The following is a 65,155-nucleotide window of genomic DNA, read 5'->3' as shown; positions in this document are numbered from 1 at the left end:
AAATTCAAATAAGTGGCATATCAAATTTCCAGCTATAATGGGGACAAGGAAGACAGTTGCAAAGACAAATGGAGAGGGAAATGCTAAGAGGAGAGAATAGGATTTCACAGAAACCTCTTTCTGGGGAAAGAGTAGAAATAAAAGGAGGTAAAGGACTCCCTGTGTTGCATTGTCCTGTCTGGTAAGATTTTGAGGGCTGGGATTTATTTTTTGGCTTATTTCATTTATTCATTCATAGTAATAAACATTGCAAATTAGACAGATAATAAGTACAATAAGAAATTTAAAAAGGTGAACAGTAGCTAAGTAGTTTTGGGATTGCTATCTGCCTGACTGGATAGCAGGTACAATACTCAAACCTTTTATTTAACAAAGAGAGTTCTCATCATCAGCCAAACAAGTTCAAATTACACCAACCATATGTTTTTGTTTGTGCTAAATGGGACCCAAACCCTGTTATAGCAGGGATCACAACAGCAATTTGTAGTGTCAAAATGTTTATCCTTTGATAGTGGGAAAGCAGTTGTGCATTGATACAAGCAAAAAGTGCTTTTTATGGGCGTTTCATTTAAAAACTTAATGGCAGTACTGAAACACGGAAATAGTTGGAAGTATATGGCAGTCCAGAACTTTGTCTTCGTCATGTGTGCATGTCTGTGGCTTATCTGCAGTCTGCTGCTCTTACACAATTGTGTGTGTTAGTATTTTAAAGCACTAGGCCAAAATCTCTGCTGATGTAACCACACTGGAGAACATTTTAGCCAATTGTTTTTAGGTGAGTTCAGCTGCTAGTTATTGTATTGTTCAGGGTACATTTTTTGCAGTTGACTATCCCCTGATGGTATATTACATTGTGTTCCTGTAGTTGCATTCAATAGGAGTTTGCATCTTAGAGTAATATATACTGCCAGTTATATTCAGTAGCTGTCTTCCTTAAGTATAATAACAGGTTGCCATCTAGTGGTGATAAGTAATAATGCAAGTAGCTCAGGTAGTTTCCTTTAATGGCTGACAATGACTCATGTTTACAATTTGATTTACATTGTGGATCAGATTTGCACAGGACTAGTCGCACAGGACTAGTTGGGGCCATCTCTGAAACCATTAAAAATGCCTTTTGGCTATAATACCCAAGAGGTAGTATGAAGCCATCTGCCATTCACCTCCTCCAGACTGCTCTATGTTGCCCAAATGGAAACACATTCCAGTGGGGAACAGAGTGCAATATGGTTTGTAAAAGGCTGAAAGAGAAGATAAAGACCAATTTTCTAGGTTATTCCCAATTTATTGAAACCATAGAGCTCTCATTCAGCACCAGGAATTCAGACCTGCCATTGGAGCATGAGTAGGAAAACACATGAATATTGTAAGCTGTTGGTTTGAGGAAGGAAGGTAGGCCTTCATGACCTGGGGTTGCTTTACCAGGGAATGAATTTTCACCCAGTTGAGCAGGATACCTTATATATTCTGCTCATTAGATGTACTTAGGACAATTGGGTTAGATGGAAGCTGACTGTCATCCAACTCCATAATTTGTGCCCATAGGTGGGTGCACTGTCAGATAATTAATTGTATGTTGGACTGGTAAAGAGCTTGACTCTAGCCAGTTGTGCTGGGCTTTGATTTTGACTTATCCATTGGTAACATAGGCAGAGGGAATTGTATATTATTGATTAATGAATTCTCAGGGTGATATCCTTTATTGGACAAACTATGTAGTTGGGATAAAGTTACATAGGCTTTCAAATGCAAGACATTTATTTTAAGTGATATTGGGTGTGTCTACATAAGATGCATTAGTATGCATTAACCTAATTTAATGCACATTACAGGCATATGTTGATCATACCCTTACTGCACATTAAAAAATGTGAAAAGGTGAAATTAGGCAAAATGTGCCTAAATTTGATACCTGCAAATGCAGGTATCAATTCTAGGTGCAATTAGTTAAAGCACATTAATTCACATGTAGACATGACCCAGGACTAACTTTAGTGGCAGGTCTGCCCAGCCACTAGGGGCATATGGCAGGGTTGCAGGTACTTGGCACTAACTTTACTGCCAAGTGCACTAACTTTAGTGCCAAGTCTTTGCACGTGTAGACATTTGCCAAAAAGCGCTTAATGCTCATTTCGCTTAATGCATATTAAATTTAGTCACACTTAAATGCATGTGTAAATATGCCCACTGTATCTTTGCGGGAGGGAGGGTAGTGAAAGGATAAAAATCAGGAGGTAAAATTAATAAAGCAATATTGTTGGAGACTGGAAAGTAGAGCCTGAATGAAAAATGAAGATATGGCATGAGTTTTCTTTTTGTATATTTGTATGTAAATGGTAATCTGCACAAGAGGAGTGCTGAACTACCCCAGAGAGATGCTGAAGTGTGCAAGCAAATGTGCACAGTAGAATTGGTGCTGCAGTGTGGATGGAGGAGAGGGTACCCAGTTACATACATCATTATATATATCAAAGTGATGGAAACCATTTTTTTTGGTGAATATTGAGTTTATCTAGACATATTGCTGTTTGAATTGTCCTAAAGGTTGAGGGGGTGAAATTTATTACCATTTGGACATTGGTAACATTGTATTTCCATTTGGTTGTCTAAACAGGGAAATGGGAATTGAACCTAGATCACCACGGGGTAATAGAATATCATTGATGGTGAATTTAACCAGATTTGCCAAACAATTTTAGCTCATGGGGAAAAAAATATAATAACCTTTGAGGACTAAATTCTCAAATGTTTGTGGTGATACCAGGGGTTATAATACTCAGCCCTGAGGTGTGACAGCCAGATAAAGTTCTTTTCTCTGGGTGGGAAAACTTGAAGACACATCTTCTACCACTCAGGAGGGTGTTCTGCTTGCCGGGCTATGGGGTCTTCTCTATTTAATTAGTTACTGAGATAGAGAGGAAAAATTAGAATGATTCTTTGGTGGTGATTAGATCACACAGCTGTGACATCCACTTGCTCCAGGGAATGTGGGTTTATACAAAGTGCTACAGGAACAGCGAGCACTGAAAGAATGGGGATTAGGGCAGTCTCCTCTGAGCTGGAAGATGTTCAAATCTCTCCATCCTCTCAGGAAGGTTTGTGAATCTAATCTTTGCTTTGCTCGTAAGTGCTCCAATGGCATACTTCATTTTTGGCTTGTACAGAGCACTGTGTATTGAACAAAAAGTGTTTTTTGGTGGCAAAACACTGAAAAAAATTACATGCGGTTCAGTCTGAACCAAATATTTTTCCTGATTCAGCAGCTTATCTGAAGGATTAGTTATTTGCACAGCCTTAGGTTTTAACTCACTCTTATCTTTCTTATAGGAACTCAGGAAAAGGCAGTAAAAGGCAGCGGGATCTTGTTTCACGTTCCTGCTGTCTTTGTAGGATCTGTCTTGGCTCAGAGAAGTGGTTGAGATACTGACCTTCTGTGTCAATAATTCTGCACTTCCTGAAGCAAAAAGTTAAGCTTCTGGGCCACAGGGCAAAATGTTAAGTGTATTACTGAAGATAAATGGCAACAATATAATAAAATGAGCCAAGCAGAACCCTTGCAAGTGCCAATGCACACAGAGCAGATCCCTCCTGCATACCAATACTGTTTGACTTCACATTTCTTAAGGGTAGACTACTTCGTTTTCAAGTTGCACGAGTCATAAAGCATTATCAGGAAGACAAGATAAAAGATAAAGCCCTGACTATGTGATTCCTTATACTTTGGAGATCCGTCTGTTTTTGTTAAAACACTTGAAGAAATGGTTAAGAGTCTGGTTGATCTTTTGCAGATATGCACCAGTGCAAACTATAGAGATTAATCTACAATAGCCATATTTAAAATTCCTGGGGAGTGTCAGTACTGCCAGAAAGAGGAAGCATCTTCTTGTAGTTAAAACACTGGACTGAAATTCAAGACTTTCAGTTCCTACATCCACCGCAGGTTTCCTGAAAGACTTTGAGCACATCATTTAGTCTCCATACTTCAGTTTCCCTTCTATTAGTGGGGTTAATAGGACTTCGTTACGTCACAGGAGCCTTTTAAGGATAAATTCGTAAATGGGGGTGAGATGGTCAAATGTTACATAGTGAGGGCCCTATAAACACATAATAGACATTATCCTCTATCAGTGTACTATCACCCAGGAGTTGAAACATGGTCAGAAGACTTTTAATAATTAACCAAGGAATCAATTTCCTTAATTGCTCAACCATCCAGAAATTTCCTATCTCCAGACTGGGGTTTGTTTACAAAAGATAACACATTTGAAAGAAAAAAACCCCCATACTTCTGATGAGGCTCCTAGCTACAGCGTGAGCATTATTCACTCTCAGAAAAGGACGCTACACACAGAAATGTCTATGCCTTAGTGAATTATTCCGAATGACTCCCAGCATATTCTGGTGCCCTCTCACAATTTATAAGAAGCAGGTTTCTCGTGAAAGTATCCAGAAATTTACACTATTTTAGATGGGAGAATTCGTTTTAAAGAAGTTAAGTTGCTCTAGAGCTTGGTTTCAATGGTTAAAAGAAAAATGATGACACAACCAGGGGGATCTTTTCTACAAAGCACAGTTCCACCTCACAGAGCATCACTAACAGTATTGTGGAACAAAGGAAGCAGGCTCAGTATGAGGCAATTTAAAAATCCTGCATCAAATTGAACACATGCATGCGTGCTTATATTGTCCCCCAGTTTTTTCCATTGACTTTCCTAGACCAGGACTTCATCCCAGGAGCTTAGGTTTGATGGTAATGAGCAGCCAGAAAATGTACCTGAAGAGATACAGGATATATTGGCCTTCCTTTCATAGGTGTGGATATGTGACATGCTGACTACCACACAGTAAAATTGGAGTAGATGCACAATGCAAACTCAATTATGTAATAAATACCTGAAATCCAGAGTAAAGGCCGTGTTACATGTTACACTTTGAGCTGCTCAAATGTTGATTGACTTTGAAACAGTAACATCTTAAGGCTAAAAACCTTTTCGGACTGTTGCATACCTGCACAGCTGTGACTTGCCACTAGAGGGCTGGTGAGCAGAGTCAAAGCAGGAGCTGTGGCTGTAAGTTGCTGCTACAGGGCTGATGAGCTAGGACAGGCTTCTATCCCTGCTCTAGGTTGGGGGTGTGAGAAAAATGGGTTTGGGGGGAAGAAGCACAGGAACATAAAGCTGGGATATGGAGAGTTAATGGGATGGGGATGATTAATGAAATGGGAGGTGGAAAGGAAATGGGGGTGGGGAAAGGGTGGGGTAAAATGAAGGAAGTCAGCCACTGAAGGATAAAATAAAAAGATGTAAAAAGCAAGAACTTAAAAAGAAATAAGGAAGTAAATGAAAAAAAGGTTTCATGTTTTAATAAACTGTGCTTGAGATTGGGGTGCAGGGAGGTGCTGGTCATGCTTTCTGGGGTGGCTGAAAGATAGGGTGACTACCCATCCCTCATTGGGTGGGACTGTCCTGGAATGGGGATCTCAAGTCCTGATCCCAGGCTGCATGACTCCGGGTCAGCATTTGTCCCAGATTCATAGTGTTGTGCAGGGATTTGCAGGAAACAGCGGGTTTCCCCTTGCAGTCTGGCAGCATTCCAGCCTGCAAGGGGCTGTGAGAGTGAGACATAGAGGATGTCATGTGCACGTGTGCATCCACACAAATGCATGTGGCCAGGAATACAGCCAGGCAGTGTGGAGAGCAGCTTCCTGCAGGTAAGCGTATGGGCATGGGGAGGACAGATCGAGGGCCCCATGGTGAGGGAGCTGGGCAGGGGCTGGGGGTGCTGCCTGGCCAGGACAGTGTGTGGGGCTGGGGTATGAAGCAGGATTGAGCCACAGGTGGCTTGTCTGGGGGACATTGAGGGGAAGTGCAGTTCATAGGCTCATCTGTGAAAAATGGTTTGTAAATTCAAAAAAGCACTGAACCTCACTAACCTCATCACCAGAAGCCAACTTCCTACAGCCCAAAACACACCAAATGGATCCAGACCATGCCATAACAAGACATGAAAAACCTGCTAACAATGGAGATATCTTCCCAATACATATCTCCATCAGTGTACCAAGTGCCCTAGTGGAAAATATGTAGGAGACACCAAGCAACGACTGCACACCAGAATGAGCACACACCAAAAATCTATCAAAGACAAGAACACCCAACTACCTGTCTCCAAGCTCTCAGGCTTGATCCTCAAATGGAATTTACAAACAACTTTTCACAGACAAGCATATGAGCTTTACTTCATCAACCTCCTTGATACAGGAACTCATGGACTCAATGTAGATATTGGAATTCTGACACACTACAACCTTCTGGACGTCTGACTCCCCAGGTACCTCTCCACTTTTACTGCTACATCCCCCTTTCACTGCCCCCCGCATCCCTCATCCCCTGACACCTCCATTTCCATTTTCACTGACTGGCTTTCTTGCCTACATTGCATGCCAGCCTCTGGCTTCTTTGCTATTCCTTCAATCCAGGAACAGCACACACATACCAACTGCAGGTGCTTCCTCAGCCTGATGAAGGTTTTTTTCAACCCAAAAGCTGGCATCTCAGGCAGCTAAGCTGAGTCATCTGCAGCCTCACAACTCCACTGCAACCAGCAAGCCTCAGGTCTGCCAAAGATGTGATGGGTCTGGGCTTTTCCCAGTCAGGACTGTGCATGAGCATGGTGGCTGGAAGTAAGGCACATCCTACCCACCTTTCACCTGGGACATCCTCAATCCTGGCTTTTTCTGGGCTTGCTATGCTGCCAGCAGTCCCACCAGGCCTCCTGACACTGGCAGGATGCAGTTTTAGTGGTCATGCCCAGGATCTGGGGCCTCCCCAGTTGCCCCTGTTCATACCTCCAAGTTTGTCCTGGCATGGGAGCTTGGCAGGGACATGTTCTTCCCCTGTTGGCTGGTGATGCAGTGAGTGCTGCCTCCAGCTCTGAGAGCATGGCATTACATGGTTCAGAAACCAGAAACCAAAAGGAAATAGGTACAGATGGAGTGAGGAGGGGGGCACTCACTCCATCTGCACATGGAGCTTGGGAAACCCCAGCAGCGGGAGGTTCACATTGAGGAACACAGCCACTCCACTGAACCAGGATTCAAGGAGGTGTGGTAGGGTGTCTCTACATCATCAGTATTGCTGAACGCCCTCTCACTTGGAACGCTGGTCAGTGGACAGGACAGGTGTTCCCGGGCAACCATGGCTAGATCTGGCCACATCCGGCTGTGGCTTCCCCAGTAGGCCAAGGGGTCGCACAGCAGTGGCTCCATGTCCTTGGTGAGATAGGCAGCCATCAAGGCCTGAGTGCTACCTGCCTGATGGTGGACCCCACCATGGAAGCCATGCCCTTAGCCCACATTGGTAGCACCTGTGGTGGAGGAGGAGACCGGCTGGTCAATGGCATGCTGGCAGGGGTCAGTGGATCCCCCTCTTCCACGTCCCCCCACCGTTCTGCCTCCCTGACTCTCTTTAACAGATCCTCTGTCCATTGTTCCATGGTTTTGCTGCCACAAATGCTAATAATTCCCTTCACCCTCGGGTCACACATGGCAGCCAGCACGTGGACTGTACTGGACCGCAAAGGATCAAGCCATTTCCTCAAGACCTCCTTCAGCCACCTCACCAGTGCCTGCACATCTGGTGACAGTGGCCTGCCCCAGCCAGGAGCATTGATCCCCTGGAACTGCTCCATTTGGTTCTCCAGTTGCCTCACTACAGGGATCACCTGGCTAAGGAAGGCATCGTCAGTGCCAAGGGTCTTGGTGGCCTCAAGGAAGGGCTTGAGGACCACTGTCTGGGAGATGGTACCCCACTCAGCTCTGTTCAGGGGAGCGCTGATTCCAATCTCTCCAAGCAAGGCCATCTCATGGATTGCCTTCTGTTGCTCCACCAGCCTCTCGAGCATCAAGTATGTGAAGTTCCACTGAGTCTCCACACCCTGCATGATTTTGTGCTGTGGGATGTTCAGCTCTGGTTGTTTGCCCTGCAGCATCTTGCCCCACTTGATGGAAGTAGCCTGTGACCTTCCTGAATTTGGAAATGAACTTGCTGGTAGTGCTGGAGCCATCACCAGCAGCTCTGCCCCCCTCCAAGGCGTCCCTGACATGGAGATGCAACTTATGTGCCACACAGCAGATGCCAGCAAAGTTGGCATCATGGACTGCCTTGACCATATTGTCCCCATCATCAGTGACCATGAACCTGTGGGTGAGCTCGTCCTGCCCAATCAGCCACCCCTGCACCAAGCACTTCATAGGCCCTGTGGTCTCATTTGCCATGTAAGACTCATCTATCACCTCAGCTTGGAGGAATGATCTCCACTCTGGCTGCTCCAGATGTTTGAGGTGAAGTATAAAGCCACCTGTGGACCGCCTTGTGCAGCTCCTCCCCCAAGTACTCCCTGAATGCCTCATACAGGGAAGGTACCACTGTCCTCCTGAAGGTGCTACATGTGGGCACTTGGTATTATGGAACCATGAGCACCATGAGCCACCCATACCCTGGCTGCTGAACTAAGGAGAAGGGCTGGCCATCCACAGCAAGCATCTCCCCAATGCTCTGGGTGACCTTGCTCACCTTGGGAGCACGTTCCCCCCCTGTGTGCATGCCTTTCCCCCACTATTCCATGGTGGCCTGCGTCTGAAGAGGGGGATTTCTTTCTGGTATGCTCCCACTGGTGCCAGGCTGAGAAAGAGCAATGGCAAGGGGTGGTGCCTGTGGAGGTGCATCAGCTTCCCCGTGGTGATCATGTGTTTTGTTCCCTTGCCCTGGCTGGTTTTAGCTCAGCAGTCCAGGCAGATAGCATATGTGGGATCATCTGCCAGCTCAAAATGATCCCAGACCACACTGTCCACTCACTTCTGGGATGCAGGTGCATCTGTGGATGCTGCTGCACTTTCCCCCTCCTCAGTAGGCAGAGGCACAGCAACAGGAGGAGCAGACTCAGTTGAGCCACTTGCCTCCATAACCTCTACCTCAGTCTCCTCTGAAGTGCCTTCTGGGGAAGGAGACCTGGCTCTAGGGGAAACTTGAGGGGTGTGGACCACAAACTCAGATGATTCCCTCTCCTTCCCCAGAATTTCCCTTGCTATGGCACTCAGATCCAGCTCCAGCTCTTCCTCTGTTACTGGAAGGCTCAGCATGGGAACTGTACTTGGAGTGGAGGAGACTGTCGTGCTGATGCTGCTTGTTGTCATGGTGGTGGTGGTGGGGGGCGTTATGGCTCATGCTCTTGGAAGGGATGTGGATTCAGGCACTGGCATTGCTCCTCTCTCCTTGGTGCCAGTAGAACCGAAGCCTCGTGCCTGCTAGTTGTAGGAAAGAGGCTGCATCTCATTTTGGGGGGTGGAACTTACAGCTCTTCCTTTACCCCCTCTTGTACCCCTCCCTGAAGGCTTGCCAGCTGCCTTTCCAGCACACTTCATGGTGTGTTTCATAGTGTGTTTGGTGTGCTGGAAAATCTGTGTGTTCTTCTGTAATATAATATGTATTTATGTAATATATGTAGATAACTATATATGTATGTGAATTTATGTAATGCATGCATTTATGTAATAAATAAAATATAGAAATGTATCTATGTGTGCCTGAATAAATTCTATATTATAATATGCAATATATGCTGTGCTTCCCTGCACAGTGAATGGAATGCACATTGTGAGAGTAAGCACAGATTTCTGGGGGAAAGAATCAAAATAGACTAACAAAAATAAAAAGAGGATTTTGGGGGAGAAATAAATTGAAAGGAATGAATATAATAATACAAGGGTATTAGGAAAGCAAAAGGTATTGGATCCCACTTGCTAGTAACAGGCTACCAAGTTGGGCCAAGGAGGTGATCCTCCCCCTCTATGCAGCACTGGTCAGATCGCAGCTGGACTACTGTGTCCGGTCCTGGGCGCCGCACTTCAGGAGGGATGTGGACAACATGCAGAAGGTCCAGAGGAGGGCCACTCACATGATCAGGGGGCAGCAGGGCAGGCCCTATGAGGAGAGGCTACGGGACCTAAACCTGTTCAGCCTCCACAAGAGAAGGCTGAGGGGGGACCTGGTGGACATCTATAAACTCACTAGGGGGGACCAGCAGGGTTTGGGAGAGACCCTGTTCCCCCTAGTACCCCCCTGGGGTAACAAGGAATAATGGCCACAAATTGTTAGAGGGTAGGTTTAGACTAGACATCTGAAGGCACTATTTCACTGTCAGGGTGGCTAGGATCTGGAACCAACTTCCAAGGGAAATGGTGATGGCTCCTACCCTGGGGGTCTTTAAGAGGAGGCTGGATGTCTACCTGGCTGGGGTCATTTGAGCCCAGTTTTCTCTCCTGCCCAGGGCAGGGGGTCAGACTTGATGATCTACAAGGTCCCTTCCGACCCTACTTCTATGAATCTATTAATTTGTTGAGGGCCCTTCCAACCCTAGCATCTGTGAATCTATGAACCTATGAATCTGTGCACTTGGCCAACTTGCTCCATGACAACTTGCACACATTAAGATGACAAAACCTACCATCACTACTGGCCATAGAGGCAAAAGATGACAAAAATCATCTGCTCCATCAACTGTTTACTGAAAGACTCAAACAAATGGAGATTTAAGAAGTTCAAAAGTTATAAACTGTTTGAATGTGAAACCCAGAAGCTCCTGGAAGAGATTGGGGATGTTGAACCAAATCTATGGGTAGCAATGGAGTAGGCTGACAGCTGGTAAAGGTCAGAGCTATTCCTACAGCATTTTATATCAACACCAAACAAGTCCCCTATCAGGTACAACCTTGACAGAACAGTGTGGGTCAAGCTGAACAGATTGATGTCTGGATACGGACACTTCAAAACATCACTGTACATGATGAACATCTCAGACAGCTCCCCCGTGTGAATGTGGCATCCAGCAAACAGCACAGTGCTTAATTGGAAGATGCAATCTTTAGAAATGCCCAGATGGGGGAGATGGAATCCACAGATTGAACCAGCCAGTAGCTCACAGATTTGAAAGTTGATATCTGATGTCATATGAAAGAGAACTTGCACACATGCTCTGGAGTGCTGGTGGCTTTGTTAGAAATGCACAGTAAATGGAGTATTGTTAGAATATGATTAGAAATGGAGTGTTGTTAGAACTGCACAGTTTGCATCTCGTACCTGATAAGAAAAAGAACACTGCCAAGGACCTTTCTTTCTTAGCTAGCCTTGTTACAGTTTTTTTCTTATGCTAAATCACTCCTTCCTCTGGGTTTTCACTTGCAGATTACAGAAGCTGGAATTCAACTGACTGTGTCCTTGAAAGCGGGGGGGATTTCAACTCTTGGTGACCTAGAGAACTTTCTGAGCGTGCGCAATTAGCTGATGCATATTTGCCTATCCGCCCCGCATACTTAAGTAGTTAATTATAATATACATGCGACAGATGAAGTGACGTGATCACATATATGTTTGTATGAACCGGAAATGAGTTGTAAGAGTTCCTGTTTCTGCACACGTGCCCAGGAGGGAAGAGATAAAAAGCCAGCTAAGAATTTCCTCAGGGGGCTGAGTAATCTGAGTCCTTTGACTCTGCTCCGACCCTATTTGCAAATACACCTTTTGTGCTGCTAATAAGTGTGTGTCTGAGATTTGTTTGCGAGCCTCCAAAGAAACGAACCGCTTTTTGCATCAGCTTGAAGTTGGGGAGGGAAGGGGATATGCCCATGGTTACCCTCTGTTTCCAGCAGTTCTCATTTCTGTCTCGGCTGCTCTGTGACTGGTCACATGGTGCTGCTCTGAAACCCCTGCAGCTGGTTCCATTTATTGTCTGTGGCAGCATGGTTCATGCCCAGTGCTGTGATCTGTGCAGCAACCCTACATGCTCTGTGGAAGAGTCATGAAGTCTTCCTAGATGCGGTAGGGAAGTGCCCATGTGTCCTTATGCTGCATGACAGTCAATCCGGTGGGTGTCCTCATGCAATCTGTAATAGCAGCTTCCTGCATCTTCTGGGAACTGCTTATTAGAAAGCTCACTGTTTGCATCAGCTGGTAGTGTGCGAGCATCTCCTCTGAGCGTATCTTTCTCAGGGATGTGGTGTTCTCAAGAAGCTGCGACTGTCCCTGGTTACAAATTGATGCACTCTGAATTACACACTTGCAGCACACAAAATATTTATCCATTTGCATCCATGGGACACACCTTGCATGAAATAGGATTCAACACAGACACTGAACAAATCCTCCCTTTTCACAGCAAGACAGTGATATAGGTACATATATATGGCAGTTTTCTGGCTGTGTAAATATTGCTTTTGCTGTTTACACGCAGGTAGTGTGATTCTACTACCCCTGAAGTGTGGATACATAAGCGGGCATCCATAGTTTGCATGTATGCAGTAGGCTACTCATTAGCTATCCAACTACATGGTTACAGACTAAGTCTTGGAAAAAGCCTGGGGTGGAGCCCCTCACATGTTTTATTGTCAAGAGCCGAGTGACTTGGACATTTGCACAGGAAACAACACATCAGAGGTTTAGGCCTCTCTCACCAGGGCGGAGCAACAGTCAGTGCAGCCTGTGTGACTGCATCAGGACCCATGGCCTAAAGTAGGGGCCTGATGCTAAAGTAGGTGCTCAGGGGAAAGCACCACCTCCCTTGGAAGTCCATTCCATATTTTGGCAACCTTCACCGTAAAGAATTTCTTCCTGATGTCCAATCTAAATCTACTCTCCTTTAGTTTGTGGCTGTTATTTCTAGTAACCCCGAGGGGGCACCCTGGTAAACAGAGTATCCCCTATTCCCTGCTGACCCCTCCCCCTCCCGATGAGTTTGTAGACAGCCACAAGATCACCTCTCAGCCTTCTCTTGCAGAGGCTGAAGAGATTCAGGTCCCTCAGTCTGTCTTCATAGGATCTTAGCTGCAGGCCCTCAACCATATGAGTAGCTCTTCTCCGAACCCTCTCAAGTTATTGACATCCCTCTTGAAGTGCGGTGCCTAAAACTGGACACAGTGCTCCAGCTGCGGCATCACCAATGCTGCATAGAGGAGAAGTATCACTTCCCTATGTGCTCATGATGCATCTACCAATGCAAGAAATTTCTTACTCTCCTACTCAGAGAACTTCTTCAGAGTAAGCTCAGAAGGACAAATGAAGTTGTTCAGGAGCTTAGATCTATATAAATGGCCCTCATGCCATTTCCCTGGTTAACTTATTTGAAGGCAAATTGGATTTAGGCTTTAGTGCTTGTAAAGGGCTTTGAAGATGTGAAAGTATTATTCACAGATTCATAGATGTAGGGTTGGAAGGGACCTAAGTAGATCATCAGGTCCCGGGGCAGGAGAGAATATCAGGCTCAAATGACCCCAGCTAGGTAATAATCAAGCCTCCTCTTAAAGACCACCAAGGTAGGACCCATCACCACTTCCCTTGGAAGTTGGTTCCAGATCCTAGCCGCCCTGACTGTGAAGTAGTGCCTTCTAATATCCAGTCTCAAACAACTTATGGCCGTTATTTCTTGTTACTCTGGGAGGTGCTCGGGGGAACAGGGTCTCTCCCATTCCCCACTGGTCCCCCCTGTTAAGTTTGTAGATAGCCACCAGGTTCCCTCTCAGCCTTCTCTTCTGGAGGCTAAACAGGTTCAGGTCCTGTAGCCTCTCCTCAGCAGCCTGCCCTGCTGTCCCAGGATCATGCGAATTGCCCTCCTCTGGACCCTCTCCATGCTGGCCACATCTCTCCTAAAGCCCACAACTGGACACAGTACTCCAAATGCAGCCTGACCAACATCGCATAGAGGGGGAGGCTCACCTCCTTGGACCTGCTTGTGATGCATCTGTGGATGCATGACAAGGTCCGGTTAGCCTTACTGATCGTGTCCCCACATTGGTGGCCTGTGTTCATTTTGGAATCAATAATGACTCCAAGATCCTTTTCTGCCTCTGCACTGATAAGAAGGGAGTATCCCAGCTTATAGGCATGCTGCTGGTTCTTACTGCCCAAGAGCAGCACCCTGCACTTGTCAGTATTGAATCCCACCCTATTCTCATTTGCCCACCCCTGTAACCTGTCCAGGTCCAGCTGTAATCTGTCCCTCCTTTCCAGCGTGCCCACCTCGCCCCGGATCTTGGTGTCGTCAGCAAATTTGAACAAGGTGCTTTTCATCCCCTTGTCCAAGTTGCTAATAAAGAGATTAAACAGTGCAGGCCCAAGGACTGAGCCCTGGGGGACCCCACTGCCCACATCCCTCCAGGTCGAATATGACCTGTCCACCACCACTCTCTGAGTACGACCCCTTAGCCAATTTGCAATCCATCTGACTGTGTAGGCATCAATGCCACAGTCGCCTAGCTTTTTAATGAGAATGGGGTGGGAGACGGTGTCAAAGGCCTTCCTGAAGTCCAGAAAGACTATGTCCACCATGACATCTGTGGATATGATTTTGTGAGTTGATAGTAGAAGGCAATCAGGTTGGTCTGACAGGATCTTCCCCTAACGAACTCATGGTGGTGGCCCCTGAGCATCGTTCATCCCCTCCCTCCCTCCCTCCCCCACCCCCCCCCGGGCCTTCTCAGATGTGCTCCTAGATAATCTTCTCAAAGAGCTTCCCCAGGATTGAAGTAAGACTAATGAGCTTATAGTTGCCCGGGTCCTCCCTCCTCTGAAAATGGGGTCCTCTTCAGTTGTCTGGCACCTGGCCAGAGCACCGTGAGTACTCATAAAGCTGTGCCAAGGGCCCCTTGATAACCCCTGCCAATTCCCTTAGCACCCTGGGGTGGAGAACATCTGGACCTGCTGATTTGAGCACATCCAGCCCCTCCAAAAGTTCCCTAACTCAATCCCTCCTGACCCTAGGCCTGCCAGTCTCTCCTGAGTCCATCCTGAATCTCAGTGGGGGAGTCCTGGTCCCTGCACAAAAAAATGGAGGCAAAGAAATTGTTAAAAAGGTCTGCCTTTTCCTCTGGTGCAACCATCAGATTGTCAAGTGTATCCCACAGGGGCCCCACGTTACCCAGTACTTTCTTCATACTCCCTATGTATTTAAAAAAGGACTTTTTTGTTGTCCTTGATCCTAGCCCTAGTTCCGTATCTGCCTTAGATTTCCTAGCAGCCCCCCTACAAGCCCGGGCGATGGAGGTATACTCCTTTTTGGTGATAACCCCTCCCTTCCACTGGGTGTATGCCTCTTTTTTGGCTTTCACACATTCCCGAATGCCTTTGGTGAACCGGGGGGCTTTTGAGCACTCTTGGCCCCTTTGATTCTCATTGGGACTGTCACCCCTTGGGCTTGGAGGATCATCTCCTTAAAGAATGACCCCTCATCTTGGACACCCAGTTCCCCAACTCTCCAGGACCCCAGTGCCTCTCCTACCAGTCTCAACTCTTTGAAGTTGGCCCTCTTGAAGTCAAGGGCTACTGCCTTGCTGCAGGCCCTTGACACCCTGCGCTGGATGGTTTCATAGATTTCATAGACATTAGGGCTGGAAGGGACCTCGGGAGATCATCGAGTCCAGTAGGTGATGATCATGGTCACTCAGGTGGTCAAGAACCTGAAGTGTCCTCACCAGGTCATCACCTGCGGCCAGAACCAGGTCCAGGAGGGCATTCCCCCTGGTGGGACTGTGCACCTCCTGGGTTAAGTGGAGGTCCTGTATCTCAGCAAGGAACTTTTGTGAGCGGTCCAACCTGGCTGACTGCTCCTCCCAGCAGATGTCCAGGTAATTTAGATCACCCATGATGACTACATCCCTTGCCTTAAGTGCTTCTGCAAGCTGGCCTGAGAATTCATGGTCATGCTCTTCCCCTTGGTTGGGTGGTCTGTAGTAGACCCCCACCGTTAAGTCCCTTTCCCCACGACCCCCCTGTATTCTGACCCAGAGCACTTCAGCCTGCCCCTCCTCTGACCCCATCTTGTTAGTTAAGGCTGTGTATTGCTCTTTGAAGTAGAGCGCCACACCCCCTCTTTTCCTCCCTGTTCTATCCCACCTGTATAGTCTGTAGCCCCTAATGTTTACCATCCAGTTGTGGGATGAATCCCACCAGGTTTCTGTGAGCCCTACTATGTCTGGGTTTCTACTAGCTATCTGGAGGGTGAGTTCCCTCATGCTACAAGCATTACTGTAGAGGCCATTAAAATCAATGTTGGTCTTCCTACTGCATTTCACAGGCTGTGAATAATGAGGCTGTACAAAAACTAAGTAACAGTTTAATAACTAGGTAGAGTGAGACTTTTCAAAGCCCTATGTGTATAGGACATGAATCTTTTACTGCATTGCAACTAGAGCGGGGTGTTCTTATGGGCTTCTTTGAAAAATCCCAGCATTAGTTACTAGTTACTCTGGAAGTAATTTATAACATCATGTTAAAAAAAGTCACTATTTTTGTCTCTGATGACTGTACTTTAAGCTACAGAAATAATAAGAGAGACTTATCTGTCTTCCTTTATTGAAGTTCCATAAAAATACCAAAATACACTACAAAAAGGTCATAGTACAAATCCATTCCCCCAAGCTCTAGTCAAAAAGAGCAGTTATTCAGTTGAAATTCATGTTTAGATTTAAATGCAGAATTATGCCATGAACTTCAAAACTAAACACAGAGCTATAGACTCTGATTCAATAACGTACTTAAGTTAGGCAGGCAGATAAATCAACTGACTTGCATAAAACTACTCACTTACTTAAATACATCCTACTGAATATGAAGCCAGAATTCTTATAGTTTCATAGTTTCTATGGTTGGAAGGGACCTGAGTAGATCATCTAGTCCGACCCCCTGCCATGGCAGGAAAGAGTACTGGGGTCAAACAACCCCAGCAAGGTGTATATCTAGCCTCCTCTTAAAGACCCCCAGGGTAGGAGCCAGCACCACTTCCCTTGGAAGCTGGTTCCAGAACCTAGCCGCCCTGACCGTGAAGTAGCGCCTCCTGATATCTAGCCTAAACCTACCCTCTGCCAGCTTGTGACTGTTATGCCTGGTCACTCCCAGCAGTGCCTGGGGGAACAGGGACTTTCCCAGTGCCTGCTGGTCCCCCCTGGCTAGTTTGTAACTCTTGCTTTTTTAGTTTTAGTTTTTTATAATTTAAAGACTATATAAAATATACTTGTTTTTAACTGCTTTCCATAAGCTTTTTATATTTTTCCCCATATCAAATAAAATATAATCAAATCCATCTCTAACCAGAAATCTCAGCCAGAAGGTAATATTGAAATACAAAGCAACGTAACTGCATAATTAGTAATGGAAGGAAACCGAAAATATTAAGCAGAATCCCTCAAGCCCTGTCTGCAATTTAAGGGAGTGTCTACATGTGCATTAATGCACTTTAGTTGATGCACATTATATCTAGTACGTCCATTGTGAGGTACTAGGAAATGCACATTAGCTGATCTTAATGCGTATAATTCATAAGTACAGGTTTTAGTGATGCTTCAGTGTGTATTAGCATATTCCAGTGCATACTAACTAAAAAGCAAAGGTGTTTTAGTGGCGCTTTAAAGCACATTAAAATAGACTAATGTGCATTAAAGTGCATGCATAGACATGCCCAAAGGCCCCACTTCCACAAACAAAACCATGTACATAATTTTTGCTTTCATAGCTGAGCCACCACTATTCCCTCTATATTAATGTGTGATTAAACAAAAACGGTTGTTAGTATTTTTTTCTTTGTCCAGAGTTGCAAAAAATGTTAGGAAGAGTTTGGCCTTTCATAATGACCTATACTTTAAATTTTTAGCAAAATCTACTTCAGCTGCTAGACTTAAAAATAGATATATTTATATATATTTACATAGGTGTATATCTACACATGCACATACATCCCCTAAATATTATAGTTCTTTTCTTTTTTGAGTATTTTTTTCTAATTTCATCATTGATACATTAAAAAAATGATTCATTGTAATTCCTGTAGTTAGCATGTACCGTTTTCCAACACACATAATCAAGGCCTCATGTATACAGCACTGAAGTCAACAGGAGTTTTGGCATTGACTTCAATGAAAGATGATCAAACTCTAGATAGCAAGTATTTTAACTTGTACCTTCACTCTTTTGCCTGTGAAGTCACTCTCCTGCCTGAACCTATGAATCAAGAGTCTATAGATATCTTAAACAATATAAATATGAGCAGCAACAATAAGCATCTGATTCTCTGGATTTACATCTACAGCTTGCAAACCATGGAAGGAAATGGGAGTGCCTTTACACTGAACTATTAGAAACCTTCACACCAAATTATTAGAAGAAAATGAGTAGGAGCATGCATTTAGTCACCCATGTTGAAAGCATTATTGCTAAGGCTGGATACTTTTTTTTCCCTGGAGCCATAATTCTTACTTATAGAAACCATTGAGAGAAACATCAACCCGTGTTTAAAAGCACCAGGACCCACCTCCTGCCACTAAAATTTAAACTGGTTAAGTGTTTATGGTAGAGATGTAAATGGTGCCTAGTAGATATCCTAATCTGAAAGATAAGTAGTTTATGAACGGGTATACTGTACAGTGCTATATTTTGTGACCTTGGAGGTCTTGCTTAGAGGAGAATTGGAGGGAAATGTCCCCTCTGAATTTAACCCTCTGTGATTAAGGAGATGATCAGAGATTAGTACATGCTCCTGGCTTCCAACGCCAGAAACTGCACTTTGTATCCCTGAAAACTCAATTGGCATTGTGTAGCTAGCTTGTAGACCCAAGGAGGGTGCGAGTACCTTTTCAGACACCACCACATTTTGTCCTTCTGAGAAACTGGGAATGCTTAAAGAGCCCTTGAGTTCTGAACTAGGCACAAGCAGCCTTTCTCTTTCTCTCAGAACAACGTACTGTGAATCTGGGAAGTCTTGCACTTGGAGGACTCCAGGCATTGTGCCATCTGACTTGATCAGCCTTTCTGTTACCACAATATTGTTTTCATGGGGCAAATTAGGGACTTCTATCATGCCTTGCATATGGGAAGCAGGTGCAAGTACTCTTTCTGTCACCACAACATTCTCATCAAATGGATGATCAAGCATTACTGTAGTGGGTTGCACAGTGGGGCTAGCAGCATAAGATGTTTCTGTCACTCTAACATTTCTGGTAGCTACGGGATCAGGAACAGATGTGATGTATTGTGGGCCAGGCCTGGATTCATATGATGTTTCAGTGACTGTCTTCTGAGTGAAAGCTTCTGAACCTAAGCCACTAACCCTTGGCACAGGGTCATGTAGCTGGAAGCTACTGCCTGAAGCATACACCTGTTCTGAACTGGATGAGTTTTGTTGATCTAAGAGGTGTGGCAATGCATCATTAAGACGTAAGCCTGGTTCATTCACTGCTGGACTAGATTTTCTATCTTTCACCACCTGAGGAGTGTGCTGAATGCTGCCCATGCATATATCTGCTAGGATCTTAAATTTGTCTCCTAAATCATCCAGAAAATGGTCATCCAAGTCGCTCTCAATGAAGCTGCAGCAGCCAATAGAACCATGAAAGGAGCCTGCTTCTTCCTGAGAGTAAAGCAGGAGACAGTCTTTTGCTGGTTGAGCTTCATCTTTTTCAGCAAAGGAGCAGGCTTTCTAAAATACAAGAAACAAACATACAGAGTTTCAGATTTTGACATGTCCTCAATACTTAAATTTCTCTTGCTGAGCACATGTAGAACTGCCTAAATTCTGTGACAGAGTTGCCTGGTATCTCTCCTGGTCCAAAGTACTACCAGGATTCACCAAATAATTATCCCCTCCCACCACCTGCACAGCTGCTCTGCTCAGGTCTAACCCCATGTGACTTGTGAGGTAGGCATGGAAGGAGGTAATGCTACTGCTGCTCCTTTCAGTGTGATACACCACTGATTACTCAATTACATACTAAACAGGGTGTGTCTATACATTCATTAATGCGCCATGGTTACTGCACATTAAGTTCAGTACTAGGTTAACCAAGTACTAGGTAAACCAATGTGCAGTAACTCACACTACTGCGCAGTAGTGCTAGCACACAGATTTTTAGTGACACTTACTGTGCAGTAACCTAATTGTACTGCGCAGTAGTGTATTAGCATGATTGTTGCCCACCACCTTAATGTGCAGTGTTATTAGCCTACTGTGCAGTTAGTGTCTCATGTATTCGTGCCCACAGAGATACAAAAACCCAAACTCCATAAAATATATTAACTTTGAAGTACCCTAAATGGATATTCCCCTAATAAACATAAGATTCACTTTTGTTTTTATTAACAAGTCAATGTCCATATACTGTTATTCTTAAATCAGACTCTTACATTATTGAAGTACTCTCTCAAAAACTCTTCATTCATGGTCCCTTCAGCTCCCATTGCTGTGAACTCTCCAGCTCTCATTGCCATGGACTCCCCAGATGCCATTTTCATGGTTCTACCAGCCGCCATGGCTTCAGCCTCTCTGGCTGCCATGATTCCAGTGCCTCCAGCAGCCATGGCTCCATAACCGGCAGCTGAAAGAAGATGTCTCTGCTCCTCCCATTTCCCATCAACCATGTTAACACCACTGTAATGCTTTCTCATGTTGAATGTGGAACTGCCTCCTCCAGCAGCAGCAGCCCCTGCACTCATTGCTGCTCCTGCTCCACTGCCCATGTTTAGCATTGTGCCGTTTGTTGCAATGGGTGCAACAAGGTTTAAGACTGCCTGAAACAAAAATTAATTAGGTGAGGCAGGTATTAATTTGCTGTGTTCTGCCAGCAAGCAGTTGGGTTGGGTGGAGCCCAGGAGGGTGGCAGTTTAAATGGCTGTTCGATCTGCAGTTACATGTGCTGTTGCAAAAAGCAAAGTGCCCCATAAAAGAGGGTGCAGCCCTCAAAGAGGGTGATGACTATATAACAAAAGAAGCTAACATGAGCCAGTGTATGGATATATTATACCCTCCTAGGTTAAAACTAATAGGGATGAAGGACAATGAGTTCATCTGGTATAATTTTCCCCAGATGCTCTTATGATCTGTTGCTGGGGAAGCTGCTCAGTCACATCTGCTGGCTAGGTGCTGCCTGGCTTTGTCCGCCCTTTATGGCGATCTGGCTCCCCCCCCACCTCCCCCTGCCATTCCCCAGAGGGCTGGCACCTTCTTTCAAAAGGGAACCAGACAAAGCGAAAGCCAATGTCCTGCTGACTTCCACCTAGATAGCCATCAGTGTCAGAGGAAAACGTATCTGTGTTAATGACAGCCTGGCAACCCTGCACTTTCCCATCCAGCCACAGCCTTGTAGTTGTCACTGGGCTTTACAGAGTTGCAGAAAGGCAAAAACATACCAAGAACCCCTTGTTCTACTTCCCTTCAGATTCTTTCCAGCTACTTTTGTTTGATTACAATATTTCCTTGTATCTAGACCACATAGTAGAGGGCAGTACTGGGAACTTGGATATGGCCCTTTGACTTTAAGTTAATCTGTTAGAAAGCTCATCTTTCCAAGATTTTTTGCTGTATTTGCATTCCCCCACAAATTGAAAATGAATACTCTCTCCTGTGAATGCAAATATGTAACCCTTTTTGATACTGATTTTCAAGCGACAATATTTATCCCAGACCTCCTTCCTCACGTCTTACTCAGAAAGATATTGTTACCATTTGCTTGATTATTTTTCTTCCCTTGGCAATTTAAAACACACGACCGAATTTCCCAGAACTGCATATGGGATTTAGTGAAACATAGTCCATTAATTTTAACACAATCAATTTTATTTACTGGTAATGTGTGGCTACATCCCTGGGCTGTTTTGACATTGTAACTCATAATCTAAGAGACATACTGAGTGAGAAATTAAAATACTTAAGTTCAAAAGAAAGAAAACTGAAAACAGGCACAGGCAAACATACCTTATCTTCAGGTGCTGCTCCTTCACTATTCCATTTCCGCAGTATCTCTTCACTACTGTCAGGTATTGCTGTGAATCCTTTAGGACCTGCTTTCCCATGGCAGAGCAACAATAAGAGTGGCACAACTGCAGAACATAATATATCATTAATTGTGATATGAGTGGGACTCGCATCACATTAAAAGTAATATTAATGTTTTTGGGACTGGACTTAAAAAATCTGTCTTTAATTAAGTTGATAATAAGCATATATAAAATGGATAAATGCATGTTCCCTAGGGATTGAGCAAAGACTTTCTAGAATAGAATGCAGAAATGATGAAGGTTTTGATCCATTAGTGTTCATATACTGGAATCCAGACGTAATCCCACTGAACTAAGGCCTAACTATCATCACCTCGTTTCAAAATGTGCAGCTTAGTTTTCTGCTATTAAACAGCTAATTTGATATACACACATCTAGCCACTCCTTGCACATGTGGGCACTGTAAACTGAAGCAATGTTGCATAAATATCTGAGCTATCTTTATATAAGCTAGCTCAGGTACCTGTGTCAGTCTAGCTGTGGCAGCACAGAGCTCCACATGGGCTAACTTGCCCTGCCTAGAAGCAAGGTAAATTAGTCTGAGCAGAGATCTGCACTGGTGTAGCTGGACTGATACCTGACGTGGTTCATTTAAAAGCTAGCAATCTACACTGCACAATGCAGCCTAGACTGTAGGCCCACCATCACTTTAGAACAGGGGTCTGAAACTCATCTGACCCTATAGGCCAGGTAAGCGGTACAGAGCCAGTCCATGTGCCAGATGAATGGTGCACAGCTAGCCCTGCAGGCTGTACTGGGTTCACAGATTTATCTGTGAGCACTTTTCATATTAGATCCAGCACACGCTCAGTTCTGAGACTGAGCCACATCAGTGCGGGGCCAGCCCAGGATGCATACATACGGTGCCTCCTCCAGCTGGTCCAGGACCCCTGCTGTACGTAGTGCCCATTCTGGAATGGTGCTAGGAGGTGCTGTGTGCAGTGCAAGACCTGGACCAGCCCACGTAAGCCCCATGTGCAGAATGTGTTCTGGACTGACTGGGGAGGCCTGCATTCAGTTTGGGTCTGTGGCCAACTATGGGGAGTTGCTGCACATCCTGAGCTCTGTGTACAGGGACAATCCAGCACAGACTGCATGTTGCACTCCAGATCAAGGGGCAATATCACAGGCAGGTTCTTTGACACTCTTGCTTCAGAAGATTCCATGCCTACACTTTTGCCTACACTTTAGTGCAGCATGTATAATATCTTGGCTGTCTCATGGCAGAGCAAGGAAAAGTAATTTAGACTTCAGTGAGGGGGCACAAATGAGGAGAGGAAGGAAAGGGTGCCATTTTTTGAATTGAGTCAGAAGAATCTTCCAAACTACAAATCTGTGGATACTTAAATCATTTGTCAATGTACCATACACAAAATGTAATTGTTATACATAACACTTTTAATGCAGGTTCAAATCCTGGCTCAAATAAAGTTAACAAGAATTTTGCCACAGACTTTAATGGGCTAAAGTTATCACCCATAAGGTATTTGTAAATGATAAATACATTGGGTGGGGGCCACTCTTTTTTGGTTATTGTATACAGTCCAGACTTAGTGTTTCAGGAGAAAAAGCAGTCCTTTTGTCTTTGAAAACGAGCCCCAACAAAGTGTAAACTATTTTGAATCACATGAGGTAAGGTAAGGAGGGGATAAGTACCAGATAAAGGTATAGAGATTGCAATCCTATCCTACATGTATTTAATAAATTCAACAGTTATTGAACTAGAGTTAATACAAGGAGCTATTATACAAAAAAAATTAAAAATTAAAAAAACAAATAGACCTGCTGAATTGTTCTTTCTTGCTGAATGGCACAATAAACCCTCAATTTCAGGATCAGCCTTAAATGCCAAAAGTCAGTAACTTAGGATAAGTCTATACTTAATAGCAATGTCCTGAAGGACGTTTTGTAGGGGTATGTGAAATGGGCCATATTTGACTCTGATTCAGCCCAAATCAGGGACAATGATTTGACTTGTTGATTCGAATCACTGTCCCCGATTCAATTCAGTCGAATCTGAAGAGTCGATACTGATTCTCTGAATCAGCAATTTGGCCATAGACACAGCTTTAAATGTTTGTTTTTGTTTGTTTGTTTTACATACCTCGAGGTACCAGGTGCAGCTTATGAACGCTGTGATGCCGGAGCAGATGGAGCACCCCACAGTAGCGTGGTGGAGGGGCCCCCACGTGCTTGGCAGTCCACTTCCTGGTCTGACAGGGAGCGTGCAGGGTCACCCACCCCCCCGTGCCTCCCCGGTTCAGCAATCAGCTGCGGGGGTACCCTGGGTGCCCCCCAGACCCAGGAGGCACCAGTTGCTGAGCCGGGGGGGGGGGGGGGGGGGGGGGGGGCATAAGGGGCCCCCCCGGACGTTCTTCGGTGGACCCGGAAGTGTACCAGAAGTGCTTCTGTTCCGCTTCCAGGTTCACTGCTGAGCATGCTCAGGAGCCTCCCACACTCCGGTGGGAAGCTCCCTCTGCTTCACCATCGCAGCATTGATGAGCTGCTTGGTACCTTGATGTATGTAGAAAAAACATTTAAAGTGGTGTCTATGTCTGAATCACTGAATCTTTCCAAATCAATTCAGAGGGTTCTGATCAGATATGCTTCTAGTGTAGAAAGCGCCCCACATAGCACAGTGTGGCATGCCTGAAGGTGCAGTTGCTGGGTGTCGAGTGTTATCAGGTTTCACAAAGAAGCCCAATAGGTGCCAGAAACACAATCCATGATTTAATAAAAATGGAAGGGATGGAAGGGAATAAAAACTCTGCTTGTTGTATGTGGACTCGATACAGAGCATGCGTTCAATGGTTAGAAATAATACAAAATAAATACTTACGCAACAATAATAAAAGTGCCAAAATTATTAGTGCAATTGCTGCAGGTCCCAGTACAACTGATGAACCAATTAGTGCATCCCGACAGCTGCCACCCTCGACACATGTACAAACACTCAGTTTAAGGATTTGGTTTTCCGGACAGCTGAATCCTTGATGATCTTGCACTAAAAGCTGAACTTCAGTCTTACCAGGTTTTAGATCTTGTGGCACCAGCTGAATGCTAGTTTCTTTGGAGAAATAAAGAGATCGTGAAGGAGAAATATAAGGAGTAAAATAAAATATGAGTAGGGGAACATTAGAATTTGTTTCTTCACTTACTAAAGTGAAAATTAAATCCTTACTAAGACAAAAAAAACCCTAATTAGTACAGGAGAACTGACTTTAAATAGCTTCAGCAAAAACACATGGCGTGTGTCCAGATTAATGTGCAAGTGGAGTTTGCTGCACTGCAGACCTGTCTGTGGTGCTGCAAGCCAGATGCGCTGCACATGAATGCAGTGGCTGCACTGCAAATTAGCAGTGCTGGGGGAGGGATTGACAATAGGAGATCCCAGTGTAAAAAAACACAAAGAAAAGTGTGGTGACATATGACAGCAATGCGCACCACCCAAAACTGGAGCCTGGCCAGTACAGCCAGGCTCCGCCTGCCCAGATCACAGCTGCTGGCCTTCCACATGGGGCTTCCAGCAGGAAATCACACATGGAGGCACTGAGTCATGTGCCATCAGGCCAGATGGGCTCCACGCCTCTACATGAATTTTCCTACTGGAGTGCTAGAAGCCCCACACGGAGGCACAGATCCAACCAACCCAGTCTGATGGCATGCAGCCCATACCCACCCACAACCCCCTCCCTTGCTGCAGGCAGCTCCTCTCCCAGCTTACCCTGCTGTCTAGTCACACAGCTCTGTGCCTCCACATTATGGAGGTGGGGGTACAGAACCTGCTGTGGTTAAATTATGTAAAATTATGCAATTATGCATGGTCACACTTTTTATATGCAAAATTCCATGGGCACATAATTGCTTAATTCCCCAGGATGTAATAGGTGCCCAGAAAGTTTGGTCATGAGAGCTCTTTTCTATCTGGAGCATGTCCTCAAAGCAGCTGCAGGGATGGCAAAGTATAATTGTGGGGGCTCATCCTGCTCATTCCACTGTGCAATAACAATCACACAAAATTGCTGATGGGTGGGTGCTTATCCAAATCAGAGTGCAAATAAGACCTCGTGTCACCATTATACTGTGGGAGGTAGGACTACTACTCAATGCCATTGCTTTGGTGGTCGCTCCCTTTTTCTACAACACTGGAGATTCTTGGGCAACTAGCAATCTGGCATTTTGCTTTTCCATGGTTACATTATTAACTGAGCTGCTTTGCATGCAAATGACAATGGCATCTCCTGCTGCAAGGCTACAACTCCAAGTTCAGTAACAAAAAAAAGAACTTTCTCCTCACAAGCTCTCTTCTTGAGGGCTGAATCCCAACATCATCCTCAAGTGCCCAGTTGTCAACAAAGTGACTCTGCCCAGTATGATCACTTAACAAAGGCAAAGGAATTGGTCTTATTCCATGAATACTGCATTCTGCAGCCATTGGAGAGAACAGAGATTGGAACCAAACTTCAAAATTCTTGTCCTTCATGTGTGACACAGTAGACGTTGGGTACTTTTTTAGCTGAGGCAAAACCCTGGAATACGGAATTGACTAGATTCAACATTATAGCCAACATTTTAGGAAAAAATAACTCAAAGTGACACTTTCTTACCATTTATGGATCCAATCACCCATTTGTTTATCATTCCTTCAGGTTCATCAATGACACTAAAAGTGAAGGGGGAACTATTTGGATAAGCGTCTCTATCTACGGCGGTAACATTGATGAACTTTATATCTGAACATACAGTTTGCTCTGGATTCACAATAGCAGGACAATTATCATTATCATCTTTAACCTGAAGAACAATGGTACCAGTGGCTGTTTTCTTAAGTACACCTGCAAATATTAAATGTAAAAAATTAATTTTAGTTTTTACAAGTTTTGTTATTCTTTCCAGGATATAAAATTAGTAATATAAATTTCAAAGCACAACTATAATAAGGCACATTTTATAAAATAAGTATAAGAAAAGCTCCGTTAACCGGAACCTTACAAGCCAGCATGTTTTATTAACTGGCATGCTGGCTTGTAAGGTCAAGTGCCCACTGTGGCACTTCCGGTTTCTCCAAGCCCCCATGATTCAGGGCAAAGCAGCCTGCGCTGCTGAGCCCCCACATCTCAGGACATAGCAGGACTGCCTTCCTGTCCCTCAGGGCCCGTGGGAGGGGTGGCAATGCAGTGGGAAGGTCAGCGATGCCATGGGAGGGGCAGTGATGCCCTGGACGTGGCGGGAGAAGCGGCGGCCTGAACAGGCAAAGACAGGCTTCTCAATTAACTGGGATATTTTGTTATTCAGCACCCCCCATTCCCCATGGGTGCCGGATAACAAAGCTTTTACTGAAATTGAATTTAAAAGAATTATGATATAGAAGCAAACAAAATGCTAAGCAAGAATACTAAACATATTTCACAACTTTGAGGGTTCCTTTGGCTTAGCAACTCAAACCATTTAAAGTTCTAGTGGATTTGATAAATTCTGCTAACTTTTAGTACTCAGGGATTATGAATTTCCCCACTGACAAGGACTGTTCCTAATATACTGGCTCTGAACAAAAGCATTTCTTTCTCTTCTCTTGTAGAATGGTTTAGAATCAAAATGCACATTAAAAAAAAAAAATTCTATAGTACCACTACAATTTTTGGGTGAGTCTGTGCTGGATCTATTAGAGATAAAGAACTGACAGTCCAGAGAAGAGAGGATTAAGCTGGCTAGGGGGGGCACTGATAAACATTTTTTTGGCCGATACGAATGGCCTATTATTAATCAGCCATATCACCCGATACCAATCTGAAAACTGATATGCAGCCCAGCAGCTTGGAAAGTATCCTCCTGCAGGTAAGTCGGGGGAGGGAGAAGGGTAGATCAAGGCTCTGATGGTGAGGGAGAAAGTGGGGCAGGCACTGCCCATCCAGGTTGGTGAATGCGACCCCACTGGGAGTGGGACAGAGACGCAGGAAGCTTTTCTGGGGGGCATGGAGGGGTGGTGAGGGGACCAGCTCCCTGCCACTGCACATAACCCTGGAGCTGGCACAGGGGGCAAGTGGTCCCTTAGACTTGTGTGTGGGGCAGGAGCAGGCTGCCTGTTGTAGGTTTGGGGCCAGGGGCTTTGCCAGCTTCTTTCTGGCAGGGGGGCTGGACTGGGGCAATGCTCAAGGAGAACAGTGGTGGTGGTGCTGGGGGGGGGGGCTACAGCTTACCTCATAGTCACCACTATCAGTGCTGCTACTGCCTGCCCTGCCTCCACCTCACCTGAGTGCAGTCCTTGCCCAGCCTACCTCCTGGGAAGAGGCTGGTGCAGACCCCCAGCCTAGAGCCAGCAGCCCGCCCTCATCCCATGCACAGATCTGGGGGAAGGGGAAGCACATGCCCCCCATACCTCCCCAGGGGATGTGCACAGTGGCAGAAAGTTCCCCTCCCACAGTTCTGTCCTGCTCCCAGCGGGGTCACATTCACCACCCTGGCTGGGTAGTGCCTGCCCCTGCCCTACTCCCTCCCTCACCATGAGGGCCTTGACCTGCCCCCCCACCCCACAGATGTACCAGCCAGATGCTGCTTTCTAAGATGTCAGGCTACATTTCTGATTGTGTGCATGCTGCAGCTGTGCACATGCACATGGCATTTATCAGTGACATTATCGGCTACAACAGCCAAAAAAAGCCAATTGCCAATGTTAATTTTCCTCTTATTGGTGCCAATCCAATATGTAACCAATATATTGCTGCATCTCTAAAGCTGGCTTTAAACACCTGTACACTTCCTGGATTCTGGACTAATTCAGAACAACCCCAGTATAGACAGTTGTGAGGGGCAAAGTTGCAGAATCCAGTCTTTGTCCATTTATGTGCAGAAGTGCTGGTGGTTAGGGTACTATCCTGGGAAGTGGTAGACAAGTAGAGCCTAGAAGCCAGGTATCCAGCTTTCTGTAGTACCTTCTAAACATTAGATTATAATAGGTAGGGTCCTACCACGGCTGCTGTGATTTGTACTAAGAGCAATGCTGTTGGTATATGGGAAGTAAACACTTACTGGATCAGGAAGCTAAGCATTTTTACAGTCCAAAAAGTAAGCACAACATGGGGTGCCTAAATTGTATCCAAGTTCCCTAGCTCAGGCATGTAGCTTGCCACTGTGGATCTGGCCCCAAGTTAAGCAATGCAAAGTTTGTGAAAAAAAAATTTCAAAATGCACATGATACGAAAAGAAAAGCCTCACAACTCACCATCAGTTATGGCCAGTATTTTGACAACGTAGGTACCATTGACAGTGGAAAGCAACTCATAATCAGGTACTTTAACAAGTGTGATTTCAGCTGTAGCAGAATTTATGTTGAACCAATGATATATATCATTGCTTTTGGCATACCTGTTTAAAATGATAAAAATAAACATAATTATAGACATTATACACATGAACAAGGCATACAAAATCAGTTTAAAATTTACCCTATACCACTGTATCTTCATTTTCCCCACAACCGCTACATATTTTTTCCTAAGCATAGCATGAAAACAAGCATCATGCAACAGCATCTCTAGGAAAAGTTTTAGCATTTGGATCCACAAGTAAATATCCTTTTCAGAAGGGATACTCATGTGTTCCCATATAAAATAAACTAAATATTCTGGAGGTAACCCCACACATTCTAGATAAGTTCTTATAGATAGGGGTCTATCGAACTCAAGATGGCTGGCTGATTTCACAGGCAGATCCCAGGGTTGGCTGCCATTATTGTGGGCTGAGTGTAGTCGGGTCACCCCTTCACCTCTGATTGGCTGAGGGACCCTGACAGTCCTGCTCTTCCCTACAGTTTGCCACATGGCCCAAAACTGTGGCTTACTTCTCCTGATTAAGCCTGGGGAAGCCATTAATCCATGTGTTATTAAGCATGGATTAATGGCTTCCTTGGGCTTAATCAGGGAAATCAAGCCATGGTTTCCAGTGGTGGGCTCGCTGCCAAAAAACCCCAGCCTTACTGGCAAACAGAGAAAAGGGCAGGAAGCCCCGCAGCCTTGGAGAACCTGGTAGGAGGGGAAAAAGGGAGAGGGGGATGGAGTGGGGTGGGGCTGCTTACCGCATGAGGTATGGCGGTTGCAGGCAGCTGTATGATGGTTCCAGGCACTTCCATCTGTGGCTACATGCATGCAACAAGCTAGACCAGAGCTCCACAGACCTTGGTGCAGCCTCCTGGCTGCTTGCCACAGGTGGCTCAGGGCTACAGTGCAGAGCAGCTTGCACCAATCCTGGTGTGAGCAACCCCACCCCGGCCCCTTCCTTTGTCTCCCATACCCCAAGGAAGCACGGCTGTCCGCCCTTTTCTCTGCTTGCTGGTCAGTTTTATTTATTTATTTATTTTTGCTGCAAGCCTGATAAATCATAGATCCCACTGTTTTTCATGAGGCCCACCCAATTTTGTGATCTCTGTGAAAATCAGGTGCTCATGAATTTCGTAGGTCCTTACCAATAGAATATCACCTTGTTTACACTGTAATAATTCTACGTATCTATCAAAGTTGATACCCTACAACTTGCAACATAATATCTATATTATATATGCAAAAATCTCAGAAAATATACTTTAGAAAGGATTGGTCGCTAATACAAACAAGATTCTTACTTGATATGTTTTGCCATTTTTCCTGTGTCATCATCATAGGCTCGATATGTTGCAATAATCTGGTTTATGCTCATAGTTTCATTTGCTTCAATTATCAATGTGTTGGGCTTGAATACAGGGCCTTCTGGTACATTTTTTACTTTAATATTGATTGGAATTGATTTTGCTTTGTAGCTCCTTTTAATTGATTTGTGAAATTCTGCTTTATTTGTAACAACAATGCTCATATTTATATTCTGCAGTTCCTCATAATTGATCTCCTAGAAGTACAGAAAGGAAACAAAACTTCATTCACTCAATAAACACAGGATTTGTCACACTATTAATGATTCATTCTTTAAAACCTTTTTCTTTGTTTAACATGCATTAATATTGGACTGGTGAAAGGGGAGCCAAGTTGACAAAACCAAAAAAAAAGAAAAAAGAATGCTCATAAATTTATCAATGTGTGTATATATATAATATTCTGAAACATAGCATACAGGGCAAGAATCTTTGTATTGATAACATTAAAAATTCGGTGAAGAAGTCTTCAGCTCTTTCCTTTAAGATTCGAAGAGAACACTCTTTTCTTATTTCAAGGTTTGAATTTCACTTACCTGCATCACAATAGATATTAGAGTGTATTGATTTTATGTAGGTTTCATACAGTCTAGTTTTCAATTTTTGTTTTAAGCAATTTATTAAAATTAGTGCTAAGAATGCATTTTATCTGTCAACCTTGAATCACTTCACAAAAGCAGTTAAGCATTTTTACTCCAAATTCATAGATTGAAAAATGAAAGCACAAGATGATACAAGACCTGAGGTTAAGTATTCTTAGTTTATTTCAAATTTAAAGGGAACTGAGGTTTCTCAGCAGCTTGCAAAGATCAGGTGCTAAATGATTTTCCTGAGGACTTAAAGGCAGCATCCAGACAAGCGTGCATGTTTGGTATGTGGCACAACAGGATCATCTGTGGTGCCGCCCACTGCACATGCCATGCATTTAGGCATTCTCTGAGCTACTAATTTGCAGCATTGGGGGTTGAGAGACGGGGGTTTGAACCTGGCAAAACCTGGTAAAAAAACCCTATCAAAAAACACGCCCCCGTGTCTAAAAGAAGCAGGGTGGCACATGTGAGGGCAGTGGGTGAAGCCCAAAACCAGAGCCTGGCCACCTGGAACCACACTCCAGCTGCAGGCCAGGCTCCCTGCTGCTGGATCACCACAGCTGCAGCCCCAGAGGCCTCCAGGGCCCCAGGTTAGGTTGCTGGGGTCAGCCCAGGTGCTGGCTGCAGCTTCCCCTACCCCACCCAAGATAACTTGCCGCACACCACAGTGCATGTGCGTGGGTGTTCCCTGGAGAGAAGCAGCAGCAGTACAACTGTGTGCCACTGGTCTTTGTTCCTGGGGAATTGCACATGTGTGCTTGTCTGGACACACCCAAAGAGAGTAAATGGCAGGTCCAAGGATAGAAAGAGAGAGGCCTCTTAAACTGAAAGGGAAGAGAATTTCCTTTATTTTAATTCTATCTGCATATGGTAGGTACAATATATAAAGGGAAGAATGTTCTTTGTGTAGATTATTTGCTATTAACATAAACTAGTAGGCAAGGTAATTTTTTCTAATATTTAAACGGAATCTGAAGAATACACTTACTTTTATAAGCATCACAATTCCTTCATTTGTCCGGGTATCTGTTTCTATACGGAAATAACCACCTTCATTTCCAGAGGTAATTGTAAAGTTTGCCAGCCAATTATCGGAGAATTCTTCATCTCTGTCGAACACTTTTATTCGCATAACTTCTATGTTTTTTGTATTTTCTTCAACCCTTCCTTCATACTGTAGTAAAATGATATTATATGCCTTTCAAAATATTGTCTATACTGTTTTTTTATGACAGAAATAATATTTCACACATAATGCAATATTAAATTTTCTACTGCCAGACACAGAAATACATGCAAATTGTTTAACAAATATACCTACCACGTCCTTTTCAAGGACAGGAAGATTGTCATTAACATCTATAATCTTGATCTGGGCAGTGCACTGTTTAGCATTTCCATTTCCATCTTGGTCTTTTGCTTCTATAGTCAAATGGTAGCTACTTTTTTCCTGTGTGACATTCAAACAATTTTTTAAATCTATGCAGAAATCAGATATTAATTTACATGTTTTTTTCCCCCTTTACTGTATTCTTTCTGTTGCTACGTGGTGATCACTACTCTGAAAGGGATGACTGACAATCTGTTCAATTAGTATTAAATTCCATTAAACATAAATCATCCTGATGTCTCAATTGGTTCATTAGAGTCTTGAGCTCAGGAAAGGACTGTGGACTTGCTTTGTTTGTAGTAAGTTGCCTAATTCATTAGTAGTTTAATTGGTACAGCTTTTACTTCAAAGGGTGCCACTCTTATGATCAGCTAGGGTTACTTCATGGTTCAATCCTTTCTGATACACTTGGGTGTTAAAGCCCCCATCTCCAAAACAGGGATGTAAATATTGTGTTAAAAACCTATCTGTTTAACCTCCTCCAGTTATATTGGTTAAACACTTAATTGATAGCTCATAGTATTTTAGTGACCTTTGGCAGGAATGATCCCAGGCCCAGATGTCTTCACCATATGCCTGGCAGTGTGCAGGTGGCAGGCTGGCTGGTGGAAGCCAAGGGCAGAGGGCGGTGAGCACAGCTGAGACACTAAGGGACGCTGCCCAGCTGCAGAGCTGTGCTTCCCCTCACTCCCACAGGAAGGAGATTGATCTGCAGACCTCTTCTGTGCCCAGATTCCACCGCTACAGGGAGAAAGGGAAATGCTGGGCCCCCCACAGGGGTCAGACTGGGCCTTCCCACCATAGCAGTGAGACTCCTGGCCACACAGTGAGTCTGCACAGCCCCCCTGAAGCAGTAGGGCCCATGCAGAGCAACAGGTTCCACAACTTGCCCCAGGTGAAGGGGAGGTCTGGTCCCAGTGGCGTGACCTTCCCCTCCTGCCTGTGATGCTGGGGCCGCGTGGGGCCTGGCTTGGCCCTGAGGCAGGGCTGAGTGTGTTGCTGGCTTGGCCTGAGGAGGCACCATGGCTGCTGGAGCAGGCGATGATAAGGCTAAAGGGTTGTTGCCAGCCCCTCACACAGTGAGTGCAGCCGTAGGGAGTTCCTGAAGGGCGACAGTGCAGCAGTTTCAACCTGGAAGCCCACTACTGCAGTCCTAATGCTTCCTCCAGGTTCCCTGCTCTGCCACACTACTGTGCCCCAACTTCTACCCATGGGGTCAAAGGGAAGTCATGGCTCCTCAGCTGGGCAGCATCCCTTAGTGGCTCAGGTGCATCTGCCACCCCCTGCCCACAGCACCCCACCAGCAGCCTGGGGTCCACACAGAGCTGGGTGAATGGTGAAGACAAATGGAAAGGACTGGGGCCAGAAATCACTAAATGGTAAATATTAAACAGTAAATGGTATATATATAAATTGTTTAACCATTTTCATCCCTGTTCAAAAATGCTAGCTGGGGGTTATGAGGATGCTCAAAAGGAAATATGTCTGAAGATATCACCATCTATAGGCTAGTAAGAATAAGTAATATGACATATAAGTATGTTAAATAAGGTTGTTAATTTTTAACATACAACTTTTAAAAGGGAGATGTTATAGAACTCTGCCAGTGACATCTTACTTTTTATATAGGGCCAGAAAATCTAGAGGCAGCGCAGTATACTGCTAGCTTCACAGAACCAGATCATGATCCCTGTCAGCTTTATCATATGTTTATACAATAAAGTAAGGAGATACCTTACTTACCCACAAATACTACTCTTATAGTGGGTAATAATACTTACACGGCAGAAAAGTGGCCAACAAGTAATTACTTAGGGAGTAAGGGGGACTGGGTGAGAATTGCCAAGCTCCTTCTCCCCTGGCTAGTAAATGTGCTGGCTAGTAAAATGCACTAGCCAGCACAAAGGATAAGCCATGAAAAGGCCTGTGCATTCAGTCTCAGATGGGCAGTGGAGGGGTTACCAATCTCAACATGAGCCTCTAATAAAGAGGATGATGAAACAGTGGGGGAAGAGAAATGGAAATAGTGTTAGTAAAAGAACGAGACAGAATCAATATGAGATTGTAGTTTACCTCTCTGTCAAGGCTTAACCATGCTGTAACCTCACCAGTAGCTTTGTTAATGTGGAATGGAAAGGACGGACTACCATCTTGAACAATCTTAAAGGCAATCTTGGCATTTAGAGTGGCTGGATCATCTGCATCTGTTGCATTTATCTTCATCACAAGTGTACCTGGGAATTAAAAGAAAATATTGATTTACATTGCCTCTCCTCATATATTGGTAAATATCATTTATATAAAATGAAAGAGTGTGTTTTCAATCCCAGTGAACTATTTTTTATTGTACTGCTCATTGCACATTTAGTTAGTGGATTTGGAGAATATTCACCAATATGTCTTAAGAGTGTATGTTCAGTGAACTAATATACAACAGACTCAACCTACTGAAACTCAACACACTGGTAAAGATGGATTGACTAATATGTTGATGATTATTACAAACATTCTGATAGAAACTGTATGGATATAATTTAATAAAAGATCGGAAAATAGAAACAGGAAAGTTCCTTCATGTTATCCGTTTTCCATACTTGCCAACCTAAACAGCATTCCTTTACAGAAATAGTCCTTAGAACACCACTTGCTGTGTTGTAATGAAATGTATAAGCAGCCTTTCCCTCTGATGGCAACAGACTAAATTATATGTCAATAACAGATAATGGAGATGCTCTTCTAGCTGTAGCAACAAAAGCCCAGGTTCTTGAAAAAGGTATATCTGAGTTGAAATAAAGCTTCTAAAGCCATATTTGATTTTTCCTAAATCCTGCTTGATTTTCAGAAGTATCAATCAACAAGATGATCCTATTAAGCTCAGTGAGAGCTGAAGGAATATAGTGCCTCACAGAACTGGATGCTCAGTGATTTCTTTCACAATCTCCCACATCAGGGCCGTCCCTGGGGGACGGGGGGGGGAGGGGTCAACAAATCAGGGCAACTGCCCCAGCCCCATACTTTGGGGGCCCCACAGACTGGGCAGAGAGGCAGCTCCATGTCCAGCCACTCACTACTCCTCCCACCCCCTGCTGATGCCACTGCTGCTGATGGCGGTGTCAGCTTCATGTCAGGAGCTCATGGGATTGGAGCGGGGACAGGGCCAAGACCTGCACTCTGCTCGGGTCAGCTCTGCTCCCCATCAGGGATGAATACAGCATAAATAGAGGGAGATCCAGAGGAAGTGCAATGGCATGACCATATCCCCTGCCTTTCAGACTCTGCTGCAGGAGCAACAACTAGGACTAGGTCACAAAATCCTTAGATGCAGGTGTCGCAGTGGACTAAGTCTTTCTGGTCTTTCGGAAGGCCTGCAATACTGTCGCTCACCCCATTCTCATTAAAAAATTAGGCGACTATGGTGTCGATGCCTACATGGTCAGATGGGTTGCTAATTGGCTGGGGGGCCACACACAGAGAGTGGCGGTGGATGGGTCATTTTCGACTTGGAGGGATGTGGGCAGCGGAGTCCCCCAGGGCTCAGTCCTGAGGCCCACACTGTTCAACATTTTCATCAGCACTTGGATGAGGGGGTGAAAAGCACCTTGTTCCAATTTGCAGATGACACTAAGATGTGGGGAGAAGTGGGCACACAAAAGGAGAGGGACAGGCTGCAATTAGACCTGGACAGGTTACAGGGGTAGGTGGATGAGAACAGGATGGGTTTCAATAGTGACAAGTGCAGGGTACTGCACCCAGGGAGGAAGAACCAGCAGGATACCTGGTGGGGAACTCCCTTCTCATCAGCACGGAAGCAGAAAGGGATCTTGGAGTCATTACTGACTCCAAGATGAACATGGGCCGACAATGTGGGGACGCGGTCAAGAAGGCTAACCACACCTTATCATGCATCCATAAATGCAGCGCGAGCAGGTCCAAGGAGGTGATCCTCCCCCTCTATGCAACATTGGTCAGGTCGCAGTTGGAGTACTGTGTCCAGCTGTGGGCGAGGCACTTCAGGAGGGATGTGGACAGCATTGAGAGGGTCCACAGGAGAGCCACTCGCATGATCAGGAGGAAGCAAGGCAGGCCTTATGAGGGGAGGCTAGGGGACCTGAACCTGTTCAGCCTCCACAAGAGAAGACTGAGAGTGGATCTGGTGGCCATATATAAACTGACCAAGGGGGACCAGCAGGCAATGGGTAAGTCCCTGTTCCCCCGAGTACTACCAGGAGTAACAAGGAATAATGGCCATAAATTGATGGACAGTAGATTCAGGCTAGCTATCAGGAGGCACTACTTCACAGTCAGGGCAGCTAGGATCTGGGACCAACTTCCAAGGGAAGTGGTGCTCGCTCCTACCCTGGAGTTCTTCAAAAGGAAGCTAGACAGTCACCTAGCCGGGGTCATTTGACCCCAGCATTCTTTCCTACCCATGGCAGGTGGTCGGACTTGATGTTCTGCTGAGGTTCCTTCTGACCCTACCAACTATGAAACTTTTTCTAAGACCCTGAAGCAGGTAACCCCCACCCCCCAGCACCTCCTTCTTCCACATTGTACAGAACCTTCCCTCTTCTCTCCTCCAACCTGCCACTGCTGCTGTCCCTAACTGACCTAGGGTAGGAAGAGCATCAAAGCTGCCCCTTTACACATCTAAGTGGGCTCAGGTGGGGACAACAGCAGCAATGGAAGGGACCATGGGCTGCAGAAGGGGAAAAGAAAGATTCCTACCTGCTTTGGAGACTTAAAAAAAAAAAAAGTTCCTTGTTGCGTGGTCTGCCCGCCCCAGTTGGGGGAGGCATGGGGGAACTTCTGGGGGGTGGCTGGTCCCTGATCCTAAAGCACCAGTTGTTGGTCCTGTACCCTCCTTGTTAAAATCCTGGATTTGCCTATGAGTATAAAGGATTAATTGGCCTGTTTATCCCTAACCTTCCTTTTCAGAACTTTTCCCACAGAGCCTGATCTAAAGACTAAAGCCCACTGACATCAACAGAAAGACTGCCACTGACTGCAGTGGGCTTTGCATCACTCCATATTCAGCCAGAACAAAATATATTCTTCCCTAAGCTCCTCAGAAATCCCATGTAAAGATGCCTTGCATGATGAACTGAAACAGGAAAAGTGGCACGGAATCTTTTACTACTGAGACAGAGAAATGGAATCCCTGCACACTCCTCCTTAGTGGCTACTGGATGCTTCAAACCCATCACCAAGCACCCACTTGTTGCCATGCATATGCTGGGCTCAGCAAAACTCAATGAGAAGCCCACTTTCAGTATTCACAGGCACACATGGACTCTGTTTATGTGTTCTACAACTGCCCACTCAATTCACCAGTCACACTGCACTGGGCCCTTCTATAGCCTAAATTTTTAACGTGCCAGACTTGCATAAGCAAAACTGCTCCTAAGCAGAATTACATGAGGTCAGCAATTTGCTTTATTTAAAACTGAGGAAGCTACTTTCTCATTTTTTTCAACACTATTTAGCCTCTTTTCCACAGTTGGACCAATCAATGAGGCTTACTATGTAACATTATTGATTACAGAGTCCCTACATAGATTGCTGACTTCAGCAGTGTTAAAAGTAGAATTACTCCCCAACTGTATGGATGTGAACAGCAAGCTGATGTTTAATATTATACCACCAGGAGTCTCTGTTACGGTTATGATGCAGTACACTGCAGACTAATGAAGCTCATGGCCATGTTGCTTTTTGATGTCCAATGGAGGCAGATATGCAGTGTTAACTGTGCCATCAGCAGAGCTGTAGGCAACAAATACATGACCTTTATTCCCATTTGACTGCTTTCCACATTTTTGACTTGGTAGGTTGTATTCTTCAGCAACCTTAACTGTCACTAAACATTGTTCTTATGTATATTGTGTTGTCTTCTTTTCTTTAGGAAATAAATAAAATCAAACAGAGGAAATGCCATTTCTCTAGTTTAGAAATGGTGAAAAGGAGACAAAGCTGTTAAAAAAATGTATTGGGAGGATGAGTCAGTGACAGCAACTTTACTTAATATGCTAACAGTTAGATAAATAGTATCTTACCTACTTCACTTAACTCTTCCACAGAGCCAACAAAAATTTCCTGGGAAAACACTGGATAGTTGTCATTTACATCTAAAACTTTAATTCTGAGGTCTAGTGCATTTTCCACCTCTTGACCACGTTCGTCAAATGCCTGACCTTTAAGCTGCAATAATACAGAAATAAACAGGAATATGGATATCTCTACATAGTTTTAGACTGTTAATTTTCATTTTGCAATTGAGAAGTTTAGACACATTAAAACAAAGCAGTGGCATTAACTTGAAAAAATGAAAAGAAAGTGCTTGTATAAAAAAGAGAACATTATAGTCTGTTGCGTCAACTTACCGAAAACATTGGAGTTTGTTCTCTGTCAACTATTCCTGTTATGTTCAGTTCTCCAGTCCTCTGATTGATAACAAACAGTCCATAAGGCGGTTCTGTCACTCCTGGGCCAGAAACTCTGTATGTAATTATCATACCAGAATCTTCATAATCTGATCGAATCTAAAAAGGAACAGGTTTAGTTGCACTAAATACATTTCTTTAAAAATGCATAGAAAATACATTTTTCTCTGTCTTCAACATATGTAAACAAACAAACATGCGAACACAGAGTAAAAGCTTCATTTTTCTTGGCCTCTGCGCAGAGAGGGAGAAGAGCATGCAAGAATCACAGCCCCTCTCTGTACTGGTCCTTAGATCCAGCTGAGTTCCCAGTGATAAGCATTCTTTATCATGATTAGCAAAAAGGAAAATTGTGCACTCCAGAGTTTCTCAAAGGCTTCTAGAAAATAGCCCCTTCAAAAACGCAAGTACAATGCAAATGACATATTCTGGCATTTATGTCACTGTAGGCAGCACTGCCACCTTATTATAAGATTACCCAACATTTTCCATTTTCAATTACATACAACTTTGCAAACTTAACATTTTGCTTGAAGTTTTCCATAACCTGTGTGCCTCACGCTAAATATTTTTTGTAAAGTTTAAGCCAAAGTATTTCAGCAATTGCTGAGGAACCTGCCTCACCCCCCAAAAAACCACACAACAATCCACTTGGAGTAGGGAAAAAGTATATTGTTTCACAATACAGGTTTCCCTTGCTTTATGCTGTACATATATTCCTGGAAAACAGCGCATAACTCAAATTCGCATAAAGGGAACCCACTTTACAATGTAACAAATAGGGATATGTTCCAAGACCTTGACTGTACTGACCCCCAAACTCATTTCTACCAGTTTTACAGGACAATTTTGGTGCTCACCAACAGCGGACAATGCACACAAGCAGAGGGCACTATCATAATGTGGATGGCAACTACAGAAAATGTGTCGCAGACAGCAAGTAAGGAGCACGGATCTACATGGGAGACTATATTTTGGTGTGAGGCACTCCCGCAATACATCGCACAAAACTCCTGACTGCGGGCTTCCACCACACCTATCGCAAGAGTGATTTTACCTTGCATGCAGTGAATTTTTTGGTATAAAAAGGGTCATCGCACAAGACTGAATTCACACATACAGAACCCGCATCAAATAAGGGAAACCTGTACTAAAAAAGAAAATAAATCCTAGTGAACTTTTCTTGAACTACTCTAATGCTCCTACGCTTTGGAGTATAGACACGATGTCTGAAATGGAGGCTGGGTCAGTGGCATGCCCTTTGCTGTTCCAGGTGTGTGTGTGTGTGTGTGTGTGTGTGCGCGTGCGTGTGCGTGCGTGTGTGTGCGTGTGTGTGCGTGTGTGTGCACGTGCACTGTTCCAGGTGTGGGGGTGTGTTCCAAACATTACAGTTTTACTGACCATGGCTGCTCCTCTGCAGTGCAGTTCCATGCACACAGAGCTGTTTCTGGGGCACCAGGTTCCCTGGGGGCTCAACATTTTGGTGCTTCCTCTAAATCAACATCCGTGGCTGATGTCCCACCACACTTAATTACACTACTGCTAAGCATATTCCAGTCTCTCACAACTGCTAATGCTAACCAGACAAAATATGCAGCAACCTCACAAAACAATGAAGCACGTTTCAGCCTCTGCTTCAACTGAGACTGTGCCTGTGCCATCCCCACAAAGCAGCTGAGTATGCTCTTGCTGAGGGCTATGAAGACAGAGCTGGACTTTTCCCTACAATTACTGATCCCAGCTGCCTTGGACTGGGGTGGGGTCAGAAACCAGAACTTAGAGCAGACAGTTATGTCTTGTCTGTCTGCATGATGACCTCCCCGCTGGTATCTGAGCAGTGTGAAAAAGGAAATTGCCCAATTTGAATGCAAAGGAACAAAGAAGATGAAGAGGGAAATGATCAGATTAAACAGGCAGCCTGATGACACCAGAGTAGGGTACTGTGGCTGAGACTGGCTAGACAAAGAGACCAGAACAGGAAACTGGAGAAGCTGAGTGGAGGGCAAACTGGGTCAGCGTGGGCAAGGAGATCTGGATTAAGTTCCAGTGTGGGTTTGGAGGGCTAACTGAGAGGTAGGTGGGAATAGACAAAGAACTGCAGGAGGGGTCTAGCAATGGTTAGACAAATAGACTAGGTCTGGGAGGTGAGTCCTGTTGAGTAAAGACTGGAAAAAAGTCAGTACAGAGAATAGAACATGGTGCCAGGAAGAAATGGCTGGAGGAAGCAGGGCAGGAGGGGACAAGGCCAGGAAGGAAAAGCAGACAGAACTGGCTGTGCCCACTAAAGCACACTCCCTTGCAGCTCCTGGAATGGAAGCCATGATTGCAAAGTCTCATTACTCCTCTGCTGCTGTAGTACTGCAGTGACTATAATTGCTTTGGTTGCTTATCTTGTTATTGACTATAACTGTTTTAACTGTTTATTTTGTTATTTCTCTTTCTATATAAGGAAAAGATTTGACCATTAAGATAAAGTTAGTATTTGGAACTAACCATCTATTTTAAATTTCTTGTTGCCTAGCATAAATGTATTTGACCTATTGGTTTCATGACTTTAGAACTTAAATTTAGTATAAGGAAAACACTTGTGTAAGGTTTTGTGGTATGTCTGGTGCATGTGGCTATGTCTGGTTTATGTGGAAAGAGGTAACGAAAGACTAAATGATGGACATGTGTGTCAGTGACACAGAAAGACAGGCCTCTTGCAGCAGGTGAAAATAGCTTCTGTGGTTTAACAGTTAAGAGCTGCAGCGATTTAGAGTCAGCAATAAAGGAATACCAAACACTAAATCATGCACATCCTGATGGCTGAAGCCTGCAAACGATGGCCCCTGAAGATTGCAGAACACAAAGCCAGAAGATCGTGACCTACCAATCCCAGCCTGCCAACAGGACAAGGAGGATGGCCTTCGTGCCTGACTCAGCAGAATCCATAGGCTTGTATGGACAGCTACTACTATAAAGAATGAACACAAAGACAAGGCTTTGGGTCTCTTCCACCTGCAAGAAGGAGTTTTGGGTGCATCCAACAAGACCTGACTCCAACTCTCTTGGCCAGCCTGGCTGGCCACCAGACTGACCTTGAGTAACTTTGAAACTTGGTAACACTTTAACCTTTGCAGGACTGTCTAACTTCTGTGTGTGTGTGTTTGTCTCTTTTGAATGAATAGATGAATGAATGAGTGAATGAGGATGTATGGGAATGAGTAAAGCAAATAACCTTACTGTTCTTTATACTTTTCATGTTGCGTGTTTTATGTTTTATGTTCCAATAAATGCGGCGTTGTGCCTTATCCCCTGATAAGATTCCAGCTTGTTTTTAATTCACCTTGTATGCCCTGTGTGCACAACACTGCCAGCAAATAAGCATGAAACTCACTTGCAAAGTGTGTGCCCAATTTCCTTCTGATGTTGGTCCAAGCAGAGAATGACAATCTATTATTAAAATCAAACCATTTCAGTAAAGTTATCCTCCATACTGTTTTTAACTTACTCTAGCAATTGGATTCCTCTTGGAGTTGTCCTCCCCTTCCCGAATGACAGCTGGTGGTACGATCCATTCTCGCTTTTGTCTGATGAGGCTGAATTGATTAGAGGGCTGATCATTTTTGCCATCCTCCTTTAAAATCTGTGGATATTGGGGGGAATGGGTTTAAATCTCAATGTTATATTTTGGTCATTTAATGCTGATGTTCTTCTTAATTAGCTGATGTTGTATATGGATTTTATTAATGCTTTTTGGTTGCAAATGATTTTCATTTATTTGACATTTAAATTATATTCTAACTCTGAATAAAATATGGATGACTTAAAAGGCAAGTAACCTGGACATTTCTGAAACAGTCGTCACTTTCACAGAAATACAGACTAAGGGTCAGATGTTAACCCAGGGTATCAAAAAAAACAGCCCATGAAGCTGTTTCATTCAGCCCGTGGGGTTCCCAGAGAGCGGGAATTTGGGAGTGAGACAGGCAGTGGCAGGGCTATGGAGCTCCAGAAGGGGAATGGTATTGGCAGCAGTGGAGAGGGCCAATTGACAGCTGCATTAATCCTCCATACCACCACTTGCCCTAACACTGGCACTGGATCTGACCCAGGAGGCTCCTTGTGGTCTGGATCTAGCCTGCAAGGAGCCCTGCAGTCCAATTCTGGCCCAGGAGCACAGGTGAATTTGACACTCTTAGACTAACCTATAAACCGGGGTTGTCAAACATACCACCCTCAGGCTAGATCCAGCCTATAGAGCCCTAAGATCCAGCTTGTGGGTTTTAGAACCCAAGCACCACATGCAGACCAGGCTAGCATGCAGGCTGGACCCGACACCCCAGGTGCTACATGCAGTACAGGGGGTTGGTTTGGGGCTCACACTGCTTGCAGTGTCCCCCTGGACCAGCCCTGTACATTGGTTCTGGCACACACAGATCCAGACTTATTCTGGAGCCGGTGTGCTGGTCTGAGGCTATCCACTCTGCTATAAACAGGAGTTATCCTACAGATTTTTTAATACGGCTTTATAACAGGTAAAAAAAAAAAGAGGGCTCAAAATATTTACTAGACGTAACTTACTATTTTTTTAAACTGAAAAATAATTCTTCATCACTACTAACCTCAAAATGAAGCGCATTTCCAATATTCAAACAGATCTGTGAAATAAACAATAGATCAGATTATTCATTCAGCATAAGGTGTAGTGGCATTAAGATACAACCATCTTTTAAAAAATGTAATTGATAAAGAAAGGTCCAGTATGTATGAAGTGTTAAATACTGTTGAGAATTTTACCTAAAGTCTACCCTATATAATATACATACATTTAAATAAGACCAGAGTTTTTCCATACTTTTCTTTTAGGAGAAGCATAGAGCAGATGATAATTAACTCCTCTCTTATGCATCAACACTGAAAATATAGGAATACTACAGCACTGGAATCAAGAATAGTTCATCACTGCCTCACATGGATCAAGTCCAGAATACTGACAATATGATTATCCTTTCACGTTCTTGAGCAAAGCCAATATTACTTGTGTCACATTACGCATCATATCAACTGAGTCAAATGTTTCAGATAGCACCTGAATGTAAAAATGTATCAAAGTAGCTACTCCAGAACTATAAATGAAAGAGAGATCACTGTATCTAAAAGTCTCACAATAGTAGCCTCATCACTAAGAATCTGGGCTTTCCATTTCCCATGGATTTTCCCCATTAAAGGAAGCCCAGGGAGGTGGTGTGGAACTTGCATTGCACACCAGACACTTGGGGCTGCAAAGGCCTGGCTGCCCCACCCCCCACAAGTGGCCTGGGGGTTGCCATTGCCCCGGGAAGAAGGCCCACCCACTCCTTCCCAGGGGCCTGGCGGCAGATTGCCACCCAGCCCTGGGACAGGCAGGGGGGCTGCGCCAGGAGGCAGAGTGCAGCTGCGGTTGCTTTTCTGCTTCAGAAGCTCCTGCAGCTTCCCAGAAGCTGGGGGGCGGGGGGGGCACAGGGAAGCTCCTGGCCGGACCTGAGGGCAGTGTAGGGGCTGCCCAAGGCCACTGGAGGAAGCACACGTGGCCTGGGATGCAGGAAGCCCAGGGATGCAGCACAGAAGTTGCAGCCTGTGCCCGAGGCTTGGGACGGCAACGGCCTGGCTGCCCCCCTCATGGCTGGCCCCGGCGGGTGCCACAGGGGCCTGGTGGCCTGGCAGCAGCTCGTCCCGACTTAAGTATGGGCAGGAGGCTGCGGCAGCAGCCAGAGCGGAGCCACAGCTGCTTTTTTGCTCTGAAAGCTCCTGTGGCCTACCCGAGCTTCCTGTGCCCCCGGCCGGGACCCTGCCAGGTCACGACACTCCCAGCAGCCTCAGGAGGTGACCTGCACTGCCCCCAGGGTTGGCCAGGAGCTTCCCAGAGCCCCTGGGCTCCTTGCGGCCACAGCAGCTTCTGTGAAAAAGAAAAGAAGGCTGTGTGTAGAAAAGAGGCTGCGGTTCCGCTCCCACTCCTTGTGCAGCTTCCCTGCCTGTCCTGGGGCCAGGGAACAAGCTGCTGCTGGGCCCCTGTGGGGTGGGGGGCCCTGGTCTCCCCCCTCGGGCAGCGGCACCCACCAGAGCCTCCTGTGAGGGTGGGGCAGCCAGGCCATTACCACCCCAAGCCTCAGGCATGGGATGTAAGTTCTATGCCGCCTCCCTATGCCCCAGGCCACGTCCCTGCCATCCCGTGCTGCCCCCAGGAGCCCCAGGCACCCCCTGTGCTGCCCCCAGGGGCCAAACAGAGGGGTTGGGAGCCAGCGACTGCCAGGCAGTGCCCTGGGGCCAGTGCTTGCGGGGTCCAGAGCAGGGTGGCAGGAGCCCGGGGCGCAGCTGGCTGGACTCTGGAGCCAGGCTGGCCTGCCCCAGCAGGGAGAGAGGGGAGCCATCTGACTCTGGGCCCCACTGGCGCTGGCTCCCGCATGCCCCCTTGCTCCCAGCCCCGTGGTCAGGTGAGGACCAGCATGCATAGTCCTAACCCCGTTACCTAAGTTTCCCACTCCATTACAGGTGGGAACAGCCCCATGGTCCCTCTGGCTGGGTGGGGTGGGGCAGGCAGGGCACAGTGGGCCCTGCTCTTCCAGGGGCCTGTTGTGGCTTCCCCTGGGTTCTACTGCCCGTGGCTCCTGTCACATTTTCTAGATGCAAATAAATATTAATATTAAAAATTTTCTAAGGGCCCCATGGGCCAGACAGAATGGCCTGGCAGGCCAGATGCAGCCTGCGGGCCGTATTTTGCCTATCCCTGTCATAAGGGATATATAAGCGAAGGACTGCCCAGGAGGAGGGGCAGTAGCCATGATGAGAACTGAGAGAGAAGCTGGACCATTTGAAACTCTCTTGAAACTCATGGTCATGAACTGTTTACCTCCAGAGGTAATCTCCACCTGCCTCTGGATGATACATGTGAGTAAGCTACCTAAGATCTAAAGCTAGATATATAGCTAGATATATAGCTTGCAATAACTCAGATGTGTGATCAAAGGCTACCATGCCACTGTTTGCTCTAACGTATTTCTCTGATATTGCTCTACCCTGTACCCTATTCCAAACCTACTCCTTGTAACAAATCAAGTTCTCCTTTGTACCTAGCGAGACTTATTGGGAGAGGGTCTAGATTATGCCTCGGGGTTCCCTTGGTTTTGCGGATTAAGGGAGACCACTATCTGTGCTTCAAACTGAGGGAAGCAACTCAAGCCCTTGTAGTGGGTCAAGTACCCTCAAGGACTACTAGGCCTAGAGAGCACAAGTCTCAGATTAGTCCAGACTCTGGGTGGTGGCGGAATTACCCCCAGGCATACTCCAGGAAGGGGGTCGGCCTCACATGAGGCTCCCCCAGGGAGGTGATGGGGTGCGGTGAGGTGGGTGGCTCAATGCAGGAACACCTCTTACTGACCTGCCACACGTGGCACCAGCAGGGCCAGGGGTAGTGGGTCAGAAGTGAAGGGCACCAGAAAGGCTACATGTGGGAAGTGAAGGGCAACAGCAGAGTTGTGGGAGTAGGGGGGTGGTGCTATGGGTTTGGAGTGAGGGGTAATGGTAAGAGCAGGGACAGGGTATGGTAGAAGGCCACCTGTTTCTCCCTAAACACTCTGCTCTGTGACAATTCGGTTAAGATGGGCCCTGCAGAGGGTACACACCTTACCCTGTCTCTTTAGGTAACCTGAGCTGGATATATTCCTGAGGGAGGGGAGAAACCTGCTCCCTCTGCCTGTATGACTGGCATCACATACCTGGGTGAGGGGCTTAGACTCCCTGGGGAGCTGGGAACTGCCAGACTGCCCAGCAACTAGAGATGCATTTCAAACAGATTGACTGGCAGCCAACAGGTGCTGGCCTCCATTGGACCAGGTAAATGAAGTCATAAGGGCTATATAAGTTAACGACTGCCCAGGAGGAAGGGGCAGCAGCCATGAGGAAGACTCAGCGAGAAGAGCTGGAGCATCTGAAACTTGCCCTCTCTCTCTCAAAACTCCTAATCAAGGAACTGCCTGCCTCCACAGGGAATCTCCACCTGCCTCTGGATGATACTTGTGAGTAAGCTACTTGAGGTCTAACTAGATATATAGCTTGCAGTAACATAGATGTGTAATCACAGGCTACCCAGCCGTGCCAGTTTGCTCTATGCGATTTCTCTGATATTGCTGTACCTGTACCTTATTCCAACCCTACCCCTTGTAACCAATAAAGTTCACCTTTGTACCTAGCATGGGAGACTTATTGAGAATGGGTCTAGATTATATCTTGGGGTCCCCTTGGTTTGGCTAAGGGAGACCACTACTTGTGCTTCTGACTGAGGGAAGCATCCCAAGTTCTTGAAGTGAATCAAGTACCTTTGAGGGCTCCTAGGCCTTTGTTTCCCAGGGTGTGCAGAGCCAGAATCAAGCCCATCCCTGGGTGGTGGCAGTGTTACCCTCAGGCTAGTGGGTGTGCTCCAGGAAGGGGGTCGGCCGGACGTGAGGCGCACCCAGGGAGGCACTCGGAGCCTGGAAGGTGGTCGGGTGCAGTGAGGTTGGTGGCTCAATGCAGGAATGCCTCCTACTGGCCTGCCACACAGGGAACCAGCACATCAGGGCTGTTCAGCACCGCAAAGCAGCAGAGACAGCCACAGCCGGACCCATGACCTGGTAAGCGAAGGGTGCAGGGGCAGCTGTGGTTTTCCATGATAAAAGAGGCAACAACTAAAAAGCCAAAATATGTAGTATTTACAATTGATTTTATTATAGTGGTTGATGTACTGGTAGGCTTCCAAATTGCTTTGAAATTGTAAATATACCAATACAACATTGCATTCAACTGCTACAGCGGTGTTTCATCTTAAATCTAGGAAAAACAAATATTTGGAGGTTTTTAAATCTTAGAATTTTGATTTTTTTTTTAAAAGAGAAAACCAAAGTACCTGCCATCACACATTCTAACTCCATATCATACATTCTAAATCACATTAGATTTTTTTCCCCAGACATCTGTATCTATCGCATGGAGACCAAATTAACCCTGAAAACATGTACAGGTTAATATTGTCATATAACTTTCTTCTGTTTCAGCTATTCGATCATTTTAGAGTCTGAAATCTCACTTAATCTCACTATATTTTTCAACACTAATGTAATGTGATTTCTGATCTAGTTTTATATCACTTTATATAAAAGTAAAATCTGGCTAATTATTCACAAAAATAACTTGTCACTGCTCTTAGTTGCTGCACTGAATCCCTGTCAGGGTCTACTGATTTGCACACAAGCTACTTTGACTAATTCATCATCTGTTAAAGGGTAATTAGGAGGGTTTGAGTGCATTATAGCTGTGATGATCCAGTAAATACCAGTATGTGAGAAACAAGGTTCTTTTGGAAATATCTTTGCTTGACCAACCGAATAACTGGAAGAGACGCTAGGCAAGCTTTTGGGTGCAAAGCGATCTTCTTCTGAAGTGCCCAGACCTGCAGACCACAGTGGCAACCGGCCACGAGTGGAGAGGACTGTGCTGGGGATTGCAAGGGAACTGTGTGGCTTGCAGCCCCAAGCTATTTGGGAGTTAGACAGTCCTGTGTTAAACTATTTAAATAAATTCTTCATGAAGGCATGTCCTGATTTCTCTAGTGCTGATATTAAATTATTACAGACTCTATATTTACTTCTATGCCCCAGGCTGCTCTCACTGCTCCAAAGATTTGGAGATAAGAAATTGCAAAACACAGTGAAATGCAGACATTTGGGAATTAAATGGAAAGGAGTTAAATTTCTGGTGACTGAGATTGAAGACTTAAACTCTTTATAAATAAAAAGGATGACATCTTTGCTCTCCAGACCACCGCACCTCCAGTCATCTAACTTCTGCATCTCTGATAATGTTTTGCCTCACTGATACCTTTAACACAGAAATCCCAGAGACTATTTCATTTCCAAATCTTTCAGTGAATAATGCTTAGTCTTCTCTTTCACCAGAGTCTAGACTGTGACTGAGCTCTGCAAGTTCACTACTTCTCTGACTCAAACTTAGTTGCTCTTGCCAAGATATTATTTCTATGCCTGCAGAGGCCCTCTTTCACTCCCACACAATCTTATGGGTGGTACTGGATGATGAGGCAGAATGATTTTTGCCCTCTAGACCTGTACTTCAGGGACTGTTTTGATTATCAACTAGATAAAACAATAAGGTCTATGAAGTATGTATATTATGTGAGCTAAAGAATTGTAGATTGCAAATCAGCACACTTTCTTAAGCCTTATGCATGCTGTCTGCACAAATGTATTTTATTGTCATTGTTGACATTTCATGAATGTTGCCGAGAATGGGATCCAGTCCACAACGATGAACTTTCTACCACAAAATAGGTCAAAGTGTCACAACCAGCCTACTTTTCACATGCTCTTAACTGGGCCGTGTAGTCATGTCTCTACTTTGAGTAAATAGGTGGGGTTTAGGGCAGGGTGTGTCCTGATACAGAAAGAATCATTACATTATATGACATGTTTGAAGTTTACGAATAGCCAAGTCCCTCCCTAGATAACTTTAGATCAATGGTTAGCAACAAAACAGGAAAACAAAACAAATCAAACCCCAAATAGTTACATATAAAAGTGGGTTGTTGTCAGTAAGACAGCTCAACTCTATTTGCCAGTATAATGAAAAGACAAGCTGTGGTGCCGAGTTTCTTCCTGCAAGAGGGATGTCGACAGCATGGAGAGAGTCTAGAGGAGGGCCACTCGTACGATCAGGGGACAACAGGGCAGGCCCTATGAGGAGAGGCTACAGGACCTGAACCTGTTCAGCCTCCAGAAGAGAAGGCTGAGGGGGATCTTGTGGCCTGTTATAAACTAGTCAGGGGGGATCAGCAGTCATTGGGGGAGTCACTGTTCCCCCGAGCACCACAAGGAGTGACCAGGAATAATGGTCACAAGCTGGCAGAGGGTAGGTTTAGGTTAGATATCAGGAGGCGCTACTTCACGGTCAGGGCGGCTAGGGTCTGGAACCAGCTTCCAAGAGAAGTGGTGCAGGCTCCTACCCTGGGGGTGTTTAAGAGGAGGTTAGATGAACATCTTGCTGGGGTCGTTTGACCCCAGCATTCTTTCCTGCCATGGCAGGGGGTCGGACTAGATGATCTGCCTAGGTCCCTTCGACCCTAGAAACTATGAAACTATAAGACCCAACACTTTTTTTAGTAGTAGAATGTTTTGCTGGCTTAATACAAGGAACTTCCTTTGTTTTGAAATATGATATTTTCCTGGTACTAGCTGAGTGATATTTCCACTAGGTATTGAGTTCTGAATTTTATCTTTTAATGGCAGAGAATTGCTTTGCTTTAGAGAGTGGGGTAGATGGAAAAGACCACTGCAATGCTTTAAAGTTTCTTCCAAATCACCACAGACCCCTATCATCAAGCCATTAACTGAAAAACAACAAAGGAATGCAGGATCCTGCATGATCTAGGTACCATCTGCAGACCCGTTGCCATGGCCTTGTGAACCAGTTTGGGAATCACTGGTATGTGTCAGCTAATCAAAAGAATTTTCAGTAGTTGAAAAATGATAATGTGGGCATCAACAGTTAACATGAAAATACAAATGTTAATTTAGGATTCCTAGTTCTGAAGGGTTTTCACTTAAGTCATAAGTTCAGAATTATTCTCCAAGGAACTGCTAAACGGAGCAAATGAGGAAGATGAGAATGATAAAACCCCATTCTTTTTTAAACACAATGGCTCAATACAGCTCATTTACTGTACAGCATTTGCATATCTAACTGTAGCTGTCTAAGCAGCATCTTGGGCCACTTGTGCAGATTTTAGATCCTACTCCCTCCTTGTGAAGCTCTCCTTGCCCTGCAGAACATGCTCAGAAGGGATCTGTTGCAGTGAAGTATACCCTGGTGTGATCATATTCTGGCCAGAAAGGCACAAAACTGGAGCCCGAGCAGCATTATGGCTTGTTTCCACTTTGGCAGCCAAATGCCTGAGTGAGCTGTAGCACTAGAGCGCCAGCAACACTGCGGAAGAAGCCTGGTATTGTGGGCACTTGGCTGCTGCCACGGGAACAAGCTGTGGTGCCGAGTTTCTTCCTGCAATGCTGCTGGGGCTCCAACACTGTGGCTCTTACCCAGACACTCAGCTGCCACTGCAGGAATGTCCTCCATTGCAGCCAGAGTTGGGGCAAAATCCGTGGGCCAGGTGACTTGGCTCTGCAGGCCAGATCCAGACCATGGGCTGTACCTTTGACACCCCCTGCTATTAAGGGGGATTAGAAATCAGTAGAAAAAGTACATGTTGAAAACAGCAAGGAATTAGTAAGAGTCCAAATCAAACAGGATGCACACAAACAACGGCTACACACTGATGTTGCATTTATTTCAGGATAAACAAAGTACAAACATACAGACATCCATGTCTATTGTCCCGAGATAAATCCTGAAGAAGTTCCTTGGATAAGACACAGTAACAGTTTATCCTGGTATATCACAAAGTACATCGGTATGATTATCACAGGATTGGGTCATTAACACAACGGCAGGAAAGAGACACTGCATTCAGTCACTCTAAACCCTGATTAGAAGGGCAGATAAGGTTTCTAGATATTTTAACTGACTGCTTTTTAAGGTATTGTATTTATCCAAATACAAGACAAGGTTTTACCCCCAGTTAGCACGGGGGGGGGGGGGGCGGGAAGCCCCTCATCTTATATTCACATACAAGGACATCTCATTAAATACATTGTCTTACCATTAAACTGCTGCCAAAAGAAGCATGTGCTTAGTAATGGAAATCAACTATGAAGCTGATTAAATGCAGCCAACACTGAACATGACTACAAAACACATGGCCCATATGCAGCAAACATGCTGAAGGAGTGGGGGGGGGGGGAAGGGGGATGGTATCCCTGGAAAACCCCCCAACATAAATGGGCAGTTGTTCCTCCAGAAGGGAACGAGCACCAGGCCTGGACATACTGCAATACACAAGCTCCAGCACCCTCCGCTGGTGCTGAACCTACCACAAAGAAAGGTTAATGTAGCCCATCTCAATAAAATACAAAATAGTGCCCATTATGTGTAGTCCCTCTCAGCACCAACTTTTTTTTTCAAGTCTTGGTGAGCCATTACACTGAATACATTTTTATTTCCTCTTCACTCCAACAGCTGAGCTTCACCTTTCTTTCCCAATTCCAGTGATTCCTGTTTCTTTACCAGCTTTAAATGTCTGACAAACATCACCTAACAGGGCCTCAAATAGTTCACCCAGAATCCTTCTGTCACCCCCTCTCTCAGCCTGTCACATGCAACCTACCCACCGGACCATGGGGTGGAGCCCATGCTGCCTTGTGCCTATCTGCATATGTATTTTTGGAGGATCCCAGGACTTGTAATAAGAACACACAGTTCCAGTCATGAGTGGGGGCTAATTAGCACATGGATCCTTTGTGCAGGTATCTGGAATACACACATACTGAACAATGCTGAGTTGGTGGGGGGGGCAGGGGGTGCTGAAGGATTGGAAACTAGCTAATGTGGTCCCAATTTTTAAAGGGAGGGAGGAGAGCCCAAGTAACTATAGGCCCGTAAGCCTCATCTTGGTGCTCGGGAAGATCTTGGAGAGAATCATCAGGGAGCACATCTGTGGGGGGCCTGCAGGGGAGATCATGCTCAGGGGCAATCAGCATGGGTTCATCAAAGGCAGGTCCTGCCTGACCAACCTGGATGGCTTTTACGATCAGGTGACTAAATCCTTGGATGATAGTGTCGCCGTGGACATAGTCTTTCTAAACTTTAAGAAGGCCTTTGACACTGTCTCTCACCCCATCCTCATCAATAAATTAAGCAACTGTGGCATTGATGCCTGCACAGTTGAATGGGTAAAAAATTGGCTAATGGGGCACACCCAGAGAGTAGTGGTGGATGGGTCGTACTCAACGTGGCATGGTGTAAGCAGTGGGGTCCCCCAGGGCTTGGTCCTCGGGCCCACATTGTTTAATATCTTCATCAGTGACTTGAACAAGGGGGGTGAAAGCACGCTGTCCAAGTTTTCTGATGACACTAAGATGTGGGGCGAGGTGGGCACACTTGAAAGGAGAGAGAGTCTGCAACTAGATTTAGACAAAAGTGGGCAGATGAAAATAGGATGGGTTCAATGTAGACAAATGCAGCATGCTGCACCTTGGGAGAAGGAATCCACAGCATACATACAGGCTGGGGAGTTCCCCTCTTGAAAGCGCAGAGGCGGCATGGGATCTTGGAGTTAGACTCCAAGATGAACATGAGCCACCAATGTCAGACCACAGCCAGCAAAGCCAGCCATATGTTGTCATGCATCCAAAGATGCATCTCAAACCGGTCCACAGAGATGATACTCACCCTCTACGTGACACTGGTCAGGCCGCAATTGGAGTACTGCATCCAATACTGGGCGTCACACTTTAAAAAGGATGTGGCCAGCCTGGAGAGAGTTCAGAGGAGGGCCACCCATTTGGTGAGTGGGCAGCAGGACAGACCCTATGAGAAGAGACTGAGGGACCTGAACCTATTCAGCCTTGGCAAGAGGAGGCTGAGTGGGGACCTGGTGGCTGCCTACAAACTCATCAGGTTAGATGATCACCTGTCTGGGGTCTTGTGAACCTAGCATTCATTCCTGCCTGGGGCAGGGGGTCAGGCTAGATGATCTGATCAGGTACCTCCTGACCCTAGCTGCTATGAAACTATACATACTTTATAGTATAAGTACTTACAGAAGTGCTGTGTGTTTATGGAGTCCCTGTGCTAAAACTTGTAGCAGTTTCAAAAAAGGTAAAATGCATCAGTTCTGTACAATCTAAGCCTATATGCAAATTACTACAGGTATGTTTATTTCAAATGCAGTGGGCACTTCTACATGTGCATTAATGCACCATAATTACAGCACATTAAGTTTAGTACCTGTAATAATCTTTTAGGTGATGCTTATGCACAATAGATTAATTCTGCTATGCATTACCATGGCTTTTGCCATGACATCCTAATGCACAGGAAAATTAGTCTACTGTACTTTTAGTGTCTTGTGTAGACACATCCAGTGTTTTCAGATTTGCCCCACTTCCATGTGCTCAGGGAGAGCAGGGTTTGACAGACTGGGGGGGGAGGGGAGGAGGGATAGGAGGGAAGGGGTTGCCGAAAGAAGAAGTTGGGAGGCAGAGGGCAAGGGGGCTACCTGACCCCCCCAAACTTAATTTTCCCTGCTGTAGCAGTGCAAGGGGGCCAAATTCAAGACAAATTTCCAATGATTAGGTTCTATACCTGGGAAATTAACAATATGCTTATATATTTTTCATATATAGATTCTAATTATTGGGGGGTAGTCTTAAATTCAGAGTTATCTCATATTTGACTAAATATGGTAACTGCATCAGGGCACCAGTAGTGCCTGCCAATTTCAGGGCTAGATCAAACACTCAGCAGGTGTTTGATGATGGTGGCCATTTTAGAACTCTGGCCGCCTATATAAACTACAGTGGTTGCCTGCTAGGGGCCAGGCAAGAAACACTGCCTATCTTACAGGTAGGAGCAGGAGGCTCCGGTCCTGGGCATGACCTAAAACTGTGCCCCGCGGGGAGTGAGTGGTCTGGTGGGGCTCCCAGTGGCATGGGAACCCCAGGAAAGTGCCAGGCCAGTTACCACCCCAGTGAAAGGTGGATAGGGGTGCCTTTACCCCAGCCTTTGCCTTTGGGTGGGTCATATGATCCACCTAATCCAGAGAAGGCCAGGTAAGGTTCTTGAAGCTCCTGAGCCTGCAGGGGTGAGTTGACCCCGTGGGGCTAGGCATGCTTTGTGAAGTACCTGAGCCAGGAATAGGGGACTCCGATCCCTGAGTGCAGGCAGGAGGCTTATACCTAACCCATAGGGGTCAAAAGGGTCAGGGGCCCACCGTGAGGGATGCTCCTATACAGCAGAGAAGCTTGGGGTCCTGACTGGCCGGAGATAGGGCCAGGGCTTAAGGGGAAGCTGAAGGTCCTAGGAAAAGGGACCACAGCTAATGGGTGAAAGGGACAGTTAAGATGACTGCCTGAGATGCCATCTGCAAGGCTTGGGGCACAGTGTAGGAGTGGAATGGAGCTGTGAATAGCCCCCCCTCCCCCCAATACCAGGGTGTATAATAGGCAGCCTCCCGCCCAACTATCACATCAATATTATTACACCAAGGCATAGCAGATAAGTGAGGTGAGTGGCTGACCCGTAAAAAGGGGGCAGGTCAGTGCTTGCACCAGGCATGAAAGCTTGCCCTTGTCGCAGTAACTAGATTTGGAATGCTCAAGACAAGAAGCAACTGTTGTTTTTAGTCCTGAATAATGGCAGGATGTGGTTCAAACACTATCTAGATAAGCTGCTTTGTAACAGCAATCCTAAAATAATTAAAATCACTCTTGTGGAAAGGAATAAGCCTAATAAATAAATACATAAATCATGTATCAGTGGGTTTAAATTTCTGTCCCCATAAAATTAGGCAGGTTCTATAATAAAAAGACAGAATTTTGGATATCCAGGATCCACTTGATATAGTATACCTAGATTTTCTAAAAGCCTTGAGGTCCCTCAAAGACTTTTAAAGAAACTAAGCTTTCATGGAATCAGAGGGACCTCTCATGAATATAAACCTGATAATTCAACCCCTATTCCTTTATCCTGAGATCCATACTCAAACTGTACACTCCTAATAACACACGTGGTGTCAGCAGAACTTCATTGAGTCTTCTGAGGATCTACTTATGGCCCCTGGAAACTGTATGGACAAAAGTGGAGTCTAACAGAGCTAGGTTCTTAATGAAGGATGTGCAAGATAATCTGCAAGGTGCATATCTATGCAGTCTCTTCTGCCTGAGTTCAGACAAACATAGTTAACTAACTAAGATCTACATAGAAAACAACTCTCATGAACTCTAGCACACTCCATCAGATGCTGGATATAGGCAGGCCTTCATCAGCTACTGCTGCTGTAGAAATTCAGGGCTTTTAAGTGAGCAGTTGTAGCTTCTTCAAGTAGGAAAAAACTTGGAGAAATCCACTAGGCTGCAGATGAGATGAACAAACTTCATTTATAGTGAGATACTGTGAGGAAAAATCTCCACTAATATTGTATATAGTGGAGATTTCTACTATATAATATTATATAGTAGAAATATAATTTACTATAATCAATATATTAATATAAATTGACAATTAATATAATACTATAATTAATATATAATATTATAATAATTCTCCATTGTCTCTCTCTCTCTCTTTTTTTTTTTTTTTAAGTTTTTGCAAAAACTTCCCTCCAATACATCTCACCACAGAGGGGGCCATCTGGCCCCCAAGGAAGTAGGAACAGAACAGACTGCTGTACAAAATAAAAAAGGTAAAGAATGAGAGGTAGCAAGGGGAAAGGTAAGGGAGTGCTCATAGCTGCTTCATCATGCTGAATGATGAAATTTTGAAAAAGCCCGATATATTCTGTGCTGGAGGTACACATCTTCTTTCTTCTGGCTTTTTCTAAAGAAATCTGTGGTTAATTATAGACATGGTAGAAGAGTTACAACATCACTACTATACAGGAAATCAAATTTGAGCAAATACTGAGAGAAGCATTTTAGCCACTTCTTTACAACACTAATTTTGTTTTTGTTTACCTCTGACTCAGATTTCAAACAATACTTTGTTGTCAAAGATGGGACATTTCTAACCCCAGCAACCAAGAGCCAAGAAAGATCCTGTTTTCAGTCCCGAGGGAGACAGCCAACAAAAACATGGAAGAGATTATTTTATATTCTTGGTATTTCTAAAGTAGACAGCAAGCAGAATTAAATCAAAACAACCACATTTATTATTTAGTTCTGCCTTTTGAGACCTTTTCCACATATGAAAATAAAGACAAAAAGTTATAAGATGATCCTCCTCTGTTTTTATTTGTTTTTTGTGCTGGCAATCAAGTAATGTAGTCTTGTCTGGATGAGGTAAAAAGGTGCTTCTTTCAACTGAGAGCTTAAACAAGGGGATATACATTTGCATCTATACCTGACAATAACATGCACATCTTTTAATACTTGTTCAATTACACCTCAGGTCCTACTTGCCCCATACAGCCATCATAGCTCCAACAACATGCCTTCTTCCTACACCAGACAAAACCAGTGGAGTTCTGAGCCCAGGGAGTGTCCTTCTGTTATTCCCAATCCTACCAGAGGATGAGTTTGTGAAATATTCAAACTAGTACAATATTTGTAAGTTTGCCCATTGTATTACTTAAAACAGCTAGTGAAACACTTTCTAACAACATGGTCTCATTTCTTCATTGACTGCATTACTACAATTTGCCTTTATCATCCAAAGCTTAGGAAGCCATCATGAAAGCTGATCAAAAATGATCCATTGGAGCAATTTTTCAGAGGAAATTCCAATTCAACAAAATTCAAGTATTCAAACAGAAAACCCTCAGAGGGGCAAGTTGGCTACCTCCCATGGCCACCTGACAGCCCACGGCTTGGCAAGGTGCCAGGTTTGCTGCACTGCCCAACTCCCAGGCTTCCTGTCCTCTCTGGTTCCTGGGGTGGGCAAGTGCCACACAGCCCCCAGCTGCCCACCTCGTGCTTGCATGGCTCTGTCAGCTGTGGGGTGGCGATCGTAGAGGACATTCCAGTTTTCTCCTCTATTGATACGAAACCCAGTGCCTTTATGTCCTCTTCCCTTCAAGAGAAAAACAGAGGACACAAAGGCGTCCAGTTTTGTAGCAGAAGATAACCGGACTGTCCTCTATGATGCCCTAGTTGGCTGTCTAGCCTGCTGGCTGCTCAGACAAGCTGCCAGCGAGCAAAAGATTATTATTTTTTAATTGGAAATATATCAAAAATACATAAAGCATAACAAAATCTCATACTAACATGAACCACCACTAGAATGATCATACAAGCAAACTCAAAGGACTCTTGATATCCACTTCAAAGAAAGAAAAGCATAAAATCAATACCAAATACGCTAAATATTCGGCAGGAGAGAAACACACTTCATTTTACACAGCTAAATTAAATTTGCCAGGGAGCAAAAGAGATGAGGAGCCAAAAAAGCGCTGGCATTGAGCAGGCAGGGCAGGGCCACCAGACCACTTCGGTCCCATGAAATACCCGAGGCTTTGACCTCCCCTCCGTATACTGGGATAACACGCAGTGTAAACCTTCACCCTTCCTCACGGGCTGGAGAGAACCAGCAAGCAAAAAAACCCACTGGGAAGAGACGCAGCAAAGGCACGTCCCATTTAGGTGCCACCCTTCCTCCACAAAGCCCGGGGGCGGCTTGCGATAAGACACCAGAGCCCAGGCAAGAGGAGGAGGTGGAGAAAGCCCAGGCGGTCGAACAAAAAGGTATCATTTTGGAGCCGCGAGTGCTAGTTGTTTCAGACCAACACCCCGGAAGCGCTGAGCTCAGCACCGAGAAGGGCAGTGAGCTGCCTGCAAGCCTGTGTAACCCCGGGCAGCGCTAACCAGGCAGTCGGGGCCAAGCCGGGCCCCAGCGCAGCCCTGCCCGAGGCAGGATCCGCCTCGCCCCGCCCGGCCCATCCTGCACCAGCCCTTGGTCCGCGGCACGGCCCGAGGCCCCTGCACCTGGCCCTGGGATCATTTGGGGGGCTCCAATCCCCTTCAAACCCCAGGGACCCAAGAGGGGTCGGCAGCGGCCCGGGCGGTCTCCTGGCGCGGGGGCGCTCCCCCCACGCGCCTTTCACGCGGTGTCGCAGCCCCCGCCCGAGGAGCAAACTCACCAGCGCCAGCAGCCAAACCCCGCGCCCCGCAGCCATGGCCCGGCCCGGCCCTGTCCCGCTGCCAGCTCAGCCCGCGGCCAGCACGAAATGAAGCCGCGCCGCCCAGGGGCGAGGGAGCGGCCGGCCCACACCTGGGAGGGCGCAGGTGAAGCCCGCCTCCCTCAGGGCAGCGCCGGCCCCTGCCCTGCTGCCACAGCGGCGAGAGGCAAGCAGACAGACGGGCGGGCGGGGGCGCTGCCCTCCCTCCCGGCAGCTTTTGCCGCCAATTTCTGCGGGAGCGCCGGCCGGCTGGTGCGGGGACGAGCTATGGCACCAGCCCCGCGGGCCCGGCCCGGCCGGCCCTCCTGGGCGGGGGTAAGGTTTCCAAGTGTGATCCTGCGCCAGTCTTTCCACAAAAAACAAAACAAAACACCAGTTAATGCAAACTGTAGATGAGGCCTCCACTTGCTGGCTGAGGCTTGAGCCCGAGTGTTGGGGCTCACCCCGTGTGTTACCAAAATAACCTGTTGTGTTTCCAGGACATGAGCGGGGTAATAATGAGCACCTCTGTCCACCCGTCCTCATAAAAGAAGGCATCTGCTAGAAATCAGATGATGGTTTTCCAATTCAAGGGCTCCCAGGAAATGGGGGCTGGAAGGGACCTCAGGAGATCATCTAGTCCAACCCCCTGCTCAAAACAGGACCCTCCCCAACTAGATCATCCCAGCCAAAGCTTTTTCTGGCAGGGTCTTGAAAACCTCCAAGGATGGAGATTGCACTGCCTCTCCGGGTAACCTCTTCTAGTGGTGCACGCGGGTGCACGCACCCCCCTGAGATTGGCGGTGTACCCCCTGCATGAAGTACTGTCGATGCTGCCAGCAGCGCCTGCAGGCAGTTGCCACTCACCACCCCCTGCTGCTGACACAGTTGGCAGTGTATGCGGGCAGTTGCCGATCGCCACTGGCCACCACCAACGCTGCCAGCGGTTGCCGGGCCGGCTTCGCCAATAGTCTGGCAGACATGAGTGCTGCTCCATCCACCTTCAACCTCCTTCCAAGCACTATATTGAAAACATTTCAAAGAAGCGGAGTGTTGAGGTCTGTGGTTCCCCTGCTTTACCTTGGGCAGGTTAGGGTGTTAGGGCTGTGTTGTGTCAGGGTTGACGGTAGTCTTACGTAGAGTTTAGGTTATGGTTTGGATAGGGATGATCCTGCCTCAGATAGGGGGTTGGACTAGATCAGTGGTTTTCAACCTGTCATCCGCAGATTGTCTAAGGGATCCACAAAAGATGACTATGTTCAATCAAAAGCACGTGAATACCCACACTTACAATGCAAAGGGGTGTGCACCTTCATTTGAAAAGTTTTAGGGGGCTGCAAATGATAAAAAGTTGAAAACCACTGAACTCGATGATCTTTGGAGGTCCCTTCCAGCTGGGACACACTGAGCCCTTGTTTTCTCACATAACAACCCCAGTGCTGGCAAGATATGTAGGGAGTCAGAAAAGATGCAAAGGTAACATTGGACCCCTGCTGAACCAGAAGGGACAGCTGATAACCAACACCCGGGAAAAGGCCTATCTGCTCAGTGAGTACTTTGCGTCGGTCTTTCATCAGTCCAGTGGGACTGCCCTGCCTAGCAAAACGCAAGATGTCCAGGGTGAGGGAGTATTTATACCCAGCATTGGTGCTGATCTAGTAAAGGATCACCTTGAGAGGCTGGACACCAAGTCATCTGGTCCTGACAGATTACACCCTAGAGTACTCAAGGAGTTAGCAGGTGTCATAGCCCAACCACTGGCAAAAATATTAAAAAATTCGTGGCACTCAGGTGAAGTACCTGAAGACTGGAGGAAGGCCAATGTGGTACCCATCTTCAAGAAAGGGTGGAAAGTTGATCCCAGGAATTACAAGCCAATCAGCTTGAATCCCTGGTAAGATTCTGGAGGAAATTATCAAGGAGACCCTTCTGGATAAGCAGGCCGAAGGCAACATCCTGAAGGATACCCAGCACAGGTTTGTCACGGGTAGGTCTTGCTTGACCAATCTCATCTCTTTCTATGACCAGGTGATGTATCACTTGGACAAGGGAGAAGAGATTGATGTCATATACCTGAACTTTAAAAAAGCCTTTGGTCTGGTGTCTCATGACCTCCTCATGGAAAAATTGGTCAACTGTGGCCTTGACTTCACCACAGTCCAATGGCTGGGTAATTGGCTCTGAGGTTGGACCTAGAGAGTAGTGGTCGATGGTAGCGAATCATCATGGCGCTCCATAACCAGTGGCATCCCCCAAAGCTCTGTCCTTGGACCGGTTCTTTTTAATATCTTTATCAATGATGTGGACATTGGTGTCAGAAGCGCACTCGCCAATTACATTAAACTGTGTGCCAAACCTGATGACGTTCAATATAGATAAATGTAAGGTACTCCAACTCGGAAGAAAAAACCCACAGCATGCTTATAGGTTTGGCAGCACTACGCTTGCTAGCACCAAGGCCGAAAGAGACTTAGGGGTCATGACTGACCACAAGATGAACATGAGCCACTAATGCAATGTTGCAGATGGCAAAGCAAACAATACTCTGGTGTGCATCTATAGATACTTCTCAAGTAAATCTTAGGATGTCATCCTCCCACTGTACTCAGCCTTGGTGAGGCTGCAGCTGGAGTACTGCATCCAGTTCTGGGCTCCACAATTCAAGAAGGATGTCAAGAAGCTTGAAAGAGTCCAGAGGAGAGCCACGCACATGATCAGAGGGCAAAAGAATAGGCCTTATGAAGAGAGGCTGAGAGCCATGGGACTCTTCAGCCAGGAAAAGCGCAGGCTCAGGGGGGACCTGGTGGCTGCTTATAAGTATATAAGAGGTATACATCAGGATCTGGGAGAATGTCTGTTCACCAGAGCTCCCCAAGGAAAAACAAGGACCAACGGTCATAAACTCCTCCAAGACCATTTTAGACTGGACCTAAGGAAAAATTTGTTTACTGTCCGAGCCCCCAAGACCTGGAACAGACTCCCTCCAGAGGTGGTGCAGGTACCTACTTTGGACTCATTCAAGAAGTGTTTGGATGCTTATCTTGCTGGGATCCTTTGACCGCAGCTGACTTCCTGCCCCTGGGGCAGGGTGCTGGACTTGATGATCTTTGAGGTCCTTCCAGCCCTATTGTCTACGAAATCTATGAAATCAAAGGGCATGCAAGGCTTGGGGGCCTGCTGCACATTCACATGAAAGCTGGAGAGAAAACAGCTACACAGGTGTTGCATGTTTTCAAGCACTAGCTTGGGAGCAGGTTGGCTCTTCTGAAGGGCTAGTTAATAGATTTTATCCTGTGAGAATGGCTTTGCCCATGTGGCTGGTCTAAATTTAATGTGCTATGGAGCAGTGTATTGTGTAATTATGTCATGGTGAGCAGGAACCAAATCCTCAGACATTTCACCACCCATTTGCCTCTGCTGTGCTTTGAAGGGACAATGACAAGGGCCAAGCTGGTCTATTCTCTCTCCGATTGTTCTGTCCTTGGCTTTTCAGTCCACAATACATGGGGTGGGGTGGGGTTTCTATATAGGAAGATATGTTTTCATCAGTAAGGAGTTACATTATAATGCATGCCATTCATTTATTCAATTTATATGCCGTCCTTCCCCACAAAGACTCAGAGGGGCTTGCAATAAGTTCAGAATCACTTGTAAAACAGGAGAACAGCAAGAAAACAAGACAACTTTAAAGGAAACTAGAATGTCAACTTAAATAATCAGAGACCCACTAAAATATATCTTCTCCTAGCTTTTAACTGCAGCTCACAGGCAACAAAACTTGTCTTTTGTTTTGTCTTCATAATCTTCTAGTCTTTGTGGCATGTTTTGTTGATGATGTATTTGAGTAAAGATTTCAACCACAGGGAGGGTTCATTCCACTTCTTTATCATACAAAGACAGACTACAGGTTGGAGCATGTATAATACTTACAAGGTATTCTCTCATAAGAAGCTGTCTTCATTAATGAGTAATTCATGGGAGAATTCTTTCTTCTTTCCCTTGCCCATGGGAAAGAAGAAAGAATTGCTATCAATGGTGATACTCTTAATCAGCATGGAATGACTTGCAAGTTATTTCCTTTACCAGAGATCAATATCTGATACCATTTTCTGATAGATGCAACCTGATTTAATTCAGGGGTATAGGTTGTAGCCATGTTGGTCAAAGGACCAACGGATGACGTTCTTTGGGTAAGTCTGATATCTTTTATTAGACCACCTAAAATAGTTGGAAAAGGTTTTTTTGCAAGCTTTTGGATACAAACACCCTTATGTTTTATTTGTACGCAAAAGCTTGCAAAGAAGACTTTTTCAAACTATTTTAGCTGGTCTAATAAAATATATTGGATTTACTGAAAGAACCTTGTCTACCTGATTTAATTCATACTTGATGGGTAGACTCAAACCATTAATGTGAAAAGGGTAAGTCCAGAGAGCCATCTTTAGTTAAAATTTCTTTGCCTTTTTGATTCATGAAACTGTGACAGACATTGCTGTATTTACATGCACATCATATTGAAAAATCAAAGATGTATGTGAATGGCAATTCTGGTGTACTTTTAGCTCTGCTTCTGAGTCACTTCATGGTTTTGATCAAGGCATGCAACTTTTCTGTAGCATAGAATAGCTACTTGTGAACCTGCACAGTAATGCCAGCCATAAAAGGAATGCTCTGACGCTTAGCTAATGTTAGGAAAAGTGCTGTGACAGTCTCTCACAATAATTTGTAATTCTTGAATGAAAGCAACTATAGAAGTGCAAATCATTACTATTTTCCAAGATGCATAATGATGCATACAACATGTTGAAGAACAGGATTGAAGTCCTCAATATTATTTGAATGCAATATCTTTAATCTGGTGGATTACAAATAGATTCAGTATCACCTGTATATTGTTTGTCAACCTAAAGGCCTTCTCTTCAGAACCAAGCACAAGGTTTTTCTGTTATTCAGTCTGGAGGCTTACCTCTCCACTGCCTGTCTTCAGCAAGCAGGCTCACAGCATTTCAGCTCTGTTTCTTTATAAGCTACCCTTCTGCACTGTCTAGCAGCCAAGCAAGCTTCTCTTTAAGTTGTCATCTTGGACTGCACTGAGCAATCCTGCCTGGTTCTAATCTCATTAACAGGGTTAGTTCATTTGCCCTGTTATCAGTAGTCTGGCCTTTATAGCTGTCGGATAGTATCTGTGTCTGACAGGACTATGCTATGCTGGAGTAAATTAATGTACTGTGCCTTAATTGCAGTGTATGTGTAGATGGTGATGCTTTACTGCATAGTAAATTAGTCGACTGTGCAGTAAAGCGCATGTGTAGATGTACCCAATGATATAAAAATGCTGACCCTCCATAAATGCTGACCTCGTGAAGGAACACCTTGAGAAGCTGGATACCTTCAAGTCAGCCGGCCCTGACAATCTGCACCCCAGGGTACTCAAGGAGCTGGCGAGCGTCATAGCCCAGCCCCCGGCACGGATCTTTAAAAACTCCTGGCGCTCTGGTGTAGTGCCCGAAGACTGGAAGAAGGCCAATGTGGTGCCGATCTTCAAGAAAGGGAGGAGAGTGGATCCGGCTAACTACAGGCCCATTAGCCTGACTTCTATCCTGGGGAAGATCTTAGAAAAGTTTATTAAGGAGGCCATCCTTGATGGACTGGCCCAGGCTAACATCCTAAGGGATAGCCAGCACGGGTTTGTTGTGGGTAGGTCTTGTTTGACCAATCTCATTTCCTTCTATGACCAGGTGACCTATCACCTGGACAAGGGAGAAGAGATTGATGTCATATATCTTGACTTCAAAAAAGCCTTTGATCTGGTATCCCATGATCACCTCTTGGCAAAACTGCCAATTGTGGCCTTGGGTCCACCACAATCCGCTGGCTGGGAAACTGGCTCCGTGGTCGGACCCAGAGGGTTGTAATCGATGGCAGTCACTCATCGTGGTGCCCTGTGACCATTGGGGTCCCTCAAGGCTCTGTCCTGGGACCCATACTGTTCAACATCTTCATTAATGATGTGGACATTGAAATCAGAAGCGGATTGGCCAAGTTCGCCGATGCCACCAAACTTTGGGGCAAAGCATCCACGCCAGAAGATAGGCGGGTGATCCAGGCTGACCTGGACAAGCTCAGCAAATGGGCGGATGAGAACCTGATGGTGTTTAACACCGAAAAATGCAAGGTTCTCCACCTTGGGAGGAAAAACCTGCAGCATCCTTATAGGCTCGGCAGTGCTACGTTGGTTAGCACTACAGAAGAAAGAGACTTGGGGGTCATCACTGACTGCAAGATGAACATGAGCCTCCAATGCGATGCTGCGGCTAGTAAAGCGACCAAAACGCTGGCTTGCATCCATAGATGCTTCCTGAGCAAATCCCGGGACGTCATTCTCCCTTTGTACTCGGCCTTGGTGAGGCCGCAGCTGGAGTA

At 45.5% G+C, this 65,155-nt stretch overlaps 1 protein-coding gene across 1 annotated transcript; it reads right to left on the bottom strand.

The window, feature by feature from the left end:
- Nucleotides 1–17,710: 17,710 nt before the first annotated feature.
- LOC149869183 (desmoglein-2-like) lies at nt 17,711–58,981 on the bottom strand. The gene is made up of 15 exons (XM_090039874.1): nt 58,715–58,981; nt 43,569–43,604; nt 42,455–42,589; nt 38,902–39,060; nt 38,575–38,719; nt 34,598–34,758; nt 32,456–32,584; nt 32,123–32,308; nt 30,482–30,741; nt 29,087–29,229; nt 26,475–26,702; nt 24,707–24,934; nt 21,784–21,908; nt 20,217–20,600; nt 17,711–19,512 (listed from the first exon to the last, which is right to left on the bottom strand). Exons 1-15 carry the CDS (start codon nt 58,748–58,750, stop codon nt 18,439–18,441), a joined length of 3,429 nt encoding a protein of 1,142 aa, XP_089896000.1. The 5' UTR covers nt 58,751–58,981; the 3' UTR covers nt 17,711–18,438.
- Nucleotides 58,982–65,155: the final 6,174 nt, after the last annotated feature.

This window comes from Crocodylus siamensis, chromosome 3 (assembly GCF_052110815.1).
Source record: "Crocodylus siamensis isolate JL-2025a chromosome 3, ASM5211081v1, whole genome shotgun sequence".
In the NCBI taxonomy this organism is placed as follows: domain Eukaryota; kingdom Metazoa; phylum Chordata; order Crocodylia; family Crocodylidae; genus Crocodylus; species Crocodylus siamensis.
The sequence above is the reverse complement of the archived record's forward strand: the minus strand, read 5'-3'. Positions and strand labels throughout refer to the sequence as shown.

Excerpts from the sequence above, each read along its gene's own strand:
- LOC149869183 (XM_090039874.1), bottom strand. The coding sequence starts at position 58,750 with ATGGCTGCGGGGCGCGGGGTTTGGCTGCTGGCGCTG. Across the intron at positions 30,742-32,122 it reads GAATTGTGATGCTTATAAAA|GAGATCAATTATGAGGAACT; the intron begins GTAAGTGTATTC and ends CTGTACTTCTAG. Across the intron at positions 19,513-20,216 it reads TGAGAGAGTACTTCAATAAT|AAAGCCTGCTCCTTTGCTGA; the intron begins GTAAGAGTCTGA and ends CTTGTATTTTAG.